At 45.4% G+C, this 71,744-nt stretch overlaps 4 long non-coding RNA genes and 2 other non-coding genes across 8 annotated transcripts; 4 read left to right on the top strand and 2 right to left on the bottom strand.

Moving 5' to 3' along the window:
• Positions 1 to 7,234: 7,234 nt before the first annotated feature.
• LOC103648910 (uncharacterized) lies at positions 7,235 to 9,910 on the bottom strand. The gene is made up of 2 exons (XR_002749999.2): positions 8,106 to 9,910; positions 7,235 to 7,735 (listed from the first exon to the last, which is right to left on the bottom strand). It is a non-coding gene; the product is annotated as an uncharacterized protein (transcript).
• A 2,128-nt stretch (positions 9,911 to 12,038) lies between these two features.
• Positions 12,039 to 14,266, top strand: LOC118476356 (uncharacterized). Of its 2 annotated transcripts, XR_004856323.1 has the most exons (3): positions 12,059 to 13,495; positions 13,593 to 13,756; positions 14,142 to 14,266. It is a non-coding gene; the product is annotated as an uncharacterized lncRNA (long non-coding RNA). The 2 variants fall into 2 exon arrangements; XR_004856322.1 differs by lacking the exon at positions 14,142 to 14,266 and having other exon boundaries at positions 12,039 to 13,495; positions 13,593 to 14,065.
• Positions 14,267 to 18,647: 4,381 nt separating this feature from the next.
• On the top strand, positions 18,648 to 20,975 carry LOC118476355 (uncharacterized). Its single transcript, XR_004856321.1, has 3 exons — positions 18,648 to 20,206; positions 20,302 to 20,465; positions 20,851 to 20,975. It is a non-coding gene; the product is annotated as an uncharacterized lncRNA (long non-coding RNA).
• Positions 20,976 to 33,189: 12,214 nt separating this feature from the next.
• LOC103648912 (uncharacterized) lies at positions 33,190 to 35,792 on the bottom strand. Its single transcript, XR_004856037.1, has 2 exons — positions 34,061 to 35,792; positions 33,190 to 33,690 (listed from the first exon to the last, which is right to left on the bottom strand). It is a non-coding gene; the product is annotated as an uncharacterized protein (transcript).
• A 3,293-nt stretch (positions 35,793 to 39,085) lies between these two features.
• Positions 39,086 to 40,219, top strand: LOC103646950 (uncharacterized). 2 transcript variants are annotated; one of them, XR_002267271.3, is made up of 3 exons: positions 39,086 to 39,449; positions 39,546 to 39,709; positions 40,095 to 40,219. It is a non-coding gene; the product is annotated as an uncharacterized lncRNA (long non-coding RNA). The 2 variants fall into 2 exon arrangements; XR_002267270.2 differs by lacking the exon at positions 40,095 to 40,219 and having other exon boundaries at positions 39,546 to 40,018.
• A 4,365-nt stretch (positions 40,220 to 44,584) lies between these two features.
• Positions 44,585 to 46,920, top strand: LOC103646951 (uncharacterized). Its single transcript, XR_002749958.2, has 3 exons — positions 44,585 to 46,150; positions 46,247 to 46,410; positions 46,796 to 46,920. It is a non-coding gene; the product is annotated as an uncharacterized lncRNA (long non-coding RNA).
• Positions 46,921 to 71,744: the final 24,824 nt, after the last annotated feature.

Below are 71,744 nucleotides of genomic sequence, written 5' to 3'. Positions count from 1 at the left end.
CTTCGGCTCCAGTAGTGGGTGGGCGTTTAGCCATTAGATCAAGATCGTGTGGACACGAGCGCATACCGGTTGGGTGATGTGCCCTTCTGATCCGTGCCATAAATCACGGATCCAACGGTTTAGAATATCTTGTACCCCTTCGGCCGCATCTCTTACAAAATAATCCCTCTCCTTTCTACTATTATAACCCACCGTGCGGTGCTGATGCAAACTGAGTCTTAAGGAAGTTTATGAGTTAGACCCCCGGGTTCTCTGTTTTTATGTGCCCAGTCCAGGATCCTTAGGAAATTCAGAAATTAATATAGAAAATGGATTTTGAGTATAGAAATAAATCCAAAGACTTGTTTAATTCATATAAAATTCATACTTAGTCCAAATTGATCCATTCCAGTTCCTGTAATTTTGTAATAATATTGTTCATCACATAGTGTCTCTGGTTTGACATAAAAACTGTATTAAAATTAATCTCTTAATTAATCTTGTATCAAATACATAAAACCTTCAAAAATTCATAACTCCGTTTTAATTCCGATATGACTCGTTCCAGTTGCCTTAGCTTCGTAATAAAATTATCTACACTTTGGTAACCTTTGTTTATCATGAGACATGTTGTAAATAATTAATTTGTTTACCCTATTTTAATTGGATTAATCTATGTCTATTGGATTAACTTCTTTAATATTAATATAGTATTCTAATCTTATGGTTATAATTTGACTAGATGACCTTTAATCAAATAATGACTTAGATTAAAGTTGAGAATAACTATTTATAGAATAACCTCTGAGAGCACCTAGAGGGGGGGGGGGTGAATAGGTGATCCTGTAAAACTTGAAACTTAATGCCACAAAACTTGATTAGGAGTTAGCACAAGAATGCCAAGTGGCTAGAGAAGAGTCTTTGTAAGACACGATAACCACAAGAAGATCAATCACAGATAGACACAGTGGTTTATCCCGTGGTTCGGCCAAGTTCAACACTTGCCTAGTCCACGTTGTGGCGTCCCAACGGACGAGGGTTGCAATCAACCCCTCTCAAGCGGTCCAAAGACCCACTTGAATACCACGGTGTTTTGCTTTGCTTTACTATATCCCGTTTGCGAGGAATCTCCACAACTTGGAGCCTCTCGCCCTTACACTTTGATGTTCACAAAGAAGCACGGAGTAAGGGAGGAATGAGCAACGCACACAAGACACAAAATCAGAGCGACAACACGCACACAAGTCACAACAAGAGCTCACAACACAAGTCGACGAGTGTTGGGACTATGCTTCGTCGCCGAAGGTCTTGTAGGAAGAAGCAGTTTTCGGCTGAAGCTGTTCGTATGAGATGACCGAAGGTTCCTCTTCATGAAGCTTCAGAATTTACAAACCGACATAAAAGTAGAATTTACAAATATGGTAAATCGGTAAGCCTAGTACCTGAGTGAACCTGCCCGCAGATTGCCCTCCTCACGCGACCTGAGACATGGTCTCCCATTCCGGTTATGGTGGGTACAAGTGCGGTCACTGCACGACGGCAGTCGGGGTCAGTGAGGCATTGTACGCCAAGGCGGTGAGCCCCTTTCTGTTGCCAGGGAATCGATGGGGACGGTTGATGTGTGTGGGGACGGAGTGCCCCTGCATATCGTGTGTTTAGGTTTACCTTGCAAGGATAAAAACTCGATTCGAATCGTCTGCTTCTCGCAGCTAATGAGACTGCTTGATCCATTGTACTGCATTGAGTAACAAGTGGAAATATGATGAGTTGATATAAGTTGTTGATTGCTAATAATGCTTGCTACTATGTATGAGTAGATAGTACACTTTTAGCCTTAAGAGAGTCACACTTAAATTGACAAAGTTAAAACTTGACTTAGAAACTCAGCTAGTGCTTTTGACAACCAAACCCCACAGCCAAACAGCTGCATGTCTAGAGGTAGAGGAGTAGACTCCTCACACCGGGTAAGTCTAGCTGAGTATTAGTATACTCAGCCTTGCTTGTGGCATTATTTTACAGGTTCTCTGGAGGACATGGTTGCTGGAGTGACTTGGTCGTCCATCTTGCCACCGGGTTGGACTATCGAGTGGGACCCCGCCTCGGCTGAGGAGGAGCATGAGGAGTGATGGGACAGGCTTCCCCATCTCTCTGTTTAAATACCGTTAGTTTTATTCCGCTGCACTTCGAACAATGACAACTACTTTTGCAAAACTTCTATGATGATGTAATAATTTAATACTCTTTCATGCATGGTTTTATGCTTTATTGTATTTGCTCTGTGACTCACCATCGAGTGAGATTGTGGTACTTGATCCTGTCAGTGGCCGTGTCGGACTAGATCCGAGGGATTGACAGGTTATTCCCATTTAAGTGTGGTCTAGCCTCTGAGGCGGGACTTAGGCACTTAAGTTGGAATAATTCGGGCAGTTCCGCCACACGCCCCCTGCTCGCCCGGCGCGGCCCCCGGCGGCTCGGCCCCGGCGTAGCGCCCGCCCCGGCCCCGGCCCACGGCGCGGCCCCTGCCCCCGGCGCGGCCTCGGCCCCCTGCGCGCGTCGTCCTGGCCCTTGGCTTGGTTCGCGTGGCCTCGCGCTTCCCCGTTTACCGCTAGCGCGTTCCCGCGTGCGCAAACCCGTGCGCGGTGATTATTTTTGGTTCGTAGCTAATGTCAAGCTCCGTTAGTTAGCATGCTGCGTCGCGCGCTTCGTCGCGCGACGGATTTGTCTAATTTCATATTCTATTGATGTGTTGCGTCGTGCGCTTCGTCGCGCGACGATCCATTTTAATTTCAGGTTGTTTAATGTGTAACGTCGCGCGTGTATTCACGCGACGTTCCGCTTTAGACTCAGTTTAATTGACGTATGCCGTCGTGTGTTTCGTCGTGCGAAGCTTAACGTCTCTTTATAATTAATGCAAAGTGTCTCGTTGTGCGCTCGGTCGCGCGACGAGTCGTGGATTTATTAATTCGATTTAGAGTGCTATGTCGCGCGTCTCGTCGCGCGACAATCTTTTTTATTTTATCTTCATCTGCTTATAATGATTAGACAGGAAACATGACTTTACTTTATGCTAAACGTAGTATCCAAATTGATTCCCTTCTATATAGCAAGTGGTTTAATCTATAATAATGTAACGTAATCGTTTCTCGACCGTCTCTTTTTCTCTTTCTCTCTTAACCTTAATTGCGAGCCCGTGTGGAACGTCTGTTTACTTACTGCATTCTATTGTATGGTGTACTGTTCGTTTGTATTAAATGTGTGGATGTATGTATGTTTGCGCTCGCATAGAGAACGATCCGGTTGAAGAGCTCGAAGAACTCGCAGGAGAAGCCCCTGAGCAACAGTCGGTTGGTGGAGGCAAGTGTCCCTTGACCTATCTCTGTCCTATTCATTCTTTAATTCACCTCCCGCATTACACATTTATGCCTAAGGATTGATTAGCTTTGTTATCCATGTCCTTGTTTACCTATTTGGGTTGGATTATTATTGTTTAGCTTTATGCTATTGCTCAAACTATAATCAATGAACATGATGAGATTATCTATGATACGCTGTTTTCCCTTCTCTTATTATGATGTTGTACTTGTGGCCTTTAAGGGGGCTCGAGCGGTTTCTCGAGTGCCTCTCCGTAAGGACCTGTTCTATGGATGACCGCCCGGGAAAACAGTGCAACCATGAGGGTGGAATGGGGTGCCCTTAGCTGAATAATTAGAGGATCCGAGGTGTAGTTCGCTTAGCCGTCGTGCCGTCAATGGGGCTCGGTGTATGCGGCTCGCTCTGCCAAGCTTGGGTTCGCTCCCTTGGGGAGGAGTGCGGTGCATTTAGGAAACCTAACGGGCGGCTACAGCCCCGGGAAATCTTTGTAAAGGCTACGTAGTGATGCCCTGCTAGGCCACCTAGGTAGTGGTCAATGGGGAGTAGCTCTCTCCGGGCAGAAAGGGAATCACGGCTTGTGGGTAAAGTGCACAACCTCTGTAGAGTGTTTGAAAACTGATATATCAGTCGTGCTCGCGGTTATGAGCGGCCAAGGGAGCTCCAGTGATTAGTGGTACTTGATCAGAGACACTTTGGTTTACAGGTGGCAATGAGACTGATGGTTTTGGTTATGTCTATGGTGCTGGTAAGTGGTATTCTTTCCGTTTGGAAAGGGTACATTAGGCTAATAACTTGGGTTAATGCTAAAACCTGGCTTTCTACTAGTAAATAATAATCTGACCAACTAAAAGCAACTGCTTGACTTATCCCCACATAAAGCTAGTCCACTACAGCCAAACAGGATACTTGCTGAGTATGTTGATGTGTACTCACCCTTTCTCTACACACCAAACCCCCCCCATCCCCAGGTTGTCAGCATTGCAACCACTGCTCAGGAGAAGATGAAGCTGTGGAAGGAGACTTCCAGGAGTTCCAAGACTACGACGAGTTCTAGGCGTGGGTTAGCGGCAACCCCCAGTCGGCTGCCTGTGAAGGCCGCGTTTATCTACGTTTCTTTTCCGCACTTTGATTTATTGTAAAGACTATGTGGATGTCTCAGACATATGATGTAATCGACTATTTCCCTTTTTAATATTATTTGAGCACTGTGTGAAGATGTCCATGTTATGTAACTGCTGTGTACGTGAATTGCTGATCCTGGCACGTACATGGTTCGCATTTGGTTTGCCTTCTAAAACCGGGTGTGACAGGCGCACTGTTTGATAGTGGATTGGACAGGTGCGTCGTCTGCAGGGTGGCCCTGACGCCGCCTGACAGCGGAGTGGACAGGACGCATTAAATGCTGAGGGGGCACATCGCCTGTCAGCAGGGTGGACAGGCGGCGTGTCCCTTCTGTAATAAATGTAGAGTCCGCGCGGTCTAGGGGCCTTACATCAGGCTCCGCATGCTGGCTTATGTCATGGGCAACGAGCCATGTGGGCGCATCGGGTCTCCGCCTGAGCGAGGAGCGCATGCGCAGTGTAAAGCCCGGCCACACATCAGCCCCGGACCCTTGCTCATGCCAGGGTTTCCCCTGTCCTGGGACCTTGTTGCGGCCCAGACCTTACTCGAGAGTCCCGGGCCACAATCGGGGGTCCGGGTTGTGCGTACAGGGGTCCGGCGCTCCCTTGCGGAGGTCCGGCTCGACTGACACATCCTAGATGTATCATCTTTCATTGCCATATGGTGCCCCCTTGATCTGCCCATGTGGTGGGACGAGCGCTGTTGACTGTGTGGCTAAGGAACGGCGTACGGGCATCGCGTCTTTATACTGTAGTAAGGGGTACCCCTGTTTCAGGGTACCGACAATTACATACATACCCATAGTGTTTACATAAAGGCCCATAGTGTTTACGCAGAGACATTGTTGTATTTTCCCTTTCTTTCTATCCTGCGCAAGTCTTGGACTTCTTCTCCTTCACTGTCTTGAGTTTGAAGCTTTTCTCCATTGCCTAAGCTACCGACTCCGGCTCGCACCTTCACTACTTGCACGTACGGGTGAAGCTTCTTTATATGTTGCTTCGATCGAAGGCCAGCTTCATCCAACCCTCATTATATACCGGAAACATATTTAATTATGCTAAAGTGTAGGCATTTTGAGAACCTTCAGCAAGGCAGGTCCCCAATAGTGTGTAACATAGAAGCATACAAAATAGGGCAGGACAAGAACCGCTCCTAGACTCAAGTCGGATTTGAACCCTGGGCTGTCCGGGATGCAGCCTCGGTCGCGGCGCAGGCGGTAACACGGCAAACAGGACGTACACAACGACCGGCAGCACGCGGACGCATAGGCAGGCCAAGGCGCGAGCCACCAGAGATGTTTCCTTGCAGTGTAGGCTACGGCTTAGGTGCCTAAATGGGCGGCCGAGCTCGACACGGCATGGGCCCGCTAAGGCACTAACTGTTATGTTCGACTACTTAATCGGGTTGTGTCGGGCTGGCCCGCGTGTCGTGGCCGAGGCGCAAGCACGACATGCTGGCCTGTTAGGCATGCCAGGCCGGCCCGTTAGCACATCAGACCCATACAACTTAATACCAATAAATAGTAAAAATCCCCAAAAAGGGCCGCACAAGCCAGGATCAAACCTTGGCCACTCTGGCTAGAGCCTTAGCCAAACGATGGTAACCGGTGCGACCACAATTTAGTTCACTACCGGAATCAGCTGCGCTCGGTAAAACCTGAAAAACACACGGCAAAGGTATCGGCCGTCAGCCCGACACTCGACAAAGGTAACGACTGTCAGCCATAGACGGCTGTTGACGGCTCTTTGCTGAGTGTCGTCATTCACTAAGTGTTCGGCACTCGGCAAAGCGGTCTTTGCCGAGTGTCTTCCTGTGCCAAGAGTCCTGCTCCCGGTAAACGTGGTCGTTACTGAGAGTAGGATTTTGCCGAGTGCGGCGCTCGACAAAGACGTTTTTGCTGAGTGCCGGACAAAAAGCACTCGGCAAAGCGCCGTATTCCGGTAGTGGTGGTGATATATGGAGTATTGTTATTGTAAATATATGTATACTGGTATTTTAAAATAAAAAATAATTGAGCCGGACCAGGCCGGTACTGTGTGCCAAGGAGGCGGCCCAAGCCCGACCCACTCCTCGTGCAGGACCGGCACGAGCCCATTTTCCAACATATGGGGTCATACAAAGGCTCTATTAAATAGTCGGCCCGACACGGCCCATCCGACCCATCTATAGGTTGCTGAAGCGCAGGATCCAAGCCACCAAATACAAAATGTGGCAAGGGGCAAGAGAATTGGTGCCGGGTCATGTCAAGAAAAAATTGTTGTCTTGTGTCTAGCCCATTTTTCTTTTCAATCAACTCAGTTGTGCGCCGTCTAGAATTTATATTTTAATACTTTCTAACACATAAAATTGTTCACTTGCTAAATATATATTTTTGTTCACGAGATTAGGTTTTATTTGCTAGGTTAGACTTTAAGTATTTTGGTTTGGTCATTATTTGCTAGGTTAGTTGATAAAATTATTTTTTATATTTATAGGGATAGGATACATAGATTTCTCATGAAGAACAGGAAGAAAAATGTTTCTAACAAAATTACATTTGAAGTATTGTATTTATATATTTCGTACTTGGCTTGTTTGGTCTATATTAATTAGATCATTTAGCTTTGTCTAATTTTAGCTAATAGCCCCCCTTTATATCTCATCCTGGATCTGCCGTGCCTGGACTCGTGTCCTAGTCCTAATATATAGTGGCACCCAAATAGAACCAAAATTGAATTACATTTCAATTATTAGCTAGCTAGCGTATCGATATGTGCAACACAACACAAAATGTTATCTCGGACATCCACAGCGCACAAAACAGGCTTTGTTCCTTACTTGGATCTGATGATGGTTCCTAGTGGACACATGTCCGAAACCATCATAAAGGTCGCATAACCCTGCACTACTTGTTGAGACGAATAAGAAGTGGCCTCTCGATCCCCCACTTAGGGCTTGTTCGGTTATTTTCAATCCATATGGATTGGAGGGGATTGATACGGATTGGGAGGGATTTTGACTTACTAGGGATTGAAACCCCCTCAATCCATATGGATTGGGGTAGAACCGAACAAGCCCTTAGGTAAGCTGGATATCTATGGTTCAGCAATTATCATGCATCAGCTTGTTCATCGGAGTCGGCAGCTTGGTCGTCGGTAGCCACCTCCTCCCTAATCCCTATCTGGCTGGCTCTTGATCTCCATCTGAGACAACAAAGCTGCTGTTTGGTCGAAATCAGATCCATCCGTTCCTTCGTCATTAGTCTCCCGAATCCCGCTCCGACCTGCAGCATGCATGCATAGAACAACAACAATCATCAGTTAATCCGATGGTGGATCAGCACGCAACTATCAATTAGTAGTATGCTGGTGCCAACCAGCATCATCGCAATGCAACATAGGAACACCAGTTCTATTGTTACGTGTGCATACGATCGGGATATATGATGTGCATGCACGCTGTGCATTTTCAATTGGAGTCGTAATTTGGCTCAGAATGTGCGTGTGCAATCTGAACATAACATATATAACATAACATCTACAAGAGTACTACTAACCGAAGCAACAAAATACCTGATCTGATGGCATGAGAAGTTAAGGATCGCTATTGCTTGTGCAGATTAATTAGCTATGTCGAGATAGTTAAGTACGTACCGGCTGGCGCATTGCCGAGATAGTTAATTAACATCACACTCGTCAACCTTGGTGGCAGCAACCAGGCATCAACGAAGCGGGAGGTCTGGAACCTGAGCTCCGCTTTATCCATGTCTACCGGGTATTCCAAGCGGCGCACGACCAGCTTGGCGTGTGCGTCTACTACGAAGAGCGTCCTGTTCAGGAAGAAGTAGAGGAGATGGGGGATGTTGGGGTCGACGAGGGCGAGCCAGGGCACCACGCCCGACGGCAGGACAGCGTCGGCGAAGATGTCGGCGAAGGTCGCCGTGTACTGGTGTACCCAGTAATGTCGGTTCTCCTGGCTGACGAGCGTGAACATGCAAACCCGAGGGTTCAACAAGGGCTGCTTGTTGGCAGCCGGAACAAAGGGGACTCCCTGGATCTCGACGTAGCGCAGCTTGCCGTCGCTGGGCCTGATGAGGCGTCGCTGGTGCACGAGCTCAAAGGGGCTGACGAGCTTGTCGAGCCTCGACATCTGGCAGCAGACCGGGAGTGGGATGAAGCGCAGGTGCAGGTCGGCGTTGTCGGCGAAAGGGTCACAAACATGCACGCCGCTGGCGATGTCGACCCACCAGAGGAGGCCGCCGTGGGCGATGACGCCGTCAACGCCCGAGGGCTCGTGGTTCGGGTGGGAGGCCAGCGTCCTGGCGGTCCACTGGTCGGTGCAGGTGGAGTAGCAGAGCAAGATCGTCCTCATGGAGGTGGGCTGCAGCTGGGCCACCATGTAGTGGCCAACGTGTCGCCGGTCGGCGATGAGGCCGATGCTTCGTCGCGGCAAGGTGCTGACGCCGAGGTTGGCTGGGACGTCGGGGAGGAGGGCGGCAGTGCGGGCGTGGATGTCGCAGAGGAAATAGGAGTAGTCCCAGACGCTGCCGCCGTGGGTAACCCGGAAGAGCAGGCGATCGGAGCAGGTGGAGACGACGTAGGGGAAGCTTAACGACCTGGGGCCCGGGACGATGCGCCCGGGCAGGACCAGGTAGGACGGCCTGAGCAGCGGGTGCTGCAGGGCGAAAACAAAGTCGGTGACGCCAGGCGCGAGCATCGATGCCCGCTCGTCTCTGGCGTCGAGGACGATGGGGATGGAGGAGAGTGCCACCCACGGGCGGGGCTGGAACTCGAGCGCCACGTCGCGCGCTGTTTGCTCACGGGCGCGAGACGACTCCCCCACATTGAACGACGACGACGCCATGGCTGGCGTGGCGCTGGGTGCGCTCTGCCTATGCCTGCGTTGTCGGCGGCGGCGTGGATGGGGCTGCGGCTGCGGTGCCACCCATGGGCGGGGCTGGAACTCGAGCACCTCGTCGCGCGCTGGTTGCTCACGGGCGCGAGACGACTCCCCCACATTGAACAACGACGATGCCATGGCTGGCGTGGCGCTGGGTGCGCTCTGCTTCTGCCTGCGTCGTCGGCGGCGGCGTCGATGGGGCTGCGGCTGCGGTGCCACCCACGGGCGGGGCTGGAACTCGAGCACCTCGTCGCTCGCTGGTTGCTCACGGGCGCGAGACGACTCCCCCACATTGAACGACGACGATGCCATGGCTGGCGTGACGCTGGGTGCGCTCTGCTTCTGCCTGCGTCGTCGGCGGCGGCGTCGATGGGGCTGCGGCTGCGGTGCCACCCACGGGCGGGGCTGGAACTCGAGCACCTCGTCGCTCGCTGGTTGCTCACGGGCGCGAGACGACTCCCCCACATTGAACGACGACGACGTCATGGCTGGCGTGGCGCTGGGTGCGCTCTGCCTCTGCCTGCGTCGGCGGCGGCGGCGTGGATGGGGCTGCGGCTGCGTCTGCAGCTCCGGCTCGGCAAGGTGGCGAATTAGTTTGGTTCGTTTCGATCCATGTCGCTGCTGGTTTATTCAAGCAGGCAGCCAAGTCGGTTGCGGGCGTGGCCGCGTGTGTTCTGCGCGGTATGTACTGCATCCCGGGGCCGACGTTCCAGTTGTACTATATAATGCTTGCAGGCGATTAAATAAAGTAAACAAGAATTATTTATCTCATTCATCTCCTTTTCCTCTCAAATATCACCTCCTTCACCATCAGGCTGCCGGGCAAAAACCCCGACGCCATTAACAGTCGAGGCTACAAACTCTGTAGTCGAGGCCTCGCTGTCTCAGGTGCCGATGCCCTTGATAACCTCGTATACAGGAGATCCTCTTCGTCTAGGCCAGTCGTTCTCATCACGTTCGCAACACCATCCCCAATGATCGTGCCTCCGAAGGCCGATCCCTCACTCGCACGGGCGGTGCACGGCTTTCTCGGCCTAGTCGGCTACTATCGCAAGTTCGTCAAGGCGTTCGGGGCCATCGCCTCGCCCCTCACCGCTCTTCTTCGCAAGGAGGGGTTCGCCTAGGCTGAGGCAGCTTTCACGACACTCAAACCAGTTATCACCACAGTGTCGGTACTCGCGCTGCCCGACTTTGGCCAATAATTCGTCGTTGAGTGCGACACCTCACTCACGGTTTTGGTGTCGTGCTCCTCCAAGACCAGCACCCGGTGGCGTTCTTCAGCAGGCCTGTTGCACCACGACATCGCTCCCTAGCGGCGTATGAGCGTGAGCTTATTGGCCTCATCCTCGCCGTGCGCCACTAGAGACCATACCTTTGGGGGCACCGCTTCCTGTACGCACTGATCATTTCAGTCTCAAATTTTTGCTCGACCAGCGCCATGCCACCATCTCGCAGCACCACGGGGTGGGCAAACTATTGGGCTTCGACTTCATAGTGGAGTACAAGGCGGGCAGCACCAACACAGTGGCCGAACTCTATCCAGGCGCGATACAGAGGAGCCGGTGCTTCTTGCCATATTCAGCCATACCTTCAACTTCTTTGATCGTCTTTGCCAAGCTCATGACACCAACCCTTCTTGTAACACCCCTGGTGTTACGAGAACTAAAACCTTGGCATGTCATCATATGCATCAGCATCATTTTGATTGATACACCTAGAATGCATTTCACTAGGTCAAAATTTTCAAACCATATGTGGTGTGTTATCTTGTTGAGAGCCAAAGGAGTTTGAAGAGTTAGTGAGTGGTCGAGTGAAAGCAAACTACTTCCAAGCTAAAGATGTCTTGGCCATGAAATCCAAGTACTAAAATTGAACTTTGAGGTGAAGTGTAATCTTGCTTTAAGTAAGGGATCAGACTGGTGAGATTTGTCTGGAGAAAAGCAATCTCAAATGAAACACTAAAGTAGCCCAAAAGTGGAATTTTAAATCTAGAGAGAATTTGCTAAAGATCCATATATCAAAGTTGTAGAGTTTGGAGAGCTGAACAACTTTCATGTATGGAGAACTCCATGTTTTAGAGGAAAAGTTGGAGTAAAATGCTTAAATCAATTTTGAATCAGATTTGAAGTTTGCTGAAAATAATATCAACTAGCTGTTTTTGGATACAAATTTGCTTAGACAACCTGTCCCTAAAACCATGTGAAACTGGGTGTAAAACTAGTCCAAAATGGGGTTGTAATACTTGTGGAGTTTCAGACTTAGTGCAATCTCTGAAACTGAAGATTTTATATTCTGAAGCAACCTTGGAGGCCTGTTAGTGGCTGATACATACAGCTATGGGTTAAAGTTTATGTACCAAGGTGGAATACCACATGTTGGTGTATAAGTTGGGTTAAAGGTTATGCCCGTAAAGATGTATGGAACTGGGAGAAACAATGGCCCAAAGATGCAATGTGCTGTTCTGGATTTCAGACTTGGTGAAAAACCAGAACCTGAAACTGTGTGTTTTGGTGCAATTTGGAAACCCTTTTGAGTTTAATCCATAGAGTTTTGAGCCAAACTCCTTGTGTCAAAGTTGAAGAGTGTATATCAGTGAACAAGTTCCTTTGAGGAAGGTTTGCTTGGTACTGCATAAAAAGTGGAGCAATAGTTGCTTAAAATAGGGGCTGTCAGACTTCTAGATTTTTCAGATTTTGCATAGTGTCTGAATTCTAAATCAGTGTTGGGAGTGCTGTTTGGGGAGCTTGTTCTGCTTAATCAATAAGGTTTTGGACTGAAGTTTTTGTAGAAAGTTTGAAGACCATATGTTAGTGAATAAGTGCCTTTAAGTATGTTGGGTGTGATCCCACACCAAAAGTGAAGTAATGGCTGTCCAAAGTTGGACTTTCAGTCTGCGGTGACAGAAGGTTATTCAGTCAACTGTAGCTTTGGTCCAGTGTGATTTTCCAAATTTTTGGAGCTATTTTGTGACTAATCCTTGGAGTATTAAGCCATATCATTATAAGCAGAGTTGAAGAACATATATTAGTGTGCAAGTTGATGTGGGGAGGTAGCTCTGTCTCTATGAAGAAATGGGAGCAAAAGAAGGATGAATCTGGCTCTGCAGTCGAACTGAAGAAGTTCAGAGCAGTTAGTGTAGTCTGAAATTTCAGACTAGAAATAGTAACTGGCAGAGACTGAATCTCAGTGTTGGTGCTCAGTTTAGAGTCCCTGTGCAGCCAATCCCTGTGGTTTTTGAATTGAGAGTTTTGTAGCAAAATGGGAGATCATGTATAGGTGCATAAATTCCTTTAAGTCATCTGGACCTGGTACTACATAAACTTAGGAGAAAAGGGGTCGCAAAATGGCTCTGTCAGACGTTAATGGCTGTTGATTGGTTCAGATAAGGAAGTTCGAGCTCAGAGTAATGTACCCCACTTGTGGGTACTCTAGATTTGATTATAGGTCTTTTTAGCCTATACAAACTACAGTAACCGGGAAAAGCTATGTTTACTGAATAATCTTGGGGCAATGAAGTGGGCATGTTGTGTTAAGAATAAAGAGAAAGGGGGAGCTGAACTTGAGGTTTCAGTCGAGTAAAACAGCAGGAGCAGTTTCAGAATAATCTGATGGAAGTATCTCCATCCACCAAATTGATATAGGGAATTCTAGGATATGCCAGCCCAAAAGAGACTTATGAGAAAGGAAAGTTTATTGTCAAAAATTCACCACCCCGAGGATAGATGCAGGAAGGGTGTAAAGCCTATCTCTTGGATGATTCAGCTGCTTCACTGTTGATGAGGTGTCATACATGCAGTAAAGGTGTGCTGGACTTTTTCCCTGAGCTTCCACCTTGCGTGGTAAACATGCAGGTGTGTGTTGGGGATTGTTAATTCGCATTTTCCCTCTGAAATAGCCCCAGCCCGACCTCCATTAAGCCAACTCTTGTTATGCTAGTTTGGAGCCCAAACTGAATTGCTTGTGCTCTCGACGATTTCCTGGTTTCCCCACTGTGCCTCCCTCGTGCAGCAGCAGTAGCGCTCGGCTCAGCTCCCTTCCTTTATCACACAAAGCCCCACTTCGTCGTGCCTCCACCCTGCTTGGCTTTCCCCATCGTACGTGGCTGCTGAGCACCTCGCCGAGGCTACAGCAGCGCTCAGCACAGGTCTTCCCTGGCGCCTGCCTCATGGGTTCGCCGTAGATTTTTTTTTTGGAACTGCCGACCATGTACTTAGTATTATTGTTGTCATTATCCCCTGCAGCTCCGGCCCGCCGGCGGTTTTCTCTACTCGACCTCCCTCATCGCTGCATCTGGACATACGCTGCTGCTCGCCGCGCTCCCTGGTGTGCGAGCTTGCCGGCACCCAGTCCTCCTCTCCACGTCAGAGTCCTTACCTCACCATCAAGACATCGTCGTCGCGCCGTCGTACGTTATCTAGCTCCTTAGCACAGCACCGTCCTCCAACTCGACGTCTTTGCGTCCGTAGAACTTGCTGTCGTCGTTGGGTAACTGCACCTTGGTGATTGGCATGGTTGCGTGTGTGTTTGGATTAATCGTAGCATAATTTTATGTCCCGGGAAAGATTGTCCGCGACTGTTTATAACTGGCTTGTGGTTCACACCATCAGCTTGGGCTTTGTGATGTGCGTGTGAATCGTAGTGGTGCGATCAGTGGATGAAAGGAATTAGTTGGTGAAGAAACAAGTTTACATAAAAGACCATTGATTTTGGTATAGTCTAGAGAGTTGTTTTGCTATCTTCTTTGCAAATTACAAAAGCATAAGCATTCATATTCATATCATTTCGTGTAGAGCTCCCAGAAAAGGAAGTTGAAATTCAAGAAGTGGTTCCTGAAGAGGAGTCTGCTCCAGTGTTGTAGATCCAGTGGTGGAGTCCCATCTAACTGTAGAAAGGTTTTGGATCTTTTCTGCAACAAGGCAAGCCCCGGTGCATTTGCCACCTCCCTTGTGTTTACAAAATTTTTATCACTTATATGATGCATTAGGTTATAGGAGTTGATTGATTAAACACTTGATGCATTACCATCCTTGAAAGGTTGATTGCCACACCTTGTCACCTGTTTTATAAAAGCTAGAGATGCTTAGTCATGCAGTCATGCTGATAGACTAAGAAAAATGTTTTTGATATATGACTCATGTTTTTACAAAAAAGAAAATGGGCTTGGGATAATGAAGGCATCAAGACGTTGATAAATTCATTATCCAGGCATGGCCCCTCTGTCAGGCGCCAAAATTTTGAAATAGTTTAAAATGGGACCAGACACTGAGCAGGAAAGGTCGCCCGTCTGTGTCGATTAAGGACCGTACCGATTGTTGGCCTGATGATCTAGGACCTTTTAACTGGCCACATACCTCGTCATGGGTAAGCCTGAACCCGGCTATTCCATACGTGAAAAGACAACCGCGCACTGGGCGTGGGAGATGGTGGGAGTAGCAGTTACCCTCCTGGCAAGAGGCTGAATGGTAGGGTAATGTGCTCCCGGGTAGCGCGGACCAGTTCATGTAGTGGAGGATCCGTGGGAATGATTGACATATGCAAGGGTTAAGTGCTACATATGTTGTGTGGTTGGAGATCCCCAGCTGGGTATTAATCGATGCGGATCGCCGTTACTTCTCGGATATGAAGACTGGATCGCTGCCCTTCATCGTAGATAACAAGCGAAACAAAATTTGGATTTTAAAAGCAACCTAGTGTAGGTCAAGTGAATGATCTAGATTAGGAAAATGCTAGATTCAGGCTAGAAGATTCAGGTAATAAACTAACTTGTGAAATAAAATTTGGCTTAAGGACCCACTTCTAGTAAACTTTACTGCAAAATGAGTCCTTGAACTTTGATGAGCTTTACCTTGATTCCCAAAAGCCAGCATACCCTTGAGAGTCCTTTTTTTAGTCGGGTAAGTCTTGCTGAGTAATTGCGTACTCAGGGTTTTATCCCTTGTTGTTTTTGTAGGAGAAGTTTTATTCCCTTATCTTTGGGTTAGTTACTTCATGTGGAGGACTTGAAGCTTAGAAGGTTTTTTTTATATATCTCTTATGGAAAGGCTTCACCCTTCCAATTATTGTAGTTAAGTTATGCCTTCAAGTACTATCAGAACTTGTAATAAATACATCTCTTTCTACCATGTAAAACTTGAGTTCTGGAATGTAAAGTGTACTTTGTAAAAGTCTTCCGCTCTATCTCCAATGTGTGTGTATCAAATGTGATTACTGTGATATACCTGTTATGTGGGAGATCCTTGGGATGATGAGTTCCAGTTGGCGAACTCGATATCCTTGTTAAGTTATCCGGTACACGTGCACAACCATCTGAGGCCATTAAGGCAAGGATTGGTGCATGTGGACCTAATAACTTGGGAGGGCTGTCACAGCGTGGTATCGGAGCGATCCCCCATTAGCATGGATATTAAAGTAATCCTTTGACAAACTTCAAAATGATTTTTATAAACTTAACAATCTATAATCAAGGCCTGATAGTAAAAGTGCAAATAATATGTGGTTAAAACTAAGGACTATCAGGTGGCTTAGTTTAAGATGCTAACCACTAACCCACAACCTGGGAAGGGTAATGCATACATGTGTAATGTTATTTTTAGTGCCATTCAGTTTTGAATGGATAGACGCTCAGGTAAAGATGAGTTGTGAGAGCATGACCGAACAAACGTCGGTCTAGGGGAGTGCTTAAATGTGGCACTAAACTATATACATATTCTACATATGTATATATGAAGGTTGCAATGTGGAGTATTTAATTTCTGGGAATTCAGTACCCCATGGATGTGTATGGGTATACAGTCATTGGAATACTGAAAAGTGTAATGTACTTGTAACGACGCACCTACGCGCAGGTAAGAAAGTAAGTTACCACAATGGGCTGCCCTGTGGTTAAAAGTGTGGCAGCGGCGCCTATGCGTGGCTCGACGCTTAATGAGGAGCTGGCCTCCATATAGAAATATATGGAGTATAAACTGTGACCAAATGTGTGAATTGCATCATGGGGTTTGGGCTGTAATGGAATTTTCTGCAGGTACACTGACTAAACTCTAGGAAATTACGACTAGTTAACTCCGGAGTGAGTAGGTATGCCACCGCCATAGAGCGTGCAAGCCACTATATGCTGGCAAGATTGTGAGGACGAATAGGACGAGCATGCATCATGACATATAACTTTAAGTTAAACCCCCTATGTAGTAGCTTTTGTACGTGTTTCGTCTACCCTGTTCGTGCTACCTGTCTTTGCCTTTCTATGCTACCTTTCCCTGTTTTTGAAGACTGGAAGGCAAGTTTAGTTGGTGGGCAGAATACCTTGCGCTGCAGCCAGAAGGACGTTAAGTTCTCAGGTTGAGTTCTGTAAGGCATTTCGTGCACGTCATGTTCAAGAAGCCCCTATGTAAATAAAGTTCAAAGAGTTTTTGGATCTAAAGCAAGGTGAAGAAGCGAGTGTAATGGACTATTTAAGAGGTTTACTCGCCTATCCTAGTATGTTTTGGATTATGTGGATGCCAGTAAAAAAAAGTAATACATCCTACATGATCTTAATGTGAAACTTTAGCTCCTAATGGCAATTAGTTTGGTTGAAGGATATAAGGAAATGGTCAGTCAGGCTATTCTAGGAAATAATAAGATTCGTCTACATCAGGAGTTTAAGTGAAAGAAGTAAAGGATATACCTGATGTGAGGGAGTTCTCGGATGTGTTCCTCGAAGATTTGACTAGTTGCGTCCAGAAAGAGATGTGGAATTGCGATTGGGTTGCAGTCCGGGACTCCATTCACCCTGAAGATAGCAATAGGTACCAAGGTTTGAAACAGAGATTTTAGTGGACCTATAGCTTATAAGGTATAGTTGCTAAAAGGACCTTCAACAGTGCACGACGTGTTCCACGTGTCCCAATGGAAGAAATGTCTTCGAGTCCCCAAATATGTATTGAGATTTTAGATGTTAACCATAAACCAGGTTTAACCTCCTCGGAATATCCCATAAATGTGTTAGATCAAAAGGATCGGGTCACTCGAAGAAAAGTTATTGAGTTTTACGAGATACAGTGGAACTAACGCCCGCAAGATAAAGTCACGTAGTAGTCAGAGAAGTATTTGGAAAAGTATAATCCTGAGTTCCTAGTGTCCTGTAAACCCTAGGTTTGTATAAGTTGTCTTTCGATGAAGGGCACACCCCTGCCTTGTAGGAGTAACTGAGAAATAAACTGGTGACGCATTTCCTGTTCCATTACTTAGCCCACAGTTTTAATCTCGGGACGAGATTCCTTTTTAGGGGGAAAGGATGTAACACCCCTGGTGTTACGAGAACTAAAACCTTGGCATGTCATCATATGCATCAGCATCATTTTGATTGATACACCTAGAATGCATTTCACTAGGTCAAAATTTTCAAACCATATGTGGTGTGTTATCTTGTTGAGAGCCAAAGGAGTTTGAAGAGTTAGTGAGTGGTCGAGTGAAAGCAAACTACTTCCAAGCTAAAGATGTCTTGGCCATGAAATCCAAGTACTAAAATTGAACTTTGAGGTGAAGTGTAATCTTGCTTTAAGTAAGGGATCAGACTGGTGAGATTTGTCTGGAGAAAAGCAATCTCAAATGAAACACTAAAGTAGCCTAATAGTGGAATTTTAAATCTAGAGAGAATTTGCTAAAGATCCATATATCAAAGTTGTAGAGTTTGGAGAGCTGAACAACTTTCATGTATGGAGAACTCCATGTTTTAGAGGAAAAGTTGGAGTAAAATGCTTAAATCAATTTTGAATCAGATTTGAAGTTTGCTGAAAATAATATCAACTAGCTGTTTTTGGGTCCTCATAACTTTTGATCTATGAACGGTTTGAAGGTGGACATTATAATAAGGTTGTAGAGCTACACTAGGGATACAAATTTGCTTAGACAACCTGTCCCTAAAACCATGTGAAACTGGGTGTAAAACTAGTCCAAAATGGGGTTGTAATACTTGTGGAGTTTCAGACTTAGTGCAATCTCTGAAACTGAAGATTTTATATTCTGAAGCAACCTTGGAGGCCTGTTAGTGGCTGATACATACAGCTATGGGTTAAAGTTTATGTACCAAGGTGGAATACCACATGTTGGTGTATAAGTTTGGTTAAAGGTTATGCCCCTAAAGATGTATGGAACTGGGAGAAACAATGGCCCAAAGATGCAATGTGCTGTTCTGGATTTCAGACTTAGTGAAAAACCAGAACCTGAAACTGTGTGTTTTGGTGCAAGTTGGAAACCCTTTTGAGTTTAATCCATAGAGTTTTGAGCCATACTCCTTTTGTCAAAGTTGAAGAGTGTATATCAGTGAACAAGTTCCTTTGAGGAAGGTTGGCTTGGTACTGCATAAAAAGTGGAGCAATAGTTGCTTAAAATAGGGGCTGTCAGACTTCTAGATTTTTCAGATTTTGCATAGTGTCTGAATTCTAAATCAGTGTTGGGAGTGCTGTTTGGGGAGCTTGTTCTGCTTAATCAATAAGGTTTTGGACTGAAGTTTTTGTAGAAAGTTTGAAGACCATATGTTAGTGAATAAGTGCCTTTAAGTATGTTGGGTGTGATCCCACACCAAAAGTGAAGTAATGGCTGTCCAAAGTTGGACTTTCAGTCTGCGGTGACAGAAGGTTATTCAGTCAACTGTAGCTTTGGTCCAGTGTGATTTTCCAAATTTTTGGAGCTATTTTGTGACTAATCCTTGGAGTATTAAGCCATATCATTATAAGCAGAGTTGAAGAACATATATTAGTGTGCAAGTTGATGTGGGGAGGTAGCTCTGTCTCTATGAAGAAATGGGAGCAAAAGAAGGATGAATCTGGCTCTGCAGTCGAACTGAAGAAGTTCAGAGCAGTTAGTGTAGTCTGAAATTTCAGACTAGAAATAGTAACTGGCAGAGACTGAATCTCAGTGTTGGTGCTCAGTTTAGAGTCCCTGTGCAGCCAATCCCTGTGGTTTTTGAATTGAGAGTTTTGTAGCAAAATGGGAGATCATGTATAGGTGCATAAATTCCTTTAAGTCATCTGGACCTGGTACTACATAAACTTAGGAGAAAAGGGGTCGCAAAATGGCTCTGTCAGACGTTAATGGCTGTTGATTGGTTCAGATAAGGAAGTTCGATCTCAGAGTAATGTACCCCACTTGTGGGTACTCTAGATTTGATTATAGGTCTTTTTAGCCTATACAAACTACAGTAACCGGGAAAAGCTATGTTTACTGAATAATCTTGGGGCAATGAAGTGGGCATGTTGTGTTAAGAATAAAGAGAAAAGGGGAGCTGAACTTGAGGTTTCAGTCGAGTAAAACAGCAGGAGCAGTTTCAGAATAATCTGATGGAAGTATCTCCATCCACCAAATTGATATAGGGAATTCTAGGATATGCCAGCCCAAAAGAGACTTATGAGAAAGGAAAGTTTATTGTCAAAAATTCACCACCCCGAGGATAGATGCAGGAAGGGTGTAAAGCCTATCTCTTGGATGATTCAGCTGCTTCACTGTTGATGAGGTGTCATACATGCAGTAAAGGTGTGCTGGACTTTTTCCCTGAGCTTCCACCTTGCGTGGTAAACATGCAGGTGTGTGTTGGGGATTGTTAATTCGCATTTTCCCTCTGAAATAGCCCCAGCCCGACCTCCATTAAGCCAACTCTTGTTATGCTAGTTTGGAGCCCAAACTGAATTGCTTGTGCTCTCGACGATTTCCTGGTTTCCCCACTGTGCCTCCCTCGTGCAGCAGCATTAGCGCTCGGCTCAGCTCCCTTCCTTCATCACACAAAGCCCCACTTCGTCGTGCCTCCACCCTGCTTGGCTTTCCCCGTCGTACGTGGCTGCTGAGCACCTCGCCGAGGCTACAGCAGCGCTCAGCACAGGTCTTCCCTGGCGCCTGCCTCATGGGTTCGCCGTAGATTTTTTTTGGAACTGCCGACCATGTACTTAGTATTATTGTTGTCATTATCCCCTGCAGCTCCGGCCCGCCGGCGGTTTTCTCTACTCGACCTCCCTCATCGCTGCATCTGGACATACGCTGCTGCTCGCCGCGCTCCCTGGTGTGCGAGCTTGCTGGCACCCAGTCCTCCTCTCCACGTCAGAGTCCTTACCTCACCATCAAGACATCGTCGTCGCGCCGTCGTACGTTATCTAGCTCCTTAGCGCAGCACCGTCCTCCAACTCGACGTCTTTGCGTCCGTAGAACTTGCTGTCGTCGTTGGGTAACTGCACCTTGGTGATTGGCATGGTTGCGTGTGTGTTTGGATTAATCGTAGCATAATTTTATGTCCCGGGAAAGATTGTCCGCGACTGTTTATAGCTGGCTTGTGGTTCACACCATCAGCTTGGGCTTTGTGATGTGCGTGTGAATCGTAGTGGTGCGATCAGTGGATGAAAGGAATTAGTTGGTGAAGAAACAAGTTTACATAAAAGACCATTGATTTTGGTATAGTCTAGAGAGTTGTTTTGCTATCTTCTTTGCAAATTACAAAAGCATAAGCATTCATATTCATATCATTTCGTGTAGAGCTCCCAGAAAAGGAAGTTGAAATTCAAGAAGTGGTTCCTGAAGAGGAGTCTGCTCCAGTGTTGTAGATCCAGTGGTGGAGTCCCATCTAACTGTAGAAAGGTTTTGGATCTTTTCTGCAACAAGGCAAGCCCCGGTGCATTTGCCACCTCCCTTGTGTTTACAAAATTTTTATCACTTATATGATGCATTAGGTTATAGGAGTTGATTGATTAAACACTTGATGCATTACCATCCTTGAAAGGTTGATTGCCACACCTTGTCACCTGTTTTATAAAAGCTAGAGATGCTTAGTCATGCAGTCATGCTGATAGACTAAGAAAAATGTTTTTGATATATGACTCATGTTTTTACAAAAAAGAAAATGGGCTTAGGATAATGAAGGCATCAAGACGTTGATAAATTCATTATCCAGGCATGGCCCCTCTGTCAGGCGCCAAAATTTTGAAATAGTTTAAAATGGGACCAGACGCTGAGCAGGAAAGGTCGCCCGTCTGTGTCGATTAAGGACCGTACCGATTGTTGGCCTGATGATCTAGGACCTTTTAACTGGCCACATACCTCGTCATGGGTAAGCCTGAACCCGACTATTCCATACGTGAAAAGACAACCGCGCACTGGGCGTGGGAGATGGTGGGAGTAGCAGTTACCCTCCTGGCAAGAGGCTGAATGGAAGGGTGATGTGCTCCCGGGTAGCGCGGACCAGTTCATGTAGTGGAGGATCCGTGGGAATGGTTGACATATGCAAGGGTTAAGTGCTACATATGTTGTGTGGCTGGAGATCCCCAGCTGGGTATTAATCGATTCGGATCGCCGTTACTTCTCGGATATGAAGACTGGATCGCTGCCTTTCATCGTAGATAACAAGCGAAACAAAATTTGGATTTTAAAAGCAACCTAGTGTAGGTCAAGTGAATGATCTAGATTAGGAAAATGCTAGATTCAGGCTAGAAGATTCAGGTAATAAACTAACTTGTGAAATAAAACTTGGCTTAAGGACCCACTTCTAGTAAGCTTTACTGCAAAATGAGTCCTTGAACTTTGATGAGCTTTACCTTGATTCCCAAAAGCCAGCATACCCTTGAGAGTATTTTTTTAGTCGGGTAAGTCTTGCTGAGTAATTGCGTACTCAGGGTTTTATCCCTTGTTGTTTTTGTAGGAGAAGTTTTATTCCCTTATCTTTGGGTTAGTTACTTCATGTGGAGGACTTGAAGCTTAGAAGGTTTTTTTTATATATCTCTTATGGAAAGGCTTCACCCTTCCAATTATTGTAGTTAAGTTATGCTTTCAAGTACTATCAGAACTTGTAATAAATACATCTCTTTCTACCATGTAAAACTTGAGTTCTGGAATGTAAAGTGTACTTTATAAAAGTCTTCCGCTCTATCTCCAATGTGTGTGTATCAAATGTGATTACTGTGATATACCTGTTATGTGGGAGATCCTTGGGATGATGAGTTCCAGTTGGCGAACTCGATAGCCTTGTTAAGTTATCCGGTACACGTGCACAACCATCTGAGGCCATTAAGGCAAGGATTGGTGCATGTGGACCTGATAACTTGGGAGGGCTGTCACACTTCTCTAGTCGCCCTCAAAGAGGAGTTCGTAGCGGGCCATAGCACGGGCTCCTGATCACTTGTCAATGGGCTCGTGGCGTTCATGGGCCGCCTCTACGTTCCACCAACATCACCATTCCTCCACGAGCTCATCACTGTCGTACACGACAACAGCCACGAAGGCGTCCAACGTACACTGCACCGCCTACGCCACAACTTTCCCTCCCACAACCTACGGCGGACGGTATAGGACTACGTTCGCGCTTACGCCACATGTCAACGCTACAAGTCAGACCACCTACACCGGGCCGGCCTGCTCATTCCCCTTCCTGTGGCAACGATGACCTGGGCAGAAATCGGACGGGACTTCGTCGAGACACTCCCGCGTATAGGCGGGAAGTCCGTCATCCTAATGGTGGTGGACCGCTTCAGCAAATACTGCCACTTCGTCCTGGTCACGCACCCATACACGGTGGAGTCCGTGGCCCAGGTCTTCTTCGCCTAGATCGTGCACCTGCACGGCATGCCTCAGTCCATGTTCTAGGATCGGGACCCGTTTTCACATTCATCTCCTGGTAGGAATTGATGCGGCTCACTGGCACCGAGATACACCTGATGACAACCTTTTTCCGCAAGCCGACGGCCAGACGGAGGCCGCCAATTAGGTCGTCACCATGTATTTGCGTTGTTTCATAGGGATCGCCCTCGATAATAGCTGCGTTGGCTTCCCAAGGTGGAGTACACCGCCTATCAGTCTGCGCTCCGCGACACTCCGTTCTGGGTGGTTTACGACCGGGACCCACCCTCCATCCGCTCCAGCCCTCCTCCCTCTCCCGCGTTCGTCTTGTGGCGCTGCTAGCCTCGACGCCTATGATCAATGCCGCAATCCTCGGCGCCACAACGCTACAACTCGTAGTCCTAGATGTGTTACTACGCCGCAAGCCCCAATGCTCGCCCATCCATGCCCCATCTCCCTCCCTCACTCATGATGGTCTCGCAGTTCGTACGTGTCATTGTCGCCGAATCCTTCAGATAATCACTGACACATAACCATCCCCTCACCTACGTCGCCGAAGCCATCACTGAAGCAGGCAAGGACACAACCATCACCTACGTTGCTCATGGGACCTGCATGACGCATGATCTCACTCAGCCTGCCTGCCCCTACCGCCCCAACAACGATCTTGGAGGTGAATTTACACGGACATATGGTCAACCAATGCTTTTCACTCAACAAATCTGCCCTAACAGCGATCTGAATCCAATATTCCTGTATTCTCATTTGCAGATTTGTAACTGCTGCCATCACAGGGTTGTTTGTACTATTTTTACACAGCTCTGATCCGCGACATATGATCCACTACATAGCCTAAGCAACAATGTTCATACTCAGTATGGAAGCCATCACCTGCTCCCTTTTTCTCTTTTGGCAGATAAGTCTTTCACCCGTTTTGTTGTTATCTTCCCCCCTCAACCAGCCAACACTGGATGCATTGATTGAGTTAGGGCACTTGCTAGTGAAGGAGCAAGAATTAATAATGAGCTCGAATCTTTCAAAAGAATATATAAAGAACGTAATTATTTTTAAATTTGCCTCTGATCCAACATCCAACCACCAGAGTCCAATCGCCTTGCCGCGATCACCCTCAGTCTTGGTAGGATCGACGTCGACACGATCACCATCTCGCCTCTAAGTATATCATGGTATATGCTTTGCTTAAATTTGTATGTCCTGCTCTCTGCTACGTCTTCATAATACTCATCTCTGCTTATGAATTTTAAATTCAGTAAAATTGTGAAATTTGTTTAAATAATAAAGGGACATTTACATTTCACCCACTAGTCTGGACGCTCTGCTCAAATCTACCCTCGCCCAAATTCACTACTCAGTTTTCCCCTCCCACCTCCACACTATGCTCAGAAATCACCTCACGGCGACATTTTCTCCCGTCAAAGGCTCTTCCATGTGGACCTAAGTCCTTACAAGTGGGACCGGTCCTCACTTCAGCTTCTCCCCCAAATCGATCCCAATCAAAATCGCACGCTCCAGCCTCCAGGCTCGACCGCGCGGCTCCCCTCCACCGCGCCTCCCTCGAGCGGCGAGCGCTCCTCTCCGGCGAGCGTTCCCCTCGGCCGCCGCGGGTCTCGGACGCCGCGGGCCACACGGGCAGGCGGATCTCGGCCGCCGACAACGACCACCACGGCCTGACCCTGCGCCGAGACGAAAGCAAATCACAACCCGGCAAGGTTCATGATCATTTCCTTGTTTACGTAGTTTATCATTCATCCTTTATGTCATGTGATTTTAGATTAATTATGTGGTTTTTGTGTTGTTATATTAGATCCTTAAGAAGTGCAACTTTTTATGTGGATGGATGAGTACATCGAATGGTTGCGCTTGAGTGGTATGACTAAACAGACACGGTCCAGTTTTGAGCAAGAACAAGGTGCTACACAATTGATGGTGACCAATTGTGGAGCAGAGTTATGTGGTGCAGATAAAGGAGATGTGTCTGTGAAGTTGGACATTCTAGCAATTGAATTGATGAAGATAAATGGCAACCTCAACAAAATTATTTACATTTTAGTCATTTGTGCTTTTATGATATTTGTTGGTTTACTTTTTATTATGAACCAAGGTGGTAAGCACTAGAAATTTGTAAGCTCTATGCACTATGGATGAACTATGGATGAAATAAGTTGTAAGCACTATGGATGAACTATGAATTTTTTTGTGTTCCGTTGTAAGCTGTAAGCACTACAGATGAATTATGGATGAAATAAGGTCTCATATGGCTGTAAAAAAATGCTGTCGTGTAATATAGCTAGGCTGGCGACACAATTGGCAAAAAAAAAGGACCAAAAAGTTGGGAAACGAAAAAAGGTGCAAGGGCAAGATTTGAACCTACACCGCTGCAATACAAACCCAAGCCATATAACAGTGACCAAGTAGACAAGTTAGATGTTTGAGTATCATATGCAACCGAGACTACATAGTCTTACACATCTAAATTCCTTTTAGGGCCAAAATTAAATAAATAAATACCAAATATTGTCAAAAAGTGAACCATTAGTTCATCTAATCATTTATGACTTACTTCATGTAAAGAATCCACTTTTTTTTATTATTTATTGGTTTATATGGTTTAAATGCCTTTTAGGGCCAAAAATAAATAAATAAACACCAAATATTGTCAAAAAATAGTGAAACTTGGCAGGGAGTCATAATTTGGACCTAGTTGATTGAGATAAAAATACCATGAGGTTTTGCAAAAGTGTAATAATAGGTTTTGCTTCTAGGGTGAATAGTATATTAGGATGTGTGAGCTTCTCCTTGTATCTTCCCACTTCCAAGCTGCAGGTTGCAAGGGCCTTCGCCTTGTATAAGTGCGATTTGTTGCTCTAGCTCTCGAGCCTTTTGTTCCTCATCCAGTATCATTAGTCGCACTTTGGCTTGCATGGTGACGTGTTGCCGCTTGGCTTCGAGTATCTCTTTTTTGCTTTTGAAGATGGTTGTTCTTGATGCGCAGGGCTCGCAGCTTTAGCTGGTCTTCGGCTCCAGTAGTGGGTGGGCGTTTAGCCATTAGATCAAGATCGTGTGGACACGAGCGCATACCGGTTGGGTGATGTGCCCTTCTGATCCGTGCCATAAATCGCGGATCCAACGGTTTAGAATATCTGGTACCCCTTCGGCCGCATCTCTTACAAAATAATCCATGTCCTTTCTACTATTATAACCCGCCGTGCGGTGCTGATGCAAACTGAGTCTTAAGGAAGTTTATGAGTTAGACCCCCGGGTTCTCTGTTTTTATGTGCCCAGTCCAGGATCCTTAGGAAATTCAGAAATTAATATAGAAAATGGATTTTGAGTATAGAAATAAATCCAAAGACTTGTTTAATTCATATAAAATTCATACTTAGTCCAAATTGATCCATTCCAGTTCCTGTAATTTTGTAATAATATTGTTCATCACATAGTGTCTCTGGTTTGACATAAAAACTGTATTAAAATTAATCTCTTAATTAATCTTGTATCAAATACATAAAACCTTCAAAAATTCATAACTCCGTTTTAATTCCGATATGACTCGTTCCAGTTGCCTTAGCTTCGTAATAAAATTATCTACACTTTGGTAACCTTTGTTTATCATGAGACATGTTGTAAATAATTAATTTGTTTACCCTATTTTAATTGGATTAATCTATGTCTATTGGATTAACTTCTTTAATATTAATATAGTATTCTAATCTTATGGTTATAATTTGACTAGATGACCTTTAATCAAATAATGACTTAGATTAAAGTTGAGAATAATTATTTATAGAATAACCTCTGAGAGCACCTAGAGGGGGGGGGTGAATAGGTGATCCTGTAAAACTTGAAACTTAATGCCACAAAACTTGATTAGGAGTTAGCACAAGAATGCCAAGTGGCTAGAGAAGAGTCTTTGTAAGACACGATAACCACAAGGAGATCAATCACAGATAGACACAGTGGTTTATCCCGTGGTTCGGCCAAGTTCAACACTTGCCTAGTCCACGTTGTGGCGTCCCAACGGACGAGGGTTGCAATCAACCCCTCTCAAGCGGTCCAAAGACCCACTTGAATACCACGGTGTTTTGCTTTGCTTTACTATATCTCGTTTGCGAGGAATCTCCACAACTTGGAGCCTCTCGCCCTTACACTTTGATGTTCACAAAGAAGCACGGAGTAAGGGAGGAATGAGCAACGCACACAAGACACAAAATCAGAGCGACAACACGCACACAAGTCACAACAAGAGCTCACAACACAAGTCGACGAGTGTTGGGACTATGCTTCGTCGCCGAAGGTCTTGTAGGAAGAAGCAGTTTTCGGCTGAAGCTGTTCGTATGAGATGACCGAAGGTTCCTCTTCATGAAGCTTCAGAATTTACAAACCGACATAAAAGTAGAATTTACAAATATGGTAAATCGGTAAGCCTAGTACCTGAGTGAACCTGCCCGCAGATTGCCCTCCTCACGCGACCTGAGACATGGTCTCCCATTCCGGTTATGGTGGGTACAAGTGCGGTCACTGCACGACGGCAGTCGGGGTCAGTGAGGCATTGTACGCCAAGGCGGTGAGCCCCTTTCTGTTGCCAGGGAATCGATGGGGACGGTTGATGTGTGTGGGGACGGAGTGCCCCTGCATATCGTGTGTTTAGGTTTACCTTGCAAGGATAAAAACTCGATTCGAATCGTCTGCTTCTCGCAGCTAATGAGACTGCTTGATCCATTGTACTGCATTGAGTAACAAGTGGAAATATGATGAGTTGATATAAGTTGTTGATTGCTAATAATGCTTGCTACTATGTATGAGTAGATAGTACACTTTTAGCCTTAAGAGAGTCACACTTAAATTGACAAAGTTAAAACTTGACTTAGAAACTCAGCTAGTGCTTTTGACAACCAAACCCCACAGCCAAACAGCTGCATGTCTAGAGGTAGAGGAGTAGACTCCTCACACCGGGTAAGTCTAGCTGAGTATTAGTATACTCAGCCTTGCTTGTGGCATTATTTTACAGGTTCTCTGGAGGACATGGTTGCTGGAGTGACTTGGTCGTCCATCTTGCCACCGGGTTGGACTATCGAGTGGGACCCCGCCTCGGCTGAGGAGGAGCATGAGGAATGATGGGACAGGCTTCCCCATCTCTCTGTTTAAATACCGTTAGTTTTATTCCGCTGCACTTCGAACAATGACAACTACTTTTGCAAAACTTCTATGATGATGTAATAATTTAATACTCTTTCATGCATGGTTTTATGCTTTATTGTATTTGCTCTGTGACTCACCATCGAGTGAGATTGTGGTACTTGATCCTGTAAGTGGCCGTGTCAGACTAGATCCGAGGGATTGACAGGTTATTCCCATTTAAGTGTGGTCTAGCCTCTGAGGCGGAACTTAGGCACTTAAGTTGGAATAATTCGGGCAGTTCCGCCACACGCCCCCTGCTCGCCCGGCGCGGCCCCCGGCGGCTTGGCCCCGGCGTAGCGCCCGCCCCGGCCCCGGCCCACGGCGCGGCCCCTGCCCCCGGCGCGGCCTCGGCCCCCTGCGCGCGTCGTCCTGGCCCTTGGCTTGGTTCGCGTGGCCTCGCGCTTCCCCGTTTACCGCTAGCGCGTTCCCGCGTGCGCAAACCCGTGCGCGGTGATTATTTTTGGTTCGTAGCTAATGTCAAGCTCCGTTAGTTAGCATGCTGCGTCGCGCGCTTCGTCGCGCGATGGATTTGTCTAATTTCATATTCTATTGATGTGTTGCGTCGTGCGCTTCGTCGCGCGACGATCCATTTTAATTTCAGGTTGTTTAATGTGTAACGTCGCGCGTGTATTCACGTGACGTTCCGCTTTAGACTCAGTTTAATTGACGTATGCCATCGTGTGTTTCGTCGTGCGAAGCTTAACGTCTCTTTATAATTAATGCAAAGTGTCTCGTTGTGCGCTCGGTCGCGCGACGAGTCGTGGATTTATTAATTCGATTTAGAGTGCTATGTCGCGCGTCTCGTCGCGCGACAATCTTTTTTATTTTATCTTCATCTGCTTATAATGATTAGACAGGAAACATGACTTTACTTTATGCTAAACGTAGTATCCAAATTGATTCCCTTCTATATAGCAAGTGGTTTAATCTATAATAATGTAACGTAATCGTTTCTCGACCGTCTCTTTTTCTCTTTCTCTCTTAACCTTAATTGCGAGCCCGCGTGGAACGTCTGTTTACTTACTGCATTCTATTGTATGGTGTACTGTTCGTTTGTATTAAATGTGTGGATGTATGTATGTTTGCGCTCGCATAGAGAACGATCCGGTTGAAGAGCTCGAAGAACTCGCAGGAGAAGCCCCTGAGCAACAGTCGGTTGGTGGAGGCAAGTGTCCCTTGACCTATCTCTGTCCTATTCATTCTTTAATTCACCTCCCGCATTACACATTTATGCCTAAGGATTGATTAGCTTTGTTATCCATGTCCTTGTTTACCTATTTGGGTTGGATTATTATTGTTTAGCTTTATGCTATTGCTCAAACTCTAATCAATGAACATGATGAGATTATCTATGATACGCTGTTTTCCCTTCTCTTATTATGATGTTGTACTTGTGGCCTTTAAGGGGGCTCGAGCGGTTTCTCGAGTGCCTCTCCGTAAGGACCTGTTCTATGGATGACCGCCCGGGAAAACAGTGCAACCATGAGGGTGGAATGGGGTGCCCTTAGCTGAATAATTAGAGGATCCGGGGTGTAGTTCGCTTAGCCGTCGTGCCGTCAATGGGGCTCGGTATATGCGGCTCGCTCTGCCAAGCTTGGGTTCGCTCCCTTGGGGAGGAGTGCGGTGCATTTAGGAAACCTAACGGGCGGCTACAGCCCCGGGAAATCTTTGTAAAGGCTACGTAGTGATGCCCTGCTAGGCCACCTAGGTAGTGGTCAATGGGGAGTAGCTCTCTCCGGGCAGAAAGGGAATCACGGCTTGTGGGTAAAGTGCACAACCTCTGCAGAGTGTTTGAAAACTGATATATCAGTCGTGCTCGCGGTTATGAGCGGCCAAGGGAGCTCCAGTGATTAGTGGTACTTGATCAGAGACACTTTGGTTTACAGGTGGCAATGAGACTGATGGTTTTGGTTATGTCTATGGTGCTGGTAAGTGGTATTCTTTCCGTTTGGAAAGGGTACATTGGGCTAATAACTTGGGTTAATGCTAAAACCTGGCTTTCTACTAGTAAATAATAATCTGACCAACTAAAAGCAACTGCTTGACTTATCCCCACATAAAGCTAGTCCACTACAGCCAAACAGGATACTTGCTGAGTATGTTGATGTGTACTCACCCTTGCTCTACACACCAAACCCCCCCCCATCCCCAGGTTGTCAGCATTGCAACCACTACTCAGGAGAAGATGAAGCTGTGGAAGGAGACTTCCAGGAGTTCCAAGACTACGACGAGTTCTAGGCGTGGGTTAGCGGCAACCCCCAGTCGGCTGCCTGTGAAGGCCGCGTTTATCTACGTTTCTTTTCCGCACTTTGATTTATTGTAAAGACTATGTGAATGTCTCAGACATATGATGTAATCGACTATTTCCCTTTTTAATATTATTTGAGCACTGTGTGAAGATGTCCATGTTATGTAACTGCTGTGTACGTGAATTGCTGATCCTGGCACGTACATGGTTCGCATTCGGTTTGCCTTCTAAAATCGGGTGTGACAGGCGCACTGTTTGATAGTGGATTGGACAGGTGCGTCGTCTGCAGGGTGGCCCTGACGCCGCCTGACAGCGGAGTGGACAGGACGCATTAAATGCTGAGGGGGCACATCGCCTGTCAGCAGGGTGGACAGGCGGCGTGTCCCTTCTGTAATAAATGTAGAGTCAGCGCGGTCTAGGGGCCTTACATCAGGCTCCGCATGCTGGCTTATGTCATGGGCAACGAGCCATGTGGGCGCATCGGGTCTCCGCCTGAGCGAGGAGCGCATGCGCAGTGTAAAGCCCGGCCACACATCAGCCCCTGACCCTTGCTCATGCCAGGGTTTCCCCTGTCCTGGGACCTTGTTGCGGCCCAGACCTTACTCGAGAGTCCCGGGCCACAATCGGGGGTCCGGGTTGTGCGTACAGGGGTCCGGCGCTCCCTTGCGGAGGTCCGTCTCGACTGACACATCCTAGATGTATCATCTTTCATTGCCATATGGTGTCCCCTTGATCTGCCCATGTGGTGGGACGAGCGCTGTTGACTGTGTGGCTAAGGAACGGCGTACGGGCATCGCGTCTTTATACTGTAGTAAGGGGTACCCCTGTTTCAGGGTACCGACAATTACATACATACCCATAGTGTTTACATAAAGGCCCATAGTGTTTACGCAGAGACATTGTTGTATTTTCCCTTTCTTTCTATCCTGCGCAAGTCTTGGACTTCTTCTCCTTCACTGGCTTGAGTTTGAAGCTTTTCTCCATTGCCTAAGCTACCGACTCCGGCTCGCACCTTCACTACTTGCACGTACGGGTGAAGCTTCTTTATATGTTGCTTCGATCGAAGGCCAGCTTCATCCAACCCTCATTATATACCGGAAACATATTTAATTATGCTAAAGTGTAGGCATTTTGAGAACCTTCAGCAAGGCAGGTCCCCAATAGTGTGTAACATAGAAGCATACAAAATAGGGCAGGACAAGAACCGCTCCTAGACTCAAGTCGGATTTGAACCCTGGGCTGTCCGGGATGCAGCCTCGGTCGCGGCGCAGGCGGTAACACGGCAAACAGGACGTACACAACGACCGGCAGCACGCGGACGCATAGGCAGGCCAAGGCGCGAGCCACCAGAGATGTTTCCTTGCAGTGTAGGCTACGGCTTAGGTGCCTAAATGGGCGGCCGAGCTCGACACGGCATGGGCCCGCTAAGGCACTAACTGTTATGTTCGACTACTTAATCGGGTTGTGTCGGGCTGGCCCACGTGTCGTGGCCGAGGCGCAAGCACGACATGCTGGCCTGTTAGGCATGCCAGGCCGGCCCGTTAGCACATCAGACCCATACAACTTAATACCAATAAATAGTAAAAATCCCCAAAAAGGGCCGCACAAGCCAGGATCAAACCTTGGCCACTCTGGCTAGAGCCTTAGCCAAACGATGGTAACCGGTGCGACCACAATTTAGTTCACTACTGGAATCAGCTGCGCTCGGTAAAACCTGAAAAACACACGGCAAAGGTATCGGCCGTCAGCCCGACACTCGACAAAGGTAACGACTGTCAGCCATAGACGGCTGTTGACGGCTCTTTGCTGAGTGTCGTCATTCACTAAGTGTTCGGCACTCGGCAAAGCGGTCTTTGCCGAGTGTCTTCCTGTGCCAAGAGTCCTGCTCCCGGTAAACGTGGTCGTTACTGAGAGTAGGATTTTGCCGAGTGCGGCGCTCGACAAAGACGTTTTTGCTGAGTGCCGGACAAAAAGCACTCGGCAAAGCGCCGTATTCCGGTAGTGGTGGTGATATATGGAGTATTGTTATTGTAAATATATGTATACTGGTATTTTAAAATAAAAAATAATTGAGCCGGACCAGGCCGGTACTGTGTGCCAAGGAGGCGGCCCAAGCCCGACCCACTCCTCGTGCAGGACCGGCACGAGCCCATTTTCCAACATATGGGGTCATACAAAGGCTCTATTAAATAGTCGGCCCGACACGGCCCATCCGACCCATCTATAGGTTGCTGAAGCGCAGGATCCAAGCCACCAAATACAAAATGTGGCAAGGGGCAAGAGAATTGGTGCCGGGTCATGTCAAGAAAAAATTGTTGTCTTGTGTCTAGCCCATTTTTCTTTTCAATCAACTCAGTTGTGCGCCGTCTAGAATTTATATTTTAATACTTTCTAACACATAAAATTGTTCACTTGCTAAATATATATTTTTGTTCACGAGATTAGGTTTTATTTGCTAGGTTAGACTTTAAGTATTTTGGTTTGGTCATTATTTGCTAGGTTAGTTGATAAAATTATTTTTTATATTTATAGGGATAGGATACATAGATTTCTCATGAAGAACAGGAAGAAAAATGTTTCTAACAAAATTACATTTGAAGTATTGTATTTATATATTTCGTACTTGGCTTGTTTGGTCTATATTAATTAGATCATTTAGCTTTGTCTAATTTTAGCTAATAGCCCCCCTTTATATCTCATCCTGGATCTGCCGTGCCTGGACTCGTGTCCTAGTCCTAATATATAGTGGCACCCAAATAGAACCAAAATTGAATTACATTTCAATTATTAGCTAGCTAGCGTATCGATATGTGCAACACAACACAAAATGTTATCTCGGACATCCACAGCGCACAAAACAGGCTTTGTTCCTTACTTGGATCTGATGATGGTTCCTAGTGGACACATGTCCGAAACCATCATAAAGGTCGCATAACCCTGCACTACTTGTTGAGACGAATAAGAAGTGGCCTCTCGATCCCCCACTTAGGGCTTGTTCGGTTATTTTCAATCCATATGGATTGGAGGGGATTGATACGGATTGGGAGGGATTTTGACTTACTAGGGATTGAAACCCCCTCAATCCATATGGATTGGGGTAGAACCGAACAAGCCCTTAGGTAAGCTGGATATCTATGGTTCAGCAATTATCATGCATCAGCTTGTTCATCGGAGTCGGCAGCTTGGTCGTCGGTAGCCACCTCCTCCCTAATCCCTATCTGGCTGGCTCTTGATCTCCATCTGAGACAACAAAGCTGCTGTTTGGTCGAAATCAGATCCATCCGTTCCTTCGTCATTAGTCTCCCGAATCCCGCTCCGACCTGCAGCATGCATGCATAGAACAACAACAATCATCAGTTAATCCGATGGTGGATCAGCACGCAACTATCAATTAGTAGTATGCTGGTGCCAACCAGCATCATCGCAATGCAACATAGGAACACCAGTTCTATTGTTACGTGTGCATACGATCGGGATATATGATGTGCATGCACGCTGTGCATTTTCAATTGGAGTCGTAATTTGGCTCAGAATGTGCGTGTGCAATCTGAACATAACATATATAACATAACATCTACAAGAGTACTACTAACCGAAGCAACAAAATACCTGATCTGATGGCATGAGAAGTTAAGGATCGCTATTGCTTGTGCAGATTAATTAGCTATGTCGAGATAGTTAAGTACGTACCGGCTGGCGCATTGCCGAGATAGTTAATTAACATCACACTCGTCAACCTTGGTGGCAGCAACCAGGCATCAACGAAGCGGGAGGTCTGGAACCTGAGCTCCGCTTTATCCATGTCTACCGGGTATTCCAAGCGGCGCACGACCAGCTTGGCGTGTGCGTCTACTACGAAGAGCGTCCTGTTCAGGAAGAAGTAGAGGAGATGGGGGATGTTGGGGTCGACGAGGGCGAGCCAGGGCACCACGCCCGACGGCAGGACAGCGTCGGCGAAGATGTCGGCGAAGGTCGCCGTGTACTGGTGTACCCACTAATGTCGGTTCTCCTGGCTGACGAGCGTGAACATGCAAACCCGAGGGTTCAACAAGGGCTGCTTGTTGGCAGCCGGAACAAAGGGGACTCCCTGGATCTCGACGTAGCGCAGCTTGCCGTCGCTGGGCCTGATGAGGCGTCGCTGGTGCACGAGCTCAAAGGGGCTGACGAGCTTGTCGAGCCTCGACATCTGGCAGCAGACCGGGAGTGGGATGAAGCGCAGGTGCAGGTCGGCGTTGTCGGCGAAAGGGTCACAAACATGCACGCCGCTGGCGATGTCGACCCACCAGAGGAGGCCGCCGTGGGCGATGACGCCGTCAACGCCCGAGGGCTCGTGGTTCGGGTGGGAAGCCAGCGTCCTGGCGGTCCACTGGTCGGTGCAGGTGGAGTAGCAGAGCAAGATCGTCCTCATGGAGGTGGGCTGCAGCTGGGCCACCATGTAGTGGCCAACGTGTCGCCGGTCGGCGATGAGGCCGATGCTTCGTCGCGGCAAGGTGCTGACGCCGAGGTTGGCTGGGACGTCGGGGAGGAGGGCGGCAGTGCGGGCGTGGATGTCGCAGAGGAAATAGGAGTAGTCCCAGACGCTGCCGCCGTGGGTAACCCGGAAGAGCAGGCGATCGGAGCAGGTGGAGACGACGTAGGGGAAGCTTAACGACCTGGGGCCCGGGACGATGCGCCCGGGCAGGACCAGGTAGGACGGCCTGAGCAGCGGGTGCTGCAGGGCGAAAACAAAGTCGGTGACGCCAGGCGCGAGCATCGATGCCCGCTCGTCTCTGGCGTCGAGGACGATGGGGATGGAGGAGAGTGCCACCCACGGGCGGGGCTGGAACTCGAGCGCCACGTCGCGCGCTGTTTGCTCACGGGCGCGAGACGACTCCCCCACATTGAACGACGACGACGCCATGGCTGGCGTGGCGCTGGGTGCGCTCTGCCTATGCCTGCGTTGCCGGCGGCGGCGTGGATGGGGCTGCGGCTGCGGTGCCACCCATGGGCGGGGCTGGAACTCGAGCACTTCGTCGCGCGCTGGTTGCTCACGGGCGCGAGACGACTCCCCCACATTGAACAACGACGATGCCATGGCTGGCGTGGCGCTGGGTGCGCTCTGCTTCTGCCTGCGTCGTCGGCGGCGGCGTCGATGGGGCTGCGGCTGCGGTGCCACCCACGGGCGGGGCTGGAACTCGAGCACCTCGTCGCTCGCTGGTTGCTCACGGGCGCGAGACGACTCCCCCACATTGAACGACGACGATGCCATGGCTGGCGTGACGCTGGGTGCGCTCTGCTTCTGCCTGCGTCGTCGGCGGCGGCGTCGATGGGGCTGCGGCTGCGGTGCCACCCACGGGCGGGGCTGGAACTCGAGCACCTCGTCGCTCGCTGGTTGCTCACGGGCGCGAGACGACTCCCCCACATTGAACGACGACGACGTCATGGCTGGCGTGGCGCTGGGTGCGCTCTGCCTCTGCCTGCGTCGGCGGCGGCGGCGTGGATGGGGCTGCGGCTGCGTCTGCAGCTCCGGCTCGGCAAGGTGGCGAATTAGTTTGGTTCGTTTCGATCCATGTCGCTGCTGGTTTATTCAAGCAGGCAGCCAAGTCGGTTGCGGGCGTGGCCGCGTGTGTTCTGCGCGGTATGTACTGCATCCCGGGGCCGACGTTCCAGTTGTACTATATAATGCTTGCAGGCGATTAAATAAAGTAAACAAGAATTATTTATCTCATTCATCTCCTTTTCCTTTCAAATATCACCTCCTTCACCATCAGGCTGCCGGGCAAAAACCCCGACGCCATAACAGTCGAGGCTACAAACTCTGTAGTCGAGGCTTCGCTGTCTCAGGTGCCGATGCCCTTGATAACCTCGTATACAGGAGATCCTCTTCGTCTAGGCCAGTCGTCCTCATCACGTTCGCAACACCATCCCCAATGATCGTGCCTCCGAAGGCCGATCCCTCACTCGCACGGGCGGTGCACGGCTTTCTCGGCCTAGTCGGCTACTATCGCAAGTTCGTCAAGGCGTTCGGGGCCATCACCTCGCCCCTCACCGCTCTTCTTCGCAAGGAGGGGTTCACCTAGGCTGAGGCAGCTTTCACGACACTCAAACCAGTTATCACCACAGTGTCGGTACTCGCGCTTCCCGACTTTGGCCAATAATTCGTCGTTGAGTGCGACACCTCACTCACGGTTTTGGTGTCGTGCTCCTCCAAGACCAGCACCCGGTGGCGTTCTTCAGCAGGCCTGTTGCACCACGACATCGCTCCCTAGCGGCGTATGAGCGTGAGCTTATTGGCCTCATCCTCGCCGTGCGCCACTAGAGACCATACCTTTGGGGGCACCGCTTCCTGTACGCACTGATCATTTCAGTCTCAAATTTTTGCTCGACCAGCGCCATGCCACCATCTCGCAGCACCACGGGGTGGGCAAACTATTGGGCTTCGACTTCATAGTGGAGTACAAGGCGGGCAGCACCAACACAGTGGCCGAACTCTATCCAGGCGCGATACAGAGGAGCCGGTGCTTCTTGCCATATTCAGCCATACCTTCAACTTCTTTGATCGTCTTTGCCAAGCTCATGACACCAACCCTTCTTGTAACACCCCTGGTGTTACGAGAACTAAAACCTTGGCATGACATCATATGCATCAGCATCATTTTGATTGATACACCTAGAATGCATTTCACTAGGTCAAAATTTTCAAACCATATGTGGTGTGTTATCTTGTTGAGAGCCAAAGGAGTTTGAAGAGTTAGTGAGTGGTCGAGTGAAAGCAAACTACTTCCAAGCTAAAGATGTCTTGGCCATGAAATCCAAGTACTAAAATTGAACTTTGAGGTGAAGTGTAATCTTGCTTTAAGTAAGGGATCAGACTGGTGAGATTTGTCTGGAGAAAAGCAATCTCAAATGAAACACTAAAGTAGCCCAAAAGTGGAATTTTAAATCTAGAGAGAATTTGCTAAAGATCCATATATCAAAGTTGTAGAGTTTGGAGAGCTGAACAACTTTCATGTATGGAGAACTCCATGTTTTAGAGGAAAAGTTGGAGTAAAATGCTTAAATCAATTTTGAATCAGATTTGAAGTTTGCTGAAAATAATATCAACTAGCTGTTTTTGGATACAAATTTGCTTAGACAACCTGTCCCTAAAACCATGTGAAACTTGGTGTAAAACTAGTCCAAAATGGGGTTGTAATACTTGTGGAGTTTCAGACTTAGTGCAATCTCTGAAACTGAAGATTTTATATTCTGAAGCAACCTTGGAGGCCTGTTAGTGGCTGATACATATAGCTATGGGTTAAAGTTTATGTACCAAGGTGGAATACCACATGTTGGTGTATAAGTTGGGTTAAAGGTTATGCCCCTAAAGATGTATGGAACTGGGAGAAACAATGGCCCAAAGATGCAATGTGCTGTTCTGGATTTCAGACTTGGTGAAAAACCAGAACCTGAAACTGTGTGTTTTGGTGCAATTTGGAAACCCTTTTGAGTTTAATCCATAGCGTTTTGAGCCATACTCCTTGTGTCAAAGTTGAAGAGTGTATATCAGTGAACAAGTTCCTTTGAGTAAGGTTGGCTTGGTACTGCATAAAAAGTGGAGCAATAGTTGCTTAAAATAGGGGCTGTCAGACTTCTAGATTTTTCAGATTTTGCATAGTGTCTGAATTCTAAATCAGTGTTGGGAGTGCTGTTTGGGGAGCTTGTTCTGCTTAATCAATAAGGTTTTGGACTGAAGTTTTTGTAGAAAGTTTGAAGACCATATGTTAGTGAATAAGTGCCTTTAAGTATGTTGGGTGTGATCCCACACCAAAAGTGAAGTAATGGCTGTCCAAAGTTGGACTTTCAGTCTGCGGTGACAGAAGGTTATTCAGTCAACTGTAGCTTTGGTCCAGTGTGATTTTCCAAATTTTTGGAGCTATTTTGTGACTAATCCTTGGAGTATTAAGCCATATCATTATAAGCAGAGTTGAAGAACATATATTAGTGTGCAAGTTGATGTGGGGAGGTAGCTCTGTCTCTATGAAGAAATGGGAGCAAAAGAAGGATGAATCTGGCTCTGCAGTCGAACTGAAGAAGTTCAGAGCAGTTAGTGTAGTCTGAAATTTCAGACTAGAAATAGTAACTGGCAGAGACTGAATCTCAGTGTTGGTGCTCAGTTTAGAGTCCCTGTGCAGCCAATCCCTGTGGTTTTTGAATTGAGAGTTTTGTAGCAAAATGGGAGATCATGTATAGGTGCATAAATTCCTTTAAGTCATCTGGACCTGGTACTACATAAACATAGGAGAAAAGGGGTCGCAAAATGGCTCTGTCAGACGTTAATGGCTGTTGATTGGTTCAGATAAGGAAGTTCGAGCTCAGAGTAATGTACCCCACTTGTGGGTACTCTAGATTTGATTATAGGTCTTTTTAGCCTATACAAACTACAGTAACCAGGAAAAGCTATGTTTACTGAATAATCTTGGGGCAATGAAGTGGGCATGTTGTGTTAAGAATAAAGAGAAAGGGGGAGCTGAACTTGAGGTTTCAGTCGAGTAAAACAGCAGGAGCAGTTTCAGAATAATCTCATGGAAGTATCTCCATCCACCAAATTGATATAGGGAATTCTAGGATATGCCAGCCCAAAAGAGACTTATGAGAAAGGAAAGTTTATTGTCAAAAATTCACCACCCCGAGGATAGATGCAGGAAGGGTGTAAAGCCTATCTCTTGGATGATTCAGCTGCTTCACTGTTGATGAGGTGTCATACATGCAGTAAAGGTGTGCTGGACTTTTTCCCTGAGCTTCCACCTTGCGTGGTAAACATGCAGGTGTGTGTTGGGGATTGTTAATTCGCATTTTCCCTCTGAAATAGCCCCAGCCCGACCTCCATTAAGCCAACTCTTGTTATGCTAGTTTGGAGCCCAAACTGAATTGCTTGTGCTCTCGACGATTTCCTGGTTTCCCCACTGTGCCTCCCTCGTGCAGCAGCAGTAGCGCTCGGCTCAGCTCCCTTCCTTTATCACACAAAGCCCCACTTCGTCGTGCCTCCACCCTGCTTGGCTTTCCCCATCGTACGTGGCTGCTGAGCACCTCGCCGAGGCTACAGCAGCGCTCAGCACAGGTCTTCCCTGGCGCCTGCCTCATGGGTTCGCCGTAGATTTTTTTTTGGAACTGCCGACCATGTACTTAGTATTATTGTTGTCATTATCCCCTGCAGCTCCGGCCCGCCGGCGGTTTTCTCTACTCGACCTCCCTCATCGCTGCATCTGGACATACGCTGCTGCTCGCCGCGCTCCCTGGTGTGCGAGCTTGCCGGCACCCAGTCCTCCTCTCCACGTCAGAGTCCTTACCTCACCATCAAGACATCGTCGTCGCGCCGTCGTACGTTATCTAGCTCCTTAGCACAGCACCGTCCTCCAACTCGACGTCTTTGCGTCCGTAGAACTTGCTGTCGTCGTTGGGTAACTGCACCTTGGTGATTGGCATGGTTGCGTGTGTGTTTGGATTAATCGTAGCATAATTTTATGTCCCGGGAAAGATTGTCCGCGACTGTTTATAACTGGCTTGTGGTTCACACCATCAGCTTGGGCTTTGTGATGTGCGTGTGAATCGTAGTGGTGCGATCAGTGGATGAAAGGAATTAGTTGGTGAAGAAACAAGTTTACATAAAAGACCATTGATTTTGGTATAGTCTAGAGAGTTGTTTTGCTATCTTCTTTGCAAATTACAAAAGCATAAGCATTCATATTCATATCATTTCGTGTAGAGCTCCCAGAAAAGGAAGTTGAAATTCAAGAAGTGGTTCCTGAAGAGGAGTCTGCTCCAGTGTTGTAGATCCAGTGGTGGAGTCCCATCTAACTGTAGAAAGGTTTTGGATCTTTTCTGCAACAAGGCAAGCCCCGGTGCATTTGCCACCTCCCTTGTGTTTACAAAATTTTTATCACTTATATGATGCATTAGGTTATAGGAGTTGATTGATTAAACACTTGATGCATTACCATCCTTGAAAGGTTGATTGCCACACCTTGTCACCTGTTTTATAAAAGCTAGAGATGCTTAGTCATGCTGATAGACTAAGAAAAATGTTTTTGATATATGACTCATGTTTTTACAAAAAAGAAAATGGGCTTGGGATAATGAAGGCATCAAGACGTTGATAAATTCATTATCCAGGCATGGCCCCTCTGTCAGGCGCCAAAATTTTGAAATAGTTTAAAATGGGACCAGACACTGAGCAGGAAAGGTCGCCCGTCTGTGTCGATTAAGGACCGTACCGATTGTTGGCCTGATGATCTAGGACCTTTTAACTGGCCACATACCTCGTCATGGGTAAGCCTGAACCCGGCTATTCCATACGTGAAAAGACATCCGCGCACTGGGCGTGGGAGATGGTGGGAGTAGCAGTTACCCTCCTGGCAAGAGGCTGAATGGTAGGGTAATGTGCTCCCGGGTAGCGCGGACCAGTTCATGTAGTGGAGGATCCGTGGGAATGATTGACATATGCAAGGGTTAAGTGCTACATATGTTGTGTGGTTGGAGATCCCCAGCTGGGTATTGATCGATTCGGATCGCCGTTACTTCTCGGATATGAAGACTGGATCGCTGCCCTTCATCGTAGATAACAAGCGAAACAAAATTTGGATTTTAAAAGCAACCTAGTGTAGGTCAAGTGAATGATCTAGATTAGGAAAATGCTAGATTCAGGCTAGAAGATTCAGGTAATAAACTAACTTGTGAAATAAAACTTGGCTTAAGGACCCACTTCTAGTAAACTTTACTGCAAAATGAGTCCTTGAACTTTGATGAGCTTTACCTTGATTCCCAAAAGCCAACATACCCTTGAGAGTCTTTTTTTTAGTCGGGTAAGTCTTGCTGAGTAATTGCGTACTCAGGGTTTTATCCCTTGTTGTTTTTGTAGGAGAAGTTTTATTCCCTTATCTTTGGGTTAGTTACTTCATGTGGAGGACTTGAAGCTTAGAAGGTTTTTTTATATATCTCTTATGGAAAGGCTTCACCCTTCCAATTATTGTAGTTAAGTTATGCCTTCAAGTACTATCAGAACTTGTAATAAATACATCTCTTTCTACCATGTAAAACTTGAGTTCTGGAATGTAAAGTGTACTTTGTAAAAGTCTTCCGCTCTATCTCCAATGTGTGTGTATCAAATGTGATTACTGTGATATACCTGTTATGTGGGAGATCCTTGGGATGATGAGTTCCAGTTGGCGAACTCGATATCCTTGTTAAGTTATCCGGTACACGTGCACAACCATCTGAGGCCATTAAGGCAAGGATTGGTGCATGTGGACCTAATAACTTGGGAGGGCTGTCACAGCGTGGTATCGGAGCGATCCCCCATTAGCATGGATATTAAAGTAATCCTTTGACAAACTTCAAAATGATTTTTATAAACTTAACAATCTATAATCAAGGCCTGATAGTAAAAGTGCAAATAATATGTGGTTAAAACTAAGGACTATCAGGTGGCTTAGTTTAAGATGCTAACCACTAACCCACAACCTGGGAAGGGTAATGCATACATGTGTAATGTTATTTTTAGTGCCATTCAGTTTTGAATGGATAGACGCTCAGGTAAAGATGAGTTGTGAGAGCATGACCGAACAAACGTCGGTCTAGGGGAGTGCTTAAATGTGGCACTAAACTATATACATATTCTACATATGTATATATGAAGGTTGCAATGTGGAGTATTTAATTTCTGGGAATTCAGTACCCCATGGATGTGTATGGGTATACAGACATTGGAATACTGAAAAGTGTAATGTACTTGTAACGACGCACCTACGCGCAGGTAAGAAAGTAAGTTACCACAATGGGCTGCCCTGTGGTTAAAAGTGTGGCAGCGGCGCCTATGCGTGGCTCGACGCTTAATGAGGAGCTGGCCTCCATATAGAAATATATGGAGTATAAACTGTGACCAAATGTGTGAATTGCATCATGGGGTTTGGGCTGTAATGGAATTTTCTGCAGGTACACTGACTAAACTCTAGGAAATTACGACTAGTTAACTCCGGAGTGAGTAGGTATGCCACCGCCATAGAGCGTGCAAGCCACTATATGCTGGCAAGATTGTGAGGACGAATAGGACGAGCATGCATCATGACATATAACTTTAAGTTAAACCCCCTATGTAGTAGCTTTAGTACGTGTTTCGTCTACCCTGTTCGTGCTACCTGTCTTTGCCTTTCTATGCTACCTTTCCCTGTTTTTGAAGACTGGAAGGCAAGTTTAGTTGGTGGGCAGAATACCTTGCGCTGCAGCCGGAAGGACGTTAAGTTCTCAGGTTGAGTTCTGTAAGGCATTTCGGGCACGTCATGTTCAAGAAGCCCCTATGTAAATAAAGTTCAAAGAGTTTTTGGATCTAAAGCAAGGTGAAGAAGCGAGTGTAATGGACTATTTAAGAGGTTTACTCGCCTATCCTAGTATGTTTTGGATTATGTGGATGCCAGTAAAAAAAAGTAATACATCCTACATGATCTTAATGTGAAACTTTAGCTCCTAATGGCAATTAGTTTGGTTGAAGGATATAAGGAAATGGTCAGTCAGGCTATTCTAGGAAATAATAAGATTCGTCTACATCAGGAGTTTAAGTGAAAGAAGTAAAGGATATACCTGATGTGAGGGAGTTCTCGGATGTGTTCCTCGAAGATTTGACTAGTTGCGTCCAGAAAGAGATGTGGAATTGCGATTGGGTTGCAGTCCGGGACTCCATTCACCCTGAAGATAGCAATAGGTACCAAGGTTTGAAACAGAGATTTTAGTGGACCTATAGCTTATAAGGTATAGTTGCTAAAAGGACCTTCAACAGTGCACGACGTGTTCCACGTGTCCCAATGGAAGAAATGTCTTCGAGTCCCCAAATATGTATTGAGATTTTAGATGTTAACCATAAACCAGGTTTAACCTCCTCAGAATATCCCATAAATGTGTTAGATCAAAAGGATCGGGTCACTCGAAGAAAAGTTATTGAGTTTTACGAGATACAGTGGAACTAACGCCCGCAAGATAAAGTCACGTAGTAGTCAGAGAAGTATTTGGAAAAGTATAATCCTGAGTTCCTAGTGTCCTGTAAACCCTAGGTTTGTATAAGTTGTCTTTCGATGAAGGGCACACCCCTGCCTTGTAGGAGTAACTGAGAAATAAACTGGTGACGCATTTCCTGTTCCATTACTTAGCCCACAGTTTTAATCTCGGGACGAGATTCCTTTTTAGGGGGAAAGGATGTAACACCCCTGGTGTTACGAGAACTAAAACCTTGGCATGTCATCATATACATCAGCATCATTTTGATTGATACACCTAGAATGCATTTCACTAGGTCAAAATTTTCAAACCATATGTGGTGTGTTATCTTGTTGAGAGCCAAAGGAGTTTGAAGAGTTAGTGAGTGGTCGAGTGAAAGCAAACTACTTCCAAGCTAAAGATTTCTTGGCCATGAAATCCAAGTACTAAAATTGAACTTTGAGGTGAAGTGTAATCTTGCTTTAAGTAAGGGATCAGACTGGTGAGATTTGTCTGGAGAAAAGCAATCTCAAATGAAACACTAAAGTAGCCTAATAGTGGAATTTTAAATCTAGAGAGAATTTGCTAAAGATCCATATATCAAAGTTGTAGAGTTTGGAGAGCTGAACAACTTTCATGTATGGAGAACTCCATGTTTTAGAGGAAAAGTTGGAGTAAAATGCTTAAATCAATTTTGAATCAGATTTGAAGTTTGCTGAAAATAATATCAACTAGCTGTTTTTGGGTCCTCATAACTTTTGATCTATGAACGGTTTGAAGGTGGACATTATAATAAGGTTGTAGAGCTACACTAGGGATACAAATTTGCTTAGACAACCTGTCCCTAAAACCATGTGAAACTGGGTGTAAAACTAGTCCAAAATGGGGTTGTAATACTTGTGGAGTTTCAGACTTAGTGCAATCTCTGAAACTGAAGATTTTATATTCTGAAGCAAACTTGGAGGCCTGTTAGTGGCTGATACATACAGCTATGGGTTAAAGTTTATGTACCAAGGTGGAATACCACATGTTGGTGTATAAGTTTGGTTAAAGGTTATGCCCCTAAAGATGTATGGAACTGGGAGAAACAATGGCCCAAAGATGCAATGTGCTGTTCTGGATTTCAGACTTAGTGAAAAACCAGAACCTGAAACTGTGTGTTTTGGTGCAATTTGGAAACCCTTTTGAGTTTAATCCATAGCGTTTTGAGCCATACTCCTTGTGTCAAAGTTGAAGAGTGTATATCAGTGAACAAGTTCCTTTGAGGAAGGTTGGCTTGGTACTGCATAAAAAGTGGAGCAATAGTTGCTTAAAATAGGGGCTGTCAGACTTCTAGATTTTTCAGATTTTGCATAGTGTCTGAATTCTAAATCAGTGTTGGGAGTGCTGTTTGGGGAGCTTGTTCTGCTTAATCAATAAGGTTTTGGACTGAAGTTTTTGTAGAAAGTTTGAAGACCATATGTTAGTGAATAAGTGCCTTTAAGTATGTTGGGTGTGATCCCACACCAAAAGTGAAGTAATGGCTGTCCAAAGTTGGACTTTCAGTCTGCGGTGACAGAAGGTTATTCAGTCAACTGTAGCTTTGGTCCAGTGTGATTTTCCAAATTTTTGGAGCTATTTTGTGACTAATCCTTGGAGTATTAAGCCATATCATTATAAGCAGAGTTGAAGAACATATATTAGTGTGCAAGTTGATGTGGGGAGGTAGCTCTGTCTCTATGAAGAAATGGGAGCAAAAGAAGGATGAATCTGGCTCTGCAGTCGAACTGAAGAAGTTCAGAGCAGTTAGTGTAGTCTGAAATTTCAGACTAGAAATAGTAACTGGCAGAGACTGAATCTCAGTGTTGGTGCTCAGTTTAGAGTCCCTGTGCAGCCAATCCCTGTGGTTTTTGAATTGAGAGTTTTGTAGCAAAATGGGAGATCATGTATAGGTGCATAAATTCCTTTAAGTCATCTGGACCTGGTACTACATAAACTTAGGAGAAAAGGGGTCGCAAAATGGCTCTGTCAGACGTTAATGGCTGTTGATTGGTTCAGATAAGGAAGTTCGAGCTCAGAGTAATGTACCCCACTTGTGGGTACTCTAGATTTGATTATAGGTCTTTTTAGCCTATACAAACTACAGTAACCGGGAAAAGCTATGTTTACTGAATAATCTTGGGGCAATGAAGTGGGCATGTTGTGTTAAGAATAAAGAGAAAAGGGGAGCTGAACTTGAGGTTTCAGTCGAGTAAAACAGCAGGAGCAGTTTCAGAATAATCTGATGGAAGTATCTCCATCCACCAAATTGATATAGGGAATTCTAGGATATGCCAGCCCAAAAGAGACTTATGAGAAAGGAAAGTTTATTGTCAAAAATTCACCACCCCGAAGATAGATGCAGGAAGGGTGTAAAGCCTATCTCTTGGATGATTCAGCTGCTTCACTGTTGATGAGGTGTCATACATGCAGTAAAGGTGTGCTGGACTTTTTCCCTGAGCTTCCACCTTGCGTGGTAAACATGCAGGTGTGTGTTGGGGATTGTTAATTCGCATTTTCCCTCTGAAATAGCCCCAGCCCGACCTCCATTAAGCCAACTCTTGTTATGCTAGTTTGGAGCCCAAACTGAATTGCTTGTGCTCTCGACGATTTCCTGGTTTCCCCACTGTGCCTCCCTCGTGCAGCAGCAGTAGCGCTCGGCTCAGCTCCCTTCCTTCATCACACAAAGCCCCACTTCGTCGTGCCTCCACCCTGCTTGGCTTTCCCCATCGTACGTGGCTGCTGAGCACCTCGCCGAGGCTACAGCAGCGCTCAGCACAGGTCTTCCCTGGCGCCTGCCTCATGGGTTCGCCGTAGATTTTTTTTTGGAACTGCCGACCATGTACTTAGTATTATTGTTGTCATTATCCCCTGCAGCTCCGGCCCGCCGGCGGTTTTCTCTACTCGACCTCCCTCATCGCTGCATCTGGACATACGCTGCTGCTCGCCGCGCTCCCTGGTGTGCGAGCTTGCTGGCACCCAGTCCTCCTCTCCACGTCAGAGTCCTTACCTCACCATCAAGACATCGTCGTCGCGCCGTCGTACGTTATCTAGCTCCTTAGCGCAGCACCGTCCTCCAACTCGACGTCTTTGCGTCCGTAGAACTTGCTGTCGTCGTTGGGTAACTGCACCTTGGTGATTGGCATGGTTGCGTGTGTGTTTGGATTAATCGTAGCATAATTTTATGTCCCGGGAAAGATTGTCCGCGACTGTTTATAGCTGGCTTGTGGTTCACACCATCAGCTTGGGCTTTGTGATGTGCGTGTGAATCGTAGTGGTGCGATCAGTGGATGAAAGGAATTAGTTGGTGAAGAAACAAGTTTACATAAAAGACCATTGATTTTGGTATAGTCTAGAGAGTTGTTTTGCTATCTTCTTTGCAAATTACAAAAGCATAAGCATTCATATTCATATCATTTCGTGTAGAGCTCCCAGAAAAGGAAGTTGAAATTCAAGAAGTGGTTCCTGAAGAGGAGTCTGCTCCAGTGTTGTAGATCCAGTGGTGGAGTCCCATCTAACTGTAGAAAGGTTTTGGATCTTTTCTGCAACAAGGCAAGCCCCGGTGCATTTGCCACCTCCCTTGTGTTTACAAAATTTTTATCACTTATATGATGCATTAGGTTATAGGAGTTGATTGATTAAACACTTGATGCATTACCATCCTTGAAAGGTTGATTGCCACACCTTGTCACCTGTTTTATAAAAGCTAGAGATGCTTAGTCATGCTGATAGACTAAGAAAAATGTTTTTGATATATGACTCATGTTTTTACAAAAAAGAAAATGGGCTTGGGATAATGAAGGCATCAAGACGTTGATAAATTCATTATCCAGGCATGGCCTCTCTGTCAGGCGCCAAAATTTTGAAATAGTTTAAAATGGGACCAGACGCTGAGCAGGAAAGGTCGCCCGTCTGTGTCGATTAAGGACCGTACCGATTGTTGGCCTGATGATCTAGGACCTTTTAACTGGCCACATACCTCGTCATGGGTAAGCCTGAACCCAACTATTCCATACGTGAAAAGACAACCGCGCACTGGGCGTGGGAGATGGTGGGAGTAGCAGTTACCCTCCTGGCAAGAGGCTGAATGGAAGGGTGATGTGCTCCCGGGTAGCGCGGACCAGTTCATGTAGTGGAGGATCCGTGGGAATGGTTGACATATGCAAGGGTTAAGTGCTACATATGTTGTGTGGCTGGAGATCCCCAGCTGGGTATTAATCGATTCGGATCGCCGTTACTTCTCGGATATGAAGACTGGATCGCTGCCTTTCATCGTAGATAACAAGCGAAACAAAATTTGGATTTTAAAAGCAACCTAGTGTAGGTCAAGTGAATGATCTAGATTAGGAAAATGCTAGATTCAGGCTAGAAGATTCAGGTAATAAACTAACTTGTGAAATAAAACTTGGCTTAAGGACCCACTTCTAGTAAGCTTTACTGCAAAATGAGTCCTTGAACTTTGATGAGCTTTACCTTGATTCCCAAAAGCCAGCATACCCTTGAGAGTATTTTTTTAGTCGGGTAAGTCTTGCTGAGTAATTGCGTACTCAGGGTTTTATCCCTTGTTGTTTTTGTAGGAGAAGTTTTATTCCCTTATCTTTGGGTTAGTTACTTCATGTGGAGGACTTGAAGCTTAGAAGGTTTTTTTTATATATCTCTTATGGAAAGGCTTCACCCTTCCAATTATTGTAGTTAAGTTATGCTTTCAAGTACTATCAGAACTTGTAATAAATACATCTCTTTCTACCATGTAAAACTTGAGTTCTGGAATGTAAAGTGTACTTTATAAAAGTCTTCCGCTCTATCTCCAATGTGTGTGTATCAAATGTGATTACTGTGATATACCTGTTATGTGGGAGATCCTTGGGATGATGAGTTCCAGTTGGCGAACTCGATAGCCTTGTTAAGTTATCCGGTACACGTGCACAACCATCTGAGGCCATTAAGGCAAGGATTGGTGCATGTGGACCTGATAACTTGGGAGGGCTGTCACACTTCTCTAGTCGCCCTCAAAGAGGAGTTCGTAGCGGGCCATAGCACGGGCTCCTGATCACTTGTCAATGGGCTCGTGGCGTTCATGGGCCGCCTCTACGTTCCACCAACATCACCATTCCTCCACGAGCTCATCACTGTCGTACACGACAACAGCCACGAAGGCGTCCAACGTACACTGCACCGCCTACGCCACAACTTTCCCTCCCACAACCTACGGCGGGCGGTATAGGACTACGTTCGCGCTTACGCCACATGTCAACGCTACAAGTCAGACCACCTACACCGAGCCGGCCTGCTCATTCCCCTTCCTGTGGCAACGATGACCTGGGCAGAAATCGGACGGGACTTCGTCGAGACACTCCCGCGTATAGGCGGGAAGTCCATCATCCTAATGGTGGTGGACCGCTTCAGCAAATACTGCCACTTCGTCCTGGTCACGCACCCATACACGGTGGAGTCCGTGGCCCAGGTCTTCTTCGCCTAGATCGTGCACCTGCACGGCATGCCTCAGTCCATGTTCTAGGATCGGGACCCGTTTTCACATTCATCTCCTGGTAGGAATTGATGCGGCTCACTGGCACCGAGATACACCTGATGACAACCTTTTTCCGCAAGCCGACGGCCAGACGGAGGCCGCCAATTAGGTCATCACCATGTATTTGTGTTGTTTCATAGGGATCGCCCTCGATAATAGCTGCGTTGGCTTCCCAAGGTGGAGTACACCGCCTATCAGTCTGCGCTCCGCGACACTCCGTTCTGGGTGGTTTACGACCGGGACCCACCCTCCATCCGCTCCAGCCCTCCTCCCTCTCCCGCGTTCGTCTTGTGGCGCTGCTAGCCTCGACGCCTATGATCAATGCCGCAATCCTCGGCGCCACAACGCTACAACTCGTAGTCCTAGATGTGTTACTACGCCGCAAGCCCCAATGCTCGCCCATCCATGCCCCATCTCCCTCCCTCACTCATGATGGTCTCGCAGTTCGTACGTGTCATTGTCGCCGAATCCTTCAGATAATCACTGACACATAACCATCCCCTCACCTACGTCGCCGAAGCCATCACTGAAGCAGGCAAGGACACAACCATCACCTACGTTGCTCATGGGACCTGCATGACGCATGATCTCACTCAGCCTGCCTGCCCCTACCGCCCCAACAACGATCTTGGAGGTGAATTTACACGGACATATGGTCAACCAATGCTTTTCACTCAACAAATCTGCCCTAACAGCGATCTGAATCCAATATTCCTGTATTCTCATTTGCAGATTTGTAACTGCTGCCATCACATGGTTGTTTGTACTATTTTTACACAGCTCTGATCCACGACATATGATCCACTACATAGCCTAAGCAACAATGTTCATACTCAGTATGGAAGCCATCACCTGCTCCCTTTTTCTCTTTTGGCAGATAAGTCTTTCACCCGTTTTGTTGTTATCTTCCCCCCTCAACCAGCCAACACTGGATGCATTGATTGAGTTAGGGCACTTGCTAGTGAAGGAGCAAGAATTAATAATGAGCTCGAATCTTTCAAAAGAATATATAAAGAACGTAATTATTTTTAAATTTGCCTCTGATCCAACATCCAACCACCAGAGTCCAATCGCCTTGCCGCGATCACCCTCAGTCTTGGTAGGATCGACGTCGACACGATCACCATCTCGCCTCTAAGTATATCATGGTATATGCTTTGCTTAAATTTGTATGTCCCGCTCTCTGCTACGTCTTCATAATACTCATCTCTGCTTATGAATTTTAAATTCAGTAAAATTGTGAAATTTGTTTAAATAATAAAGGGACATTTACATTTCACCCACTAGTCTGGACGCTCTGCTCAAATCTACCCTCGCCCAAATTCACTACTCAGTTTTCCCCTCCCACCTCCACACTATGCTCAGAAATCACCTCACGGCGACATTTTCTCCCGTCAAAGGCTCTTCCATGTGGACCTAAGTCCTTACAAGTGGGACCGGTCCTCACTTCAGCTTCTCCCCCAAATCGATCCCAATCAAAATCGCACGCTCCAGCCTCCAGGCTCGACCGCGCGGCTCCCCTCCACCGCGCCTCCCTCGAGCGGCGAGCGCTCCTCTCCGGCGAGCGTTCCCCTCGGCCGCCGCGGGTCTCGGACGCCGCGGGCCACATGGGCAGGCGGATCTCGGCCGCCGACAACGACCACCACGGCCTGACCCTGCGCCGAGACGAAAGCAAATCACAACCCGGCAAGGTTCATGATCATTTCCTTGTTTACGTAGTTTATCATTCATCCTTTATGTCATGTGATTTTAGATTAATTATGTGGTTTTTGTGTTGTTATATTAGATCCTTAAGAAGTGCAACTTTTTTATGTGGATGGATGAGTACATCGAATGGTTGCGCTTGAGTGGTATGACTAAACAGACACGGTCCAGTTTTGAGCAAGAACAAGGTGCTACACAATTGATGGTGACCAATTGTGGAGCAGAGTTATGTGGTGCAGATAAAGGAGATGTGTCTGTGAAGTTGGACATTCTAGCAATTGAATTGATGAAGATAAATGGCAACCTCAACAAAATTATTTACATTTTAGTCATTTGTGCTTTTATGATATTTGTTGGTTTACTTTTTATTATGAACCAAGGTGGTAAGCACTAGAAATTTGTAAGCTCTATGCACTATGGATGAACTATGGATGAAATAAGTTGTAAGCACTATGGATGAACTATGAATTTTTTTGTGTTCCGTTGTAAGCTGTAAGCACTACAGATGAATTATGGATGAAATAAGGTCTCATATGGCTGTAAAAAAAATGCTGTCGTGTAATATAGCTAGGCTGGCGACACAATTGGCAAAAAAAAGGACCAAAAAGTTGGGAAACGAAAAAAGGTGCAAGGGCAAGATTTGAACCTACACCGCTGCAATACAAACCCAAGCCATATAACAGTGACCAAGTAGACAAGTTAGATGTTCGAGTATCATATGCAACCGAGACTACACAGTCTTACACATCTAAATTCCTTTTAGGGCCAAAATTAAATAAATAAATACCAAATATTGTCAAAAAGTGAACCATTAGTTCATCTAATCATTTATGACTTACTTCATGTAAAGAATCCACTTTTTTTTATTATTTATTGGTTTATATGGTTTAAATGCCTTTTAGGGCCAAAAATAAATAAATAAACACCAAATATTGTCAAAAAATAGTGAAACTTGGCAGGGAGTCATAATTTGGACCTAGTTGCTTGAGATAAAAATACCATGAGGTTTTGCAAAAGTGTAATAATAGGTGCTTCACAAATGGACACGTCTCTCACTAAGTTTCATAACATTCAATTACAACGTCACTCTTTGAGCTATATTTCTTACTTTTTTCTTTGTTTTTGCTCAAAAAGTGAACCATTAGTTCATCTAATCATTGATGACTTACTTCATGTAAAGAATCCACTTTTTTATTATTTATTGGTTTATATGGTTTAAATGCCTTTTAGGGCCAAAAATAAATAAATAAATACCAGATATTGTAAAAAAATAGTGAAACTTGGCAGGGAGTCATAATTTGGACCTAGTTGCTTGAGATAAAAAACCATGAGGTTTTGCAAAAGTGTAATAATAGGTGCTTCACAAATGGACACGTCTCTCACTAAGTTTCATAACATTCAATTACAACGTCACTCTTTGAGCTATATTTCTTACTTTTTTCTTTGTTTTTGCTCAAAAAGTGAACCATTAGTTCATCTAATCATTGAGGACTTACTTCATGTAAAGAATCCACTTTTTTATTATTTATTGGTTTATATGGTTTAAATGCCTTTTAGGGCCAAAAATAAATAAATAAATACCAAATATTGTCAAAAAATAGTGAAACTTGGCAAGGAGTCATAATTTGGACCTAGTTGCTTGAGATAAAAGACCATGAGGTTTTGCAAAAGTGTAATAATATGTGCTTCACAAATGGACACGTCTCTCACTAAGTTTCATAACATTCAATTACAACGTCACTCTTTGAGCTATAATTCTTACTTGTTTTCTTTGTTTTTGCTCAAAAAGTGAACCATTAGTTCATCTAATCATTGATGACTTACTTCATGTAAAGAATCCACTTTTTTTATTTATTGATTTATATGGTTTAAATGCCTTTTAGGGCCAAAAATAAATAAATAAATACCAAATATTGTCAAAAAATAGTAAAACTTGGCAGGGAGTCATAATTTGAACCTAGTTGCTTGAGATAAAAAAAATGAGACACATAGACAAAAGTGTGCAACAAAATGGACACGTCTCCTATATGCAACAAAATGCAAAAAAAAAATTAGAAGGGAATCAAACCCAGCACCTCAAGTATCTTTACTGCACGTCAGACCAGACCACTACAACACACGCCTGTTTTTGTTGAACAGACAGAACAATGCTATGTGACCAGAAACCAGTGCCATTCAGTTCAAAAACAGTGCGACAACAGTTCAGAAACAGACAACAGTTCAGATTTCAGTATTCATTACAGCAATTCAGACATTATTCAGAAACAGACAGCAGCAGCAGCAAGATATTTCAGAAACAGATTTCCTCCTCCTAGGAGTTGTTTCATGCAGTTCAGACATTATTCATTACAGCAGCAGCACCAGTTCAGACACAAACACCATTTTCAGAAACAAGATAGTTCAGACATTATTCATTACAGCAGCAGCACCAGTTCAGACATTACCCATGCTACATAAGAAGTTGTTTCATGCTCTTAGTCTTCCTTGTTATGTTTAGTCGCTTGCTCCTTGTGTTATTTGCTCGACTATCTTCAATTTTACTCTTTTTCCTCCTCTTCCTTCTCTTCTCCTTATGTGGACTGATTTTCTCCTCTTCCTTCTCTTCTCCTTGTGGCACTTCTTCAATTTGCATGCTAGCAGGACTATTTTCCCTGTTCAACAAACCAAAGGTTAACGATGAGAACAATTTCAAGACTAGTACATAAGCAACATTATACCACCATTACCTAGTTACAATGACATTGAATGGCGGCGCTTGTGGCACTTCTTCAATTTGCATGCTAGGAGGACTATTTTCCCTGTTCAACAAACCAAAGGTTAACGATGAGAACAATTTCAAGATTAGTACATAAGCGACATTATACCACCATTACCTAGTTACAATGACATTGAATGGCGGCGCTTGTGGCACTTCTTCAATTTGCATGGTAGGGGGACTATTTTCCCTGGTTACAATGACATTGGATGGCGACACTTCTGAATTTTCTGCACCCCAATGTTGATCTTCTCCGAAAGCCGCATCCACGACATTTTTGCATTTGCTAGCAAAATGACCGAACTCTCCACATCTTTTACATTTCCGCCTCCTAGGGCCAAGTCCAGTGCCCTCTGCACTTGATCTTATTCTAGTCTTCCTTGGCCTACCTGGTGCTCTACTCTGTACTGGAGCGTAGAGCACAAATCCTGGATCGACTATGTCCCACTGATGTTGTGACTCAATACAAGGCACATTATCAACGTATGTTGCATTAAACTTGGTGACAGAGAAGTAATCATCCACATATTGGTCGATTTTAGCAGCTGGACCACGAAGAGAGGTAATGAAGAAGAGGGCATGAATACATGGCAACCCAGTAATCTCCCATTGCCTACAACTACATGTCCTCTTCTCTAAGTTCACTGGGTACCTCCATTCCCTCTTTTCTCTGTCGTATGTTGTCACCTCTGCCTCAAATGGCGTACGCTTTATCATTTTCATCTTCAAACCCCTAGTTTTCGTAAGCAATTTCTTCATCACAGAAGGGATTATTTTGTGGCCAACAAACTTTGCAGCTGAAATTCTCTGACGTAACTCAAACTTTTCCATAAGCATCTGCCTAATCTTGTCCAACATTTCCACCAAATGAAGCCCTTTGATTTTTCTAACTTTTGCATTGAAAGACTCTGCAAGGTTGTTATTCACATATTCTACCTTACATACTTCATTGAATTTGCTTCGCATCCATAACTTTGAATGACTCTTTTTGAACCAATCCTTCACCTTTGGGTTCGCTGCGTGCAATTGGCTCAAGTGATAATTATGCTTCTTGAGGCTGTAGGTTAGTGATGCAGGCCACAAGTTGTCATCGTACACCTTTCCTTTAAAGATCTTGCCAAAATTAGCTGCAAGGTGACGCATGCATTCCCTATGCTCCACTCCAGGGAACACCTCCTCAACTACAGTTTCTAGACCCTTACATGCATCTGTGTGTATCACCAATCCATGTGGAATACCTATAACCACTCTCAAATTCTGTAGAAACCATTTCCAGCTCTCTTCTGATTCAGCCTCTAGCACCCCATATGCAACTGGAAAGAGCCAATTGTGTGCATCAATGGCACAAGCAGCTACTAATTGTCCTCTAAATCTTCCATTCAAAGTAGTTGCATCCACTGCTAAATATGGTCTACAACCATCTAAAAAGCCCTTCCAACAAGCCTTAAATGAAACAAAAACCCTTCTAAAGCATTCCTTCTCCATAATCATCTTCCTCACTTTGTACTGCACAGTGTGCTTGTCAATCTCTACAACACTTCCTGGACATGCTTTCTCCACTTCCGCTTTGAAAGTGTACATCAACTTAAAACTATCCTTCCATGGACCATAAATCTTGTCTAGAGCCATTTCCTTACCATAAAACACTCTCATGTAAGGCACCTTCATTCCATACTTCTCATGTATCTTCTTTATCAATGTAGTTGGACCAATACATGGGTTGTCTCTCACCCAATCCAACATTACATCAGCGCACCTGCTCTTAGCTATCTTCAAAGTCTCTTTTCTTTCAACACTTGGACATGTGTGAGGAAAAGGGTTCACTTTGACCTGAATGAGTGTTCTATCTCGCATCTTAGAGGCATGCATCCTCCATCTACACCTCTCATATGTGCAGTGCACTCTCAACCTACTTGGCTCACTTTTGTCAATTTCAAAGTCATATTCACCCTTAATGCAATAAGTAGCGAGTGCATTTCGACAATCAACCATCGATGGAAATATGGTGCCTTCTGCTAGGGAAGGATTGTCCTTGTCATAATCGATCACTGGTCTGTCCTCATCATCTTCATGCCCAGACATCCCCATGTCAATGTTCTCCTCTTCCTCTTCTTGGTTAGTGTCCACAAATTGTGCAGGTCTGTTATCTAGTAATAATGTTGGATGGCTTTTAACCAAATCTGGATACAACCTCTCATCCTCATTATCATAAACAACCTCATCAGGTACATCATAGTCCAGTGTCAACACTAGATGGCTTTGGCTAAAAGATGGTTGAGAGCGTATTGACTGATTAGCCCTTCCTCCAATAACCACATCATTTTGGACAACAACAGACCTTTCTCCAAGATGCATAGCAAACATCAGAGATAAATCCAAATCACTCTTAATTTTCATAGATTTATTCTCAAACTTGTCAAAGTAACTGAATTGTACCTCATCATCAACATTCCAAGCATACCGATCACATATAGCCTTGCTAAACTGTTCCAAAGTCCAGGTAACATCCGCACCCACGTGAAATTCATAACAACCAACATATGGTTTTTTACCACTGTCATCCAACCTTCTACTTGTTTTTCTTCTCACATTCAACACAAAAGATGTATTTAAATCCATCCTAGTTGACAACAAAATTATTCTAGTCGTTAAACTAGCACCAACATCAAGTAACAGAGGGTCTGAAAATTGCTACATACCTCTAGATTGGGATGGTGGTCGAGTGAAAATTGCTACTAGTGGAAGGAGATCTAGTCGTGTGCGCCCAGGGAAGATGCAGCAGCCGCGTGCGCCATCGCAGATACAGCTTGCTGCGCGCGCCAAGGGAGATGCAGCGAGCAGGGCGCCGACGAGGATGGCCACGACCGAGCGTCGTCTTCTCACGGCCGGGCGTCGTCCCTGGCAGTGGGAGTGTCGATTTGGTGACGATTTGGGATGGAGTTTTGGTGTCGATGTTGGTGTCGATTTGGTGTCGATGTTGGTGTCGAGCTACCGGCCGCACCCACTCCGCGTCGAGCTCGCTTGCGGCTGGCCGTTCCCGACCGTGCCCACCCCCGCGTCGAGCTCGCCCGCGTAGAAGTCGCCCGTCGGAGCGCACCGCGGTGGCCGAGATCCGCCTGCCTGTGCGGCCCGCGGCGTCCGCCTGCCTGTGCGGCCGGGATGAAGGTGGATGGAGGAGGAGCCCCCGCTGTCGATGGAGAGCGAGCGCTTGGAGGACAGCAACGACGACGAGTGCACAGGCTGCTGCTGCTGCTCGTCTCGGCGCAGGGGAGCCGCGCGGTGGAGCCTGGAGCGTGCGATTTTGATTGGGATCGATTTGGGGGAGAAGCAGGGGAGTGAAGTGAGGATCGGTCCCACTTGTAAGGACTTAGGTCCACATGGAAGAGCCTTTGACGGGAGAAAATGCCGCCGTGAGGTGATTTCTGAGTATAGTGTGGAGGTGGGAGGGGAAAACTGAGTAGAAATTTGGGCGAGGGTAGATTTGAGCAGAGCGTCCAGACTAGTGGGTGAAATGTAAATGTCCCAATAATAAATATGCTTAGCATTCCTGGTCATAGGGAGTAATCCAATGCTACTAGTGTTTGTGCACCGTCATATGAACCTTCCTGTGTCTAACTCCTTAAGAGTTCATACTAAATTTTAATTTTTCAATTGTTGGAGCGGAGGCCAAACATGACCTCGATCTGTGTGACCCGGCTACGACCAGACATTTCTTTTACAGGTGCATCAAGCGAAGGGGATGCACGCAGCACTCTCCAGTCCTCTCCCTTCGCTAGGAAGCGAAGGCGAAGGTCCACATTAGACGCGGAGGGAGGCTCGCCATAGCCCCAGACGCATCTCGAAGGCCTTCTCCCAAATGGCAAACTCCAAGTCCCAGCGAAGGCTAGGACATGAATTCACAGAATCAAGAGTGCAACACACAAGCGAAGGCCACAATATATTACAGAGAAACCTAGGCTCCGCCTCATAGTCATCCGAGCCCACTTGTAAGCCCCTTGAGGGGTAGATTTCGTAGTATGTGTAAACCGTTGTACTCCGTCCACTGTAATGACCCTGTTAAGGGGAATATTCTAGGAATTTAGCAGGTAACCGGGGGCATAACAGTACTTGGGGACCCACTACCCCTCTCGGTTACCTATAAATACCCCTACCCTGCACACGGGTGAGACACGCATAACAAGACGCTATAGTTCCCTACCTACTGTCGTGTTGTGCACTTGAATCCGCTTGTCTTCTGAGCGTTGACGCTATAGTAATGATTCCACTCATTACTCATTTTTTACCCTAGTGAATGCATTCTAGGTGTATCACAAACACAATGTTGCCAATGCATATGATGACATGCGAAGTTTTAGTTTCTTGTAACAACTGGGGTGTTACATCCTTCCCCCCTAAAAAGAATCTCGTCTTGAGATTAAAGTTCTAGGCCAAGTAATGGAAAATGAAATGCATCACAAACTTATTTCCCAGTTTCTCTTTCAAGGCAGAGGGTGTGTGCCCCTGTTTGTTTACTCAAAAACAGATTACATCAAACCTAGGATTTACAAGAGTCTAAAAACTTAGGAAACTAGATATTTAGGTATTCTTCGGATTCCCAGGTAGCCTCCTCTTCAGAATGTTGGTGCCACTGAAATTTGTAGAACTTGATGGTTTTACTACGAGTGATTCTCTCTTTCTGATCTAGAACCTTAATGGGATACTCAAAATAAGTTAAGTCTGGTTCAAGGTTGACATCTAGAATATCCACCACTTGTTCAGGAACTCAAAGGCACTTCTTCAACTATGATACATGAAACACTTTATGCACAATTGAGAGAGGTTCTGGTAATTGTACCTTATAAGCAATAGGTCCATATTGTTCTAGTATCAAGAAAGGACCAATATATAATGGTGCCAACTTTCCTTTAACACCATAATCGGCCACTCCCTTCATTAGTGAAACCTTTAGATATATGTAGTTGCCAACTTGAAAAAACAAGGGTCGTCTTCTCTTATCTGCATAACCTTTGTGGCAATGTTTTGCTATCTTTAAGCAACTTGGATAAGCTTAACATTATTTTCAGCTTCATTCACCAAGTCTGGTCCAAAAAAGTATCTCTCACTGGACTCAAACTAGTTCAAACGAGTTCTACACTTCGACCATATAAGGCTTCAAAAGGTGCCATCTTTATGCTTTCTTGATAACTGTTATTATATGAGAACTCTGCTAAAGGCAAACACTCATCCCATTTGACCGAATAAGCTAACACACAAGACCTTAGCATATCTTCTAAAATATTATTCGCCCTTTTCGTTTGTCCACTAGTCTGTGGATGATAAGTTGAGCTATGAAGTAATTTGGTGTCCAAAGATTTATGTAAATCTTCCCAAAACATGGCCACAAAATGTGGTCCTCGATCTGACACAATGGTCTTGGGTATGCCATGTAGGCGCAGAATACGCATAATATACAACTTAGCGTACACAATCACATGATAGCTACTCTTGACTGGGATAAATGGGTGGTTTTGGTCAAACGATCAACAACTACCCAAATAGAATCAAACCCTTTTGAAGTCTTGGGCAAGCCAACAATAAACTCCATACTAATATCTTCCCACTTCCAATCTGGGATGGGCAAGGGTTGTAACGATCCTACAGACTTCAAATGCATAGCCTTTACTCGTTGACAAACATCACATCATGCAACATAACGAGCAATTTCTATTTTCATTTTGGTCCACCAAAACCGTTGCTTTAAGTCTTGATACATCTTTTTGCTTCTAGGGTGAATAGTATATTAGGATGTGTGAGCTTCTCCTTGTATCTTCCCACTTCCAAGCTGCAGGTTGCAAGGGCCTTCGCCTTGTATAAGTGCGATTTGTTGCTCTAGCTCTCGAGCCTTTTGTTCCTCATCCAGTATCATTAGTCGCACTTTGGCTTGCATGGTGACGTGTTGCCGCTTGGCTTCGAGTATCTCTTTTTTGCTTTTGAAGATGGTTGTTCTTGATGCGCAGGGCTCGCAGCTTTAGCTGGTCTTCGGCTCCAGTAGTGGGTGGGCGTTTAGCCATTAGATCAAGATCGTGTGGACACGAGCGCATACCGGTTGGGTGATGTGCCCTTCTGATCCGTGCCATAAATCGCGGATCCAACGGTTTAGAATATCTGGTACCCCTTCGGCCGCATCTCTTACAAAATAATCCCTGTCCTTTCTACTATTATAACCCGCCGTGCGGTGCTGATGCAAACTGAGTCTTAAGGAAGTTTATGAGTTAGACCCCCGGGTTCTCTGTTTTTATGTGCCCAGTCCAGGATCCTTAGGAAATTCAGAAATTAATATAGAAAATGGATTTTGAGTATAGAAATAAATCCAAAGACTTGTTTAATTCATATAAAATTCATACTTAGTCCAAATTGATCCATTCCAGTTCCTGTAATTTTGTAATAACATTGTTCATCACATAGTGTCTCTGGTTTGACATAAAAACTGTATTAAAATTAATCTCTTAATTAATCTTGTATCAAATACATAAAACCTTCAAAAATTCATAACTCCGTTTTAATTCCGATATGACTCGTTCCAGTTGCCTTAGCTTCGTAATAAAATTATCTACACTTTGGTAACCTTTGTTTATCATGAGACATGTTGTAAATAATTAATTTGTTTACCCTATTTTAATTGGATTAATCTATGTCTATTGGATTAACTTCTTTAATATTAATATAGTATTCTAATCTTATGGTTATAATTTGACTAGATGACCTTTAATCAAATAATGACTTAGATTAAAGTTGAGAATAATTATTTATAGAATAACCTCTGAGAGCACCTAGAGGGGGGGGGGTGAATAGGTGATCCTGTAAAACTTGAAACTTAATGCCACAAAACTTGATTAGGAGTTAGCACAAGAATGCCAAGTGGCTAGAGAAGAGTCTTTGTAAGACACGATAACCACAAGAAGATCAATCACAGATAGACACAGTGGTTTATCCCGTGGTTCGGCCAAGTTCAACACTTGCCTAGTCCACGTTGTGGCGTCCCAACGGACGAGGGTTGCAATCAACCCCTCTCAAGCGGTCCAAAGACCCACTTGAATACCACGGTGTTTTGCTTTGCTTTACTATATCCCGTTTGCGAGGAATCTCCACAACTTGGAGCCTCTCGCCCTTACACTTTGATGTTCACAAAGAAGCACGGAGTAAGGGAGGAATGAGCAACGCACACAAGACACAAAATCAGAGCGACAACACGCACACAAGTCACAACAAGAGCTCACAACACAAGTCGACGAGTGTTGGGACTATGCTTCGTCGCCGAAGGTCTTGTAGGAAGAAGCAGTTTTCGGCTGAAGCTGTTCGTATGAGATGACCGAAGGTTCCTCTTCATGAAGCTTCAGAATTTACAAACCGACATAAAAGTAGAATGACCTTTTAGTCCATAAATGTTTGAGTCACCGTTGTAATCCCTTATGAGGGACATAATTGTAATTCCTCATAGGCTACGCCCTGTGCCTATAAATAGGTGAACAGTACCTCTGTACTGTTCACGCGATCTTGTAATCACTGGCACATTACGCTGGAATTATTGCTTTCTGCTAAGACGAAGGTATAAATGTATCTAAATATTATGTTTCAATATTTAGGTTCATATAATAAAATATATGTGAATGTTGTTATTCATTTTCGGCATGTCTTTCTATAATGCCTTGTGTTTTTCATTTTATTTCATATTGTTTTTCAAGTCTGATCACGAAGGTATGACCTTCGTGATATTTTGTTTATGGCCTTCGTCCGAAGTTCATTAAATCCTTGGGGAAATAATGCTTCCGCGGACGAAGGGCATTAATATTTAACATTTTATGTTGCCTTGTTCTTAATTCATAGCATTTGAGAACAAGTCCCCAACATTGGCGCCCACCTCCGGTGAACTCACTTCCACTTTTTTGAGTTGATGGCTTCGTTCAACGATCAAGCTGGAGCTGCTTCGGCTCCGAAGCTGGTGCTCCCGATAACAGGTGGTTCGTGCTCAGAACCAGCTAACAAAAAGCAAAAGAAAGAGGCGCAGAGAAGGGTACAACATGTTGGAGTGCAGGGACCCTTCATCAAGTCAAGGTGGTCCCACATTCCAATCACCTTCTCCTAGGAGGACCTTCAGCTCAAGGATTTTCCTCATAACGATGCTATGGTTATTTCTTGCGTTATCAAAGGGTTTCTGGTCCACAATGTCTTGGTTGATACAGGCAGTGCAGCTGATATCATATTTGCTAAGGCCTTCAGGCAAATGCAAGAGCCAGAAGATAAGATTCATGATGCTACACACCCTCTCTGTGGCTTCGGAGGAAGACAGATTGTAGCACTGGGCAAGATCACCATGCCAGTGACCTTCGGATTCATCAACAACACCAGAACTGAGCAAGTTGTGTTTGACATTGTTGACATGGAATACCCTTATAATGCAATTATTGGTCGTGGCACCCTCAATGCTTTCGAAGCAATTCTTCATCCCGCTTACCTTTGCATGAAGATACCTTCGGATCAAGGACCCATTGCTATTCATGGGAGTCAGGAAGCTGCCAGAAGGGCTGAGGGAAACTGGACTGACTCAAAAGCAATCCATAACATAGATGGAGCTGAAGCTTGTGAATAGTACAAATTTAGAAGGGAGAAAGCAGCTTCAGCAGATCAGCTGAAGCCCATGCTCTTATGTGAGGACATAGCAGAGCAGAGGGTGCTGTTGGGCTCTCAATTATCCGAAGAACAGGAGAAAACCTTGATAAGGTTTTTGTTCAATAACAAAGATGTTTTTGCATGGTCAGCCAATGATCTTTGCGGAGTTAACAGGGATGTTATTGAACATTCGCTCAATGTTGACCCATCCTTCAGACCTAGAAAGCAGAGGCTTCGGAAAATGTCTGATGACAAGGCCGAAGGTGCTCGTAATGAAGTCAAAAGACTCCTCAGTGCAGGAGTTATCAGAGAAGTAAAGTACCCAGAATGGCTAGCTAACACTGTTATGGTAAAAAAGGCCAATGGCAAATGGCGAATGTGTATCGATTTTACAGATCTCAACAAGGCCTGTCCGAAGGACGAATTCCCTTTGCCAAGGATAGACTCCTTAGTTGATGCAGCAGCTTCGTCAGAGCTTATGAGTCTTCTCGATTGTTATTCAGGCTATCATCAAATTTGGATGAAGAAGGAGGATGAGCCAAAGACCAGTTTCATAACCCCTAGTGGAACATATTGTTACCTTCGGATGCCTGAGGGGCTCAAGAACGCTGGAGGAAGTTTCAGCATAATGACTGCGAAGGTTCTCCAGTCTCAGATAGGCAGAAATGTGCTAACTTATGTTGATGACATCATTGTAAAAAGCACGAAACAGGAAAATCATATTGCTGATTTGCAAGAGACCTTCGCCAGTTTTAGACAAGCTGGCCTAAAGTTGAATCCAGAAAAATGTGTCTTCGGAGTTAAGAAGGGGAAATTTCTTGGATGCCTGGTTTCAACAAAGGGAATTGAAGCTAATCCAAGTAAAATTGAAGCTATACTTCGAATGGAGCCACCAACTACAAAAAAGGGGGCCCAAAGATTGACAGGGAGGCTGACATCTCTTAATAGATTTATATCCAGATCAGCAGAAAGAAATTTACCATTCTTCGAAGTGCTGAAATCAGCCGAAGTCTTTCAATGGGGACCAAGCCAACAAAAAGCCTTCGAGGAACTGAAGCAATATTTGATAGATTTAACAACATTAACTCCACCAACGCCAGGGGCTCCTTTGTTATTGTATGTGGCAGCTTCGCACTCAGCGGTAAGTGCAGCACTTGTTCAGGAGAAGCTTGATGGCCAAGTCAAGAAGCAGGTCCCAGTGTATTTTGTATCGGAAGTTCTTAGTATATCAAAGAAAAACTATACAGAATTGGAGAAGGTGTTATATGCTGTTTTGATGGCATCCAGGAAGCTTCGGCATTACTTTCAAGCATACAATATTGTTGTTCCTTCTTCGCAGCCGTTGAAGGATATTATGAGAAATAGAGAAGCTACTAGGAGGATTGGAAAATGGGCTGCAGAGCTCAATGAATTTTGCATTGATTATGTGCATAGATCTTCGATCCAGTCTCAAGCGTTGGCAGATTTTATCGCCGATTGGACGCCAGGGGCTCAGGATGAAGAAACAAATAAAGATGCCGAAGTATGGACAGTGTTTTGCGATGGGTCTTGGGGAACCTTCGGAGCAGGAGCAGCCGCTGTGTTGGTCTCACCATCCAAAGTTAAAACTTGTTATGCGGCAAGACTCGATTTTAGTTGTACAAACAATATTACTGAGTACGAAGCCCTACTTTTGGGTCTTCGGAAGTTAAAAGCAATGGGAATCAGAAGGGTCATTCTTAAAACTGATTCCCAGGTTGTTTCGGGTCATATCGACAAGAGTTGCAAGGCTAAAGATCCGAAGCTTGAAAAATATCTAGACACGGTCCGAAAAGTCGAAGCTTCCTTCGAAGGATTTTCTGTCAAAAATATCCCTCGAGGACAAAATGAGCATGCTGATTTGCTAGCTAAGTCAGCAGCACAGGGGCTGCCTTTACCTTCGGATGTGTTCTTCGAAACAATAAAAGCACCTTCAGTGGAACTCCTTGAAAGAGCAGTCCTCAATATATCTCCTGTTTACAGCGAAGACTGGAGAACTGAGATCATCTCCTACCTTCAGGGTAAATTCCTTTCAGATGACGAAACTTATAACAGGAGGATAGAGACAAGAGCTCGTCCATATGTCATGATAGAAGGGGAGTTGTACAAGCATGGAGTTTGTGCTCCACTACTCAAGTGTTTATCTAGAACCGAAGGCATAGAATTGATGAAAGAAATACATGCAGGCCTGTGTGGATCTCACATTGGATCTAGGCCGCTACTTGGAAAAGTTTTCCGTCAAGGGTTTTATTGGCCGAAGGCAGCTTCGGATGCAGCGGAATTAGTTCAAAAATGCGAAGGTTGTCAGAAATGTGCAAGAGATCAAAAACAACCTTCGTCCTTAACCCAGCTCATACAACCCATCTGGCCATTGCAAAGGTGGGGCCTTGACTTGTTAGGTCCGTTACCACCGGCCCAAGGGAACTTGAGATATGTTGTAGTGGCTGTGGAATATTTTTCTAAATGGATTGAGGCAAAGCCTTTAGCCACAATAACTTCGGCCACCATTCAAAAGTTTTTCTGGCAGAATATTGTTTGTCGTTTCGGGGTACCAAAGGCCATTACTGTAGATAATGGAACACAGTTCGACTTCGAAGCTTTCAGAGATTTCTATGATCAAATTGGTACGAAGATCCATTTTGCATCAGTCAGGCATCCGGAGTCAAACGGACTCGTTGAAAGAGCCAATGGCATTATAATGACAGGAATAATGAAGTTAATCTTCAATCAACCCAGGGGAAAGTGGCCAGATCAATTAATCAAAGTGGTATGGAGCCACAACACAACAATATCAAGGTCAACAGGCTTTACTCCATTCAAACTATTGTTTGGTGACGAAGCAATAACTCCGGAGGAAGCCAAAACTGGATCAATAAGAGTAGTAGCTTCGGCAGAATCAGATTCTGAAGCTGTTTATTCTGTGGAAAAAGATGCTATAGAAGGGATCAGGCTTCAAGCTGTGGAGAACATCAATAAGTATCAAGCCGAAACAATCAAATGGCGTGATAGAAAGGTTCGGCTAAAGAATATTGAGCCAGGACATTTGGTGCTTCGACGAGTGGCTAACCCAGATACAGTGGGCAAGTTGCAGTTGAAATGGGAGGGACCTTTTTTGGTAGCATCTTCGTCAAGACCCGGTTCATACAGATTGAAGGATATGGACGGCAACGACATTCCTAGATCTTGGAATGCGGATGAGCTTCGGCGATATTATGTGTAACTTGATGTAATTTTTTATATTTTTTCTTTCATGGCACCCTTTTCCTTTCTGAAGGGGGAGAAAGGTTTTTAATGGGGCCATCATATGTAATTTCCTTTTTTAGTTCTATAAGAGCAAGATCCCCCAAGGATGTAAATGTAAAAGCTGAGAACGCACCATCGAGTGCCGAAAGTAAAAGGCGAAGAAGCTCCAAAGTCGTTCCTAAGGGAATGCAGAGCTTACAGCGAAAAGTCAACGCTGAATCCGCCGAAAGTAAAAGGCAAAGAAGCTCCAAAGTCGTTCCTAAGGGAATGCAGAGCTTACAGCGAAAAGTCAACGCTGAATCCGCCGAAAGTAAAAGGCGAAGAAGCTCCAAAGTCGTTCCTAAGGGAATGCAGAGCTTACAGCGAAAAGTCAGCGCTGATATGTGATTGTTTCTAAGGAAATAACGGCTGTGATTATGGCTTCGGATATGTGTTTGGACATTCATTTGCACATCACATTACATCATAACATTTGCATTCATAAACATTCATCCAGGCATATGTAGGATAACCATCATCATAGCATAAGTGGTTGCTTCGGCAAAACGAAAAAACCTGTCTTTTGTACTTCTTCGTGTACGAAAAGAAGAGCTTCGGAAGAAAGGGAAATGTTGTTTTTTATGCTTCGCTGTGTACGAAAAGAAGGGAAGGTGTTTTTTTTCGCTTTCGGCTCAAAAAGATAATTTCGTCCACATCAAAGCACCTCTCATACATTAATGGAAGGGTAAGAGCATATTACAAGGTATGAACAGAATTCATTAAAGACAAGTTTAGTCACATTTACAAAAGTTATCTCAAAAGTTTCTTAAGTCTGTCTACAGTCTACTCCTACTTAATCTTCAAGGGACATCAGCTTCGGCGTCATTCTCTTTAACCTTCGGCCTCGGCTTCGTCATCCTACATGAATTAAGTTGTTGTAAGTCAAAATCGAGCTTGATGGAAGAGGTAAGCACAAGGTATGATTTCTTACTGGTTCAAGATGACTCCGAGCTTCGTCTCCAGCCTTTTCTCGCCCGCCCTTTGTCCATATCATCTTTACAAATCTATTAGAAATGCTTCGGGCGAGATCAGGAATGTCATCTAGAATTGATGGTGATAAAGTGAAATTGGGCCTATTGACAATTTTTCCATGATCGCAGCCAGCTTTTAGGAAAGCTGCAGCAGTACCCCGAGAAGCTACCCAGGCGCATAAGTCACCGTGCCCGGCTATAACTTCGTCAAGCTCATCAATTTCACCCTCAATGTGTTCGAAGGTCTTTGGTAAATCTTCAACTGACGGGGTGAATTTCTCACTGCTAGCTCCAATTGAGTGGAAAATTTTTCTCAGTCGTTGAATACATTTGTTGCTAAATTCCAAACATTTGTCTTCAAGGCCCGCCAATAGTTTTTTCAAATCTGAATTTTGTTGGACTTTGGCTTCAAGTTTTGCATTAAGTCCTTGCTTTTCCTGTTCAAACTGTTCAGATTGGCAGAGAAGCTTCGTGTTCAGTTCTGTTATTTTAGCTTCGGCTTCCGCCAATAAGCCTTCAGTTGCTTGAAGCTCGAAGTTCTTCTTTTCAATAGTAGCTGATTGCTCTTTTATTTTGCCTTCTAAATTTTCAATTATAACTTCGTGTTTCTTGTCTTCCAGATCTTGCTGCATTTTTAAAGCTTTGCTCAACAACATACTCTGCACGAAAACAACCTTCGTTAAGACATGTCTTCATTATTAAAAACAATAAAAGTCAAGGGAAAAGTAGTTCACCTTGAAATTGGAATAAAATAAACTACCAACGATATGTTGTCGTCGGTAGCGGCTAATGTCCGTTTCTAGCTTCGGAAAACCGATACTCTTTGACAGAGTACCGATAACCTTAGCTCCAGTTTGATCCCGGATACAGTCTAATTTTTCATCATCAATACCTCCGAAGAGGAGTGCTCCTGGTTTATATCCGCAAGATTTGGCATACTCTTTAAGCTCTTCTATTTCGGTTTTTGACAATTTTTCTCCAACTAAATTTTGAAACATGAAGGCCTCGTCCTCCGAAGCTTCGTCAGCAATTTCCTTTTCTTTCCCCGACACTGCAGCCATGGCCTCTTCGGCGGCAGTAGTAGCTTCTTCTGTGGCCATGTCTAGCAGCATTTTGTCGATGTGTTCGATTGTGCTTTTCAAGTTCAAATCTTCAATTGAGGTAGCTTCGGCAGCCGCGACCTCCGAAGGTGTGATTTCAATATTTGTTATTCCCTCAGCCGCTGGTATCTTCTGAGCTGAAGCTCTCGGTGGTGTCTTGTCAATGACCTCTGTCACAGCGATGATTCTTTGTCTCTTTGCTTTAGTTGTTTGCTTCGTTTTTTCGGGCTCCTTTTCCTTCTGAAAAAACTTTGTCAGTTGAGGCCCCAATGGACTTAGCTTCGCAGGCAGGGATTCAGTCATTACCTTCAAAATTTCCTCCACGTCAGTGGCAGAGTGTGATGCGGGAGTTTCTTCTTCGTCGGATACTTTTTGCTTCGGAGAAGACACTTTCCTCTTCTTCGGAATTTTCTTCTTTGATGGTTCTTTCTCATCTTCATTTAAGGCTTCGGTTATCCTTTTCCTTTTCCGGCCTCCGACACCTTTATTCAGATTTTCGTAGTCAGGGTATTCAAAACCCAGGGCGTCCAGCACTCGATTCAGTCTTCGCTTCGGACGGGTGCCGAAGGCCGCAGTCATCAACTGATCTTCTTTTTTGGAGTAATTGCCAAGTATTTCATTGCGCATTATTTCAATTGTTTCCAACCACTCTTGGCAAGGTGTTTTAAAGTATTTCTTAAACTTGTAATAGTAGGGTAACCGCACAAGTTCCCCTTCTTTCTTCTCCCCCTCTAGCTTCGGCATTTCCCATTCTTTCAAGCTAGGAAAAACTCTGAAAGCCAAAAACTCCTGAACCAGGTCTCTTGTACTGATATGTTCTGCAATAATTTTGAATTCATCCAACGCTTGTTGGGTTGGACCTTCTGGTGTCATGTTGCAACGAGGTCGGGTTTCTCCGAAGATTAGTTCAAGTGGACTTTGCACAAGCTTCTCTTTGTCGTCATCAACCTTGACATAGAACCACTCCGACTTCCAGCCTGCTGCCCATTTGCTTCGGTAGCTGATTACAGGAAACTTTGTGGTTTTCCGATAAGCAAAATTATAGCAACCAAAATTGTCATGCAATCCATCTTTTCTAGCCTTCGTCTGATAGTGCAGCTCGTGAACTCGACAAAAGCTGTCCGCAAACGGCTCCACAGCTTGGCTTCGGAGGGCCCAGATATAAACACTAAGCCTAACGATAGCGTTAGGAGTTAACTGATGAAAGTAGATACCAAACCTCTTCAGCACCTCTGCAATAATCCCATGTAGGGGGAATCTTAATCCAGCCTTTAGAAAGCTCTTGAAAATGACTATTTCATCCTTCTCTGGCTTTGGGGTAGTTTCTTCCCCCCCGAAGCGTAGTAGCTTCTTCTGACCTTCACTGAAATAACCCGACTTTACCATCTTGGAGAGATCAGCCTTTGAAATAGTAGACTTTCCGAAGTCCAAATGGCTGGGTTTACTTGGCATGGCAATACGATAATCATCTTCGGGATCAGTTTCCTCAATGTTTTCTTCTTCTGCTTCGGCAGTTGTTTGTTCTGCTTGTTCTGCATCAGCACTGGGGATTTTTTCCGAAGTTATCAGCCCGGATCATTGCATCGCTTCAGAGATGGGAATAGTCTCCGAACCTTCAGCTTCACCTCCCTCACGCTCAACCCTAGCGGTAGAACGCACTCTGGCCATTTAATTCTGAATTTGTGGGAATTAAATACTTTTTCTTCCGAAGTTTTTTCTTCTGACGAAGCAGGCTTCAAGCTGGAGCTTCATTCGATTCTGAGAGTCAAGCTTCGGCTATGGTTAAAAATTTTGGCAGCAAAACAGTGCAAATAGCAATGAATGCTGTGGTAACTTCACACCTACTCGTCTGTTTATATAGTACTGCAGGTAAGAAGGCGAAGCGCCAGGATTTTTACACCAGGCGGACAGCCGCTTGCACTCGCTGCGCAGTGGACCGCAGAGACCAAACAGTAACTCTGCAAGGTGGGACCGCTATGCGTTGGGAAACTGAATCGTTTCTCGACAACGAGCTCAGGGAAGGTGTTTTTTGGACCTTCGGCTTCCTGAAGCTTAGGAGACTTTTTTCACGGATCAAGCTCGTTACGAAAAACGATCTAGCACCGCGAAAGGGGCTACTGTTGGGACTATGCTTCGTCGCCAAAGGTCTTGTAGGAAGAAGCAGTTTTCGACTGAAGCTGTTCGTATGAGATGACCGAAGGTTCCTCTTCATGAAGCTTAAGAATTTACAAACCGACATAAAAGTAGAATGACCTTTTAGTCCATAAATGTTTGAGTCACCGTTGTAATCCCTTATGAGGGACATAATTGTAATTCCTCACAGGCTACGCCCTGTGCCTATAAATAGGTGAACAGTACCTCTGTACTGTTCACGCGATCTTGTAATCACTGGCACATTACGCTGGAATTATTGCTTTCTGCTAAGACGAAGGTATAAATGTATCTAAATATTATGTTTCAATATTTAGGTTCATATAATAAAATATATGTGAATGTTGTTATTCATTTTCGGCATGTCTTTCTATAATGCCTTGTGTTTTACATTTTATTTCATATTGTTTTTCAAGTCTGATCACGAAGGTATGACCTTCGTGATATTTTGTTTATGGCCTTCGTCCGAAGTTCATTAAATCCTTGGGGAAATAATGCTTCCGCGGACGAAGGGCATTAATATTTAACATTTTATGTTGCCTTGTTCTTAATTCATAGCATTTGAGAACAAGTCCCCAACAACGAGTTCACAACTCAAATGGAGCTCTAGTTGCTATCACAAAGAATCAAATGCGCGGAATCGAAGTCTTGGTGCTTAGGAATGCTTAGAGAATGCTTGGTGTACTCCTCCATGCGCCTAGATGTCCCTTTTATAGCCCCAAGGCAACTAGGAGCCGTTGAGTGCATTCCAGGAAGGCAATTCTTGCCTTCTGTCGCCTGGCACACCGGACAGTCCGGTGCGCCACCGGACATTGTCCGATGCGGATCTCCTTCCTTATTTGGCGAAGCCCACCGTTGGCGCTTTGGAGCCGTTGGCGCACCGGACAGTCCGGTGCCCCCTTCCGACCGTTGGCCCGGCCACGTGTCTCGCGCGGATCGCGCGGCCGACCGTTGGCCCGGCCGACCGTTGGCTCACCGGACAGTCCGGTGCACACCGGACAGTCCGGTGAATTATAGTCGTATGCCGTTAATCACTTCCCGAGAGCAGCAAGTTCGCCTGAGTCAGCCTGGCGCACCGGACAGTCCGGTGCACCCAGACAGAGCTGACTTTGGCTGAACAAAGCCATCTTTAATTTCAACTTGATTTTTCCTGTTACCAGCACTTAGACACAATACATTAGTCTCTAAAACAATGTACTAAGTCTGAGAAACATACCTTTATACTTGATTTGTACTTTGTCCACCATTTAACACTTAGGCACTTGTGTTGGACACTAAATCACCAAAATACTTAGAAATGGCCCAAGGGCACATTTCCCTTTCAATCTCCCCCTTTTTGGTGATTTATGCCAACACAACATAAAGCAAGTAGAACAAGTGCAAAATCACTTCAAATAAGAACTCAAACTTGTTTTGATTCAAATTTGACATATATGGATCATTCTTTGCCACCACTTGGTTTGTTTTTGCAAATCAAACTCAATTTCCTATCTCTAAGTCAAACACACATGTTGAAACATAAAGAGAGATATTTCACGAGAAATTGATCAAGGATTCAAAAACTCCCCCTTTTTCCCATAATTAAGCCTTCTCCCCACAAGAGACCAACTTTTGACAATAAGAGGCAAACAAGAGTATTTTGACCAACAAAAACTCTAACTCTACTTTTTCAAAATTCTCAAGTGGTAGCTGATCCATTTCTTGCTTTGGCCTTATTTTCTCCCCCTTTGGCATCAAACACCATAACAGGATCAATCTTTGCACTATTAACTCCATTGCCTCACCAAAATCTTCAACTTAGAGTAAAAAGGCAATAAGAGTACATGGGTGAACTTGGAATAAGTTACTCTTTCATCAGAGTGCAGTGGAAGTCTTGCATGGTCCAAGTCCACCTTTTCCCTTTCAAACCTCCTTTGAGACTAAATTAAGCAAACTCAAGCAAGCACACAGTTAGTCTCAAAGGGTCAAGTTGTAGCACATCTCCCCCTAAATTTGTGCATCACTTGCAAAGGACTTGTGAGGTCCGGGGAGTGCTTGTACAACTTGAGCACCATAAATAAACAACAAAATGCAGTAAGGAACATGATCAAAGGCATAAACACATGTATGTTATAAATCAATCCAGGTTCCACGAATTTAAGACATTTAGCTCACTACGCAACTTGCAAAAGGTCTGCTCATCTAAAGGCTTGGTAAAGATATCGGCTAGCTGGTTCTC

Source organism: Zea mays, chromosome 2 (genome assembly GCF_902167145.1).
Source record: "Zea mays cultivar B73 chromosome 2, Zm-B73-REFERENCE-NAM-5.0, whole genome shotgun sequence".
Taxonomy (NCBI): domain Eukaryota; kingdom Viridiplantae; phylum Streptophyta; class Magnoliopsida; order Poales; family Poaceae; genus Zea; species Zea mays.
Note: the sequence above shows the minus strand (reverse complement) of the source record. Positions and strands in the feature narration are given on the sequence as shown.